The following is a 72,089-nucleotide window of genomic DNA, read 5'->3' as shown; positions in this document are numbered from 1 at the left end:
GCTCCTCTCAAGAGAACTCATCTTTGCTTGTTATATATACATACTTTCTATTTATCTCTTGTCAAGTTTGTGAGCTTAGGTTTCATAATTTTTAAAATGTTGTAGGTTGCTGATGCTTGCATGTTTACAATGAAAATGATATAAAGAATAAAAGAATACAAGAGTTGAGGTGACTATTATCTCGGTAAATATTACAAAAAGAATCAGACAATGTACAGTTTTGTTTTTAACATTTTTTTTTAGCTAAGGAAGATTTCTGTTTTCTTAAATATTTCCCATTGCATCTCCTATCCTCGTGGTAGACCATAACATGAGGATAGGAGATGCAATGGGAAATATTTAAGAAAATATGGTATGCTTAACCATGAGGATAGGAAATCCTCCAAATCCTCAGTAGCATTTGGAAAAGTAGGAAGTCTATTCCTAACAAATTGCAACATGATGACGAGAGATTTAACAGCTTTCTAGAGACTGTGTCTTTTGAAGTGTCTTGCTAGCATTAGTTCATTATTAACATCTTATTTTACCACTTGGCATTCTTGTGTTTTCAGTCAGGAGTTATACTTTCTTTGTTATTAAATTTGGGTTGGGGGTGAAGAAGTGATAGAAGAAAACTACAAGAATATAGTCATGGTCCCATTATCCAGGTTAAAATCAGATATAACAAAACTAACTACAGTTAAGTAAAAGGAAAAAGTAACCATAAAATGCTCACTTTGATTGTTTTACATAGCCAACTGTTGGATTCTTGCCTTCACATCGGTTGTTCTGTATGCAACTTATTTTGTGTGTTTTATTAATTCCTTGAAAGAAGACTTTATTCTAAGGTGTTATTAATTTGATTTAGTGTGATTTGGGGGAAGGGGACTGCTTGTGTTTGTTTTTTTCTCAGTCTAATGTCTTTTGTCTACAGTTTGCTAAAGATGGGAGATTAAACCATTAATCCCTACAATTCTCTCTTGTGATTTAGAAAAGTCTGTTATCCAACCTGCACATCTATACAGTCAAAAATCTTCAAGTATTTGCTAGTTGTTATCTATGAGTTTTCTGTTCTCTAAACCTCTTAATTTACCACATAAAAAACTCCTCTGGAATTTTTTGTTAAAGCAGCAGATCATCTACTTTGATAACTTTTCTGTTGCCTTCTGGACTTGCTTATCAGCAGTTCCAGTATGGAGAATATGGAAATAAATGAAGTCTTTATGAGAATGGATGTTCTAATTTTCAGTGTAGATTTTGTAGAACTGTTGTTACTGGTTTTTCAGTATTTGACAATTGCAGATTTAGATTTGTTTGTTTTTCCTCTGCCAAGAAAAAAAACCCCACAGTTATCACCACATTTCATTTTTTAAAATTTCTCCATTTATCTGTTTTTATGCTTGTGTGACTCATTTTATTAAAGATGAAGGCAAGTTGACATGAAATACTTAACAAAAGGAATGATTTGTATCATATAATAGTGAAATGAAACAATTGCCAGGAAAAAAAAGTGATGTAAGAATGAGTAAAGACACCTTCTGTATATTTCTGTTTTGGGTTTTTTTTTTTTTTCAAGAGTTGACCTAATGACTATATATTTCAAAATACCTCAGAAGCTACAAAGCTATAAATTGTCTTAGGCAGGTCTATGTATAGAAACCTGTATGGATGGTTCAAGACATGTTACACTGCTACACTTTTAAAACCATGTTACTAGCCTAAGTTGGGAAGAAGATAAAATTAAAAGAGAAGATCTACCAAAAACTGTGTAAAGAACTCTTTCTGACTGCAAGAGTAACTTACATGCAAAGAGAGCCCTACAAGAAGGCCCTGCAAATTTTGTCAGAGGATGTTGTTTTTAATTTTTATCTGATGCAACATAGAATTATGTCAAAACAGAAGAGGAAAATAATATAATGACAAAATATGGGGGAAAGGGAAAAACTAATTGTCATTTTTCAAGCATTTTAAGGCATGATGTTTAAAGAGTGAGGAGAATAGTGAGGAGAGATTTGCAATTACTTAAATTTTCATTACCAGTAACATGATTCAACACTACAAGTGAAAAATTTAAGCTCAATATTTGCAATATTTTTCTGTTGGAAAAATCTATTAGAGGTAGGAAAATTTCCTCATTGAAGATGTGGGAATACCTTCACTTGATTCATTTGATGCTACGCTTGATAAAATGCTTGGAAATAAAGTGCAGAGAACAAATCTGTATTAGGAAAAGGATGTAAGCATCTAATAAATCTTCCTATTTTAATTCTGGCCATAGAATAAAATGGTCACTTTATGAAAATACAGGCCAAGACATTCAAACACCATTTTTCTTGATTAAAAGATTTAGTCCATTAATCATGTTAAGAGAAAAAAAGGTCATTATTTTTCTATCTGAATTTTCCTGAAATTGTCACTGTGTTTTTCATTTACTGCTGAACATGTTTTTTAAGATTTAAGGGAGCTTGGTTTTCCTGTGGCAGCTGCAGTCATTTTAATGCACAATGTCAGGAAAGGACAGCACAGTGAAAATATAAAAAGCCAAGCTTGTTGCATATGTATGGCTTGTGAGTAGCCGAAACTAAATTTTGTCGATTTGTGAAGTCTAAAATACAGTTGGGATTACATCAGATTTACCCTTCAACTATTGTAAGGAAAGAGAAATACATTTTAAATGAAACACTCTAAGAAACTTCATCTCTCTACTCCCCCTTTAAAGCTATTTTTTCTCAGTGTCCTACTTTTTAGCTGCAGTTTACAGTAACTGAGCTGTGGTATTTAATTCCTATAAAAAGTCACAAATTGTGTCATTCATTAACTTTGACAAAAATTCTGGCATTGATTTGAATCAATGGATTCAACTGTGTCTGTGTGACCTCAGTAGATTGAATCAGCATTGTTTTATTAGATCCTTAAAATAAAGATTTTGAAGATTTTTTTGACTTTGTGAATATCTGCTAGTTAAGTCTAAGTATAAAAACTTTGTGCAAAGAAGAAAGCTTCTTCACATATTAGAAACTTTAATCAAACACAAATCAATCTCTGTTCCCTTTTATTTTCTGATATTTGAATTTGGCAACAGCTAAGCAGTATAATTTAGAATAAAACTGGATTTTTCAGGAAATGTATTTTATTCAAATGCTATTCTAGGAGCATGCATAAAATTATTTTGTGCACTTTGTGTTAAAGTAGTTGCATTAGCTTTAAATGTGAAAAATGTTACAAATAATTTTATTGCAATAGTTTCCAATACATAAAAATGACCAGGAAAACAAAACAAAACAAAGTAAAAACCTCTATTTGCTGGTTGTTCTAATTCAGTTAGGAAGCAAAGGAGGGGGGAGGGGGGGGAGGATGGAAGGTCAGCAGACAAAAATATCATATGGAAATGATCTGCAACACTGAGAATATCACTCTGTTAAATATCAGTGCCTAGAGCTCACATCCCACGGTACGATTTGGACATACGTGGGCATTTGTTATATATGTTGCTATCAAGCCCAAAGTCAATTTTCAAAGGGAGGTAACAATTTCACTTATGGAAATACTAGAGAGCATCAGCATTCATTTACAACAGGCTTTTGAACTTGCTCCAGCAGCAGTTATAAAGGCTTGCAATTTACAGCCAAAGTTTTTGGCTTAGTCCTTCATCCCTGACTATTTCTTTTCCTCTGTGAATTGGTGAGGGAAAGGGGTAAAGGCAAAAAAAGGGTTATCTTTGCAGACCTTTTGCTCTCCCCTTCTACATAAGCCAATGGTTCAGTGGAGTCCACTGAACTGGGAGCTGATCTTTTTATTCTTTCATCTGCATTGAACTCTAGTCATAAGCGGCAACAATGCCATTTATAATCTCATAGGGCAGTGCTAAACTTTAGTATAATGGAAATAACTTTACCTATCTGAAACTGTAAGCAAAGTAAGACATCCACAGAACTCATTTAATCCAAAAGGAAAATTTACCAATGCCTTATATATAACTGGTCAAATCCAATTTGTTAGATCCTTTAATTACAATAGAAGGTAGGGAGGCCAGGACAAGTAAAAAGGAAATGACACTATTACAAACATATATGCAAGGTGGTGACATGCTTGAAAGAGCTAATCAGCTGGATCGGTGAGTCCCAGCCCAGAACAGAATAGAAACGAGTATGTCTTCACTTTTGCAAGTGCTGTCTTACATCTTCCCTTCCTCAGGCCCTTCCTCCCATACTTACTCTTTCCTTGTACAAAAGTGGACTCTGATGTTACTTGCCATCTGCTCTGAGTCTTTTAGTAGTGGAAGAGATAGCATCACAATAAAATATTTGTTTTGGAGACAGATTTTGGCTTATAATAGAAACTCAGTAAAGGTTCTACTATGTCTGACCTACCTCTGTATCTTACCAAGCTCAATGTCTGACTGTGGCACATGGAGATGCTCCTCAGATAATGCCTTATCAATACCTGCAGTCCATACACCTTGTACTGCCATAACAGCCACAGGTTTTCATTAGAGTAGTTAGAGAGATATCTCTGCCTATTCTATTTAACATCTATTTACAGACTTCTTGTCCATGAGTTTCCTGTCTTTTAAAATGTGCTGATACTATCTGCATACATAACTTCTTATGGCAACAGATTATAGAATTTCACTGCCTGCGTGGCAGGGCTGCTGTACAGGGTGAAAGGATTCAGCATGGATAAGTTTATCCATTGATATTCCAGGTGAATTACAGCAGTGAAAACCTGAAGAAGAAATGTTTTCTGATGTTATAGTCATGTTGCATTCTGCACCACTAGAGCGTGGTAGTTGGAGCAGTGTGCATCTTTCAAACTTCAAATCACTGTGCCTCTATCAGGATTGCAGAATAACTGCTTTTGATGAAATGTTAATCTATGTGATCTGACAGCATTTGATCCTTTAAAAGCAATAATATGATCTGCAACAGTAAACCCTATATGCCAAGGCAAATAGTGGCATGCCTGACTTGGTATGAGAGAATCCATCAGGCTTGTCCAAAAGAAATTATATGAAACCAAAATATAGTCTGCGGGTTTTTTTCATGGGATCTGCAAAATGTTTCTTCTCATCCACCTTCTCCACATCTTGAATGTCCAGGCACAAAACTTAATTAGTAGAGCCCCCTAAAAATGTCTCTAGAAATCTATCTTCAATGAAATCTTGAAGAAATTAATGTTTTGTTTTCTTGAGGAACAGGGAGATTGTATTGACAAATTTAGGTAATTTTTTGGACACTGAATTGTTTTTTAATTTCTAGAGGACTATCCTTTTGCATGCAAGGTTATGATGTGTTGAAGTATCTTAAGATAAGTTTTGAATTTTATGTAGAAATAATGGTGTAAGAATCTTCACAAAAGCCTGGAAATGAGCTATATTCTTCAAGATCTTACATAGCAGTTACTGGTATCACATGTGCTGTTGATTTAAGCACTTTTTACAGTACTTACCTTTTAATGAGTGACATGTAACAACTCCTCCTTATTTGGTAAGATGCTCTAAAACATAGGAGTAAACTTATTTCTTCAACTTTTTTATAAGTTTTCAATGTTTAAAGTAATGGTGAAATTGCACATAGCAATTGCACTCTCTTCTCTTCTCTTCTCTTCTCTTCTCTTCTCTTCTCTTCTCTTCTCTTCTCTTTTCTTTCTCTTCTCTTCTCTTTCTTCCAGACTGGTAAAATTAACCATCATTTCCAAGAGTTGCTGTGTTTACTGTTGAGAAAATTGACTTTCTCATCTTTGCCTTGTTATAATCCAGACAAATGTTTTTCCTACCTTGGGGTCTAAAGACCTGTAACAGCCAAGGCAGTAAAAATGTCAAGGAAAGATTTCTGTTGGAGAGTTTATATAGAACAGCTATAATATTTCACTTTTTTACATTTACATAAATACCTTTATTTTGACCTTAAAGAGAACATTTCAAATGTAGACACAGCATTCATGTTAATGTGTATCCTGATTGCCTTTGGGGAATTTTTTGCAGGTTTTAGTTATCCTTTATATGTAAAATTTATAGTTTTGGCCTTCTGGTCTGTCAAATCAATGACTCAGCACTGACAGAACACAGGACCACCTCTGTAGCATGTGAATATTTCCATCTACATTTTTTTGATAAATAAACTATAGAACTTTACCTCTGAGAATGAACAACTTGATAGAAAGCTTTGGTATAAGGTGCTGTGCTCCCTTGAAGAAGTCTGGATTTGTAACTCCTTTATAGGACCCTCATTAAAATTTGCAGGTTGCATTCTGCATTGATCTGTAGTTCTGGGAAGATCATTTATGGCTGAAATTGCTTCTACAACAGATGTAAACTCTAGAGAAAACTTTCTGAATGTTATGCCTAAACAGTGATCACAGACTTTCTAGAACAGCTTTCTTCCTCTTCATTTTTTTCCTTTCCTTTTGGTGGGAGTGGGTAATATGCACTTAACAAATTCGTAATCAAATTTGTCTCAAGTTCTATGAATGTTGGTTGGGTTTTTTTTGTTTGTTTTATTAACCAAGAGATGAAAGAAAACAATATTTATTTCCATGGAACAGAAATATAAGTATCATTTGTGAATAGCTTTACAAAATGTAATCTGTTGTTTAGCCAACATAACAAAGGTAAATTTCACAGAGATTAGTATATAGCAGTAGGAGAATTTATGTTCGGAGTGTAATTGTTAGCCTTTATTGCTATCCAGCTGACAAATGAAAAACTACTTTCTGTTTTCTAAAGATATAACCATAGACAAAAGTATATTTCAGTAACTAGCGATGAGAACAAGTCTGTTTTCTCCTCTTCTTGCTAAAATTATAGCACCTGTAAGTTGAAACATTCTTTCTTGATAGTTTTATTATGCCAAGAGATGAGAAAGCTGTCATCAGCAATTAATTCTTGCAAATGTCACAAGAATAAAATATATAAACTTGAAGAAAAAAAAATCACAGATTTTTAGCTGTTTGGCTGTAATTGAAATGGTGTGAAGGAGATGCTGAAAGGGTAAGAAGCAGATTCCCAAAGAAAACTGCCTATAAATAGAGGTTGGCCTAATTCTTACTTATTCTACAGTTGGTTTGTACTGCTTCATAAAATCACTAAAAAAATTCACTCCCTATATCATACTTTAGTCTAATCAGGAATTTTCTGCTAAAAACTGAGGGGGTGATCCTGTCTGAATGCACAGAAACCAGCTTGTCCCACTGGATTTCGGTACTGGGAAAACAATTTTTAAACCCCCTTTTTGTTTTCATTTGTTTGCTTCCAAGTGAAGCATTTTATTATGTATTTATGAAAAAGTAGGTTATTTTATGTTTATGTGAAAAAATACAAATAGTACACAGTCAATTTAAAGTATATGATAGTTGTTTCCCAATGAATTTAAGATCAAACAATAGACTGTGTCTCATGTAAGTGAATTTCCTTGTTCAATTTTCCTATGTTGCATCAGAAGGAAAGAAGTTGCCCCAGCTGTGCTGCACTGTCTCCTACACTTACTGGCAAAATAACAGAAAACTAAATACATGTATTAGGATTAGTTTCATTCTCCTTAAAATTCTGTTTTGAAATATGACCCCAGGAATTGCATTTGCCTCAATTGCAACTCACAACTTTAACTCAGCTATATATGTCCAGAATTTAAAATACATCACATTGTTCCCATTCAGTCTTTAATGGAAATGTAATGCACTACAATCTATTTCTATCTTTGAAAGATATCTTGGACAATTATTTTTGTTTTATGTGAATATATTAATCTTTCTATGGCCAGTACCATAAAAAAAAAGGAAAAGACTCATTTATCCAAGTAATTAAAGGCAAACTCATTAAATTTAGTAACATTGATAGGAAATAAAGTATATCTTTGTATTATTTGTATCAGATAACTGTGATGATGACAGGAAGAAAAGATTTGTGGACATTATATGTTTCAATAATGAACTGGCTCATTTTATTATTCTTTATATCTAGCAGGTCTTCTCTTTAAGGTGTGAAATTGACCGTGTTCAAGAGGCAGTTGTCTCACATGTTCAGCACTTAATTACCATAACAGTACTGTTTAAGTAGTTTAATAGCCATACGTGACCTTATAGAGTGAGATGTATTTCACCTGGGAGAGCTATTACTTTCCTAGCTTTAAAGAGTTTCTTTATCATTCCTTGAGACTCTTACCCAATTTTCTGAAGAAAGGAATCTTACTAATTCACTCTGTTCTCCCCATCTCCCTCGTCCCCAATAACTTATAAGCTATGCCAATTTCAACCAAATACAGCAGAAAGTTAGATTCCTCCAGTATTAATTTACTATAGGTTCCTAAGGTGTGGTGTAACGAGCAGGGTGGAGATTTGTAATGCTAGCTCCTCCAGAAATTTCTGCAGTGTCTATTTAGTGGATACAAGCAGAGCAGTACATCTGGCCAAGAGAGCAACCTCGCACAGTCCTGGATGCTTCTTGCCCAGTGTCTACACAGACTCCTGCTACCCACCTCCTTCCTTCTATGATCTCTGAAATTTGACAGGAAGCTACAGTTGTGACAGATGTTGTAAGATTGGGTAGCAGAAAATATTACGGCGCAGTTCTGAGATGGAGGTAACAACAGATGCATGCTTGTTGGGGAATAAACAGATATGAGCTCAGGTTTCATTAAATCCTTCATTCAGATAAATAATGCAAGCCTGGCCACTGGTGAACATTCTTTTGTTGTGGGTCTTTTCTAACAAATTACTTTAAAAATATGTACTCTTTATTTATTGCTCTTTATCCAAACTGATTGTTCAAAATCTAATACTGCAAAAATTAGGACCCTAAATTACCTAAAGAATGGGGATACCATGAAGAGTATGGTACTATGGTACTATGCCATGGATTATCTCTTCTATAATCATGCATTCAGGCACTCTCATGACTTGAGTAATAGCATGAAAAGGGTATTTGAGATTAAAGCCCTCATTTACTGGTTTCAGATGGGGCTTCTTTACTAAATCCTAATATGTATTTGCAACTTTGACAACAACTTTTTTTTTCTTTTGCAAACAACTCTGAGCTATTAACTGAAATATGGAGGATAAAATAAGCAGCCTGCTAAATATATTGTTATAAACAATAAGTACTAGTACCCTTGAGAAGAGTCAAAGCCATTTTGTCTGAAACAAAGAAAATTGAGTTAGTAATTTATTTGTCATTGTTTCACCTTTAAATATAACTGGTTTAGGTTTCACCTGTTACCTTCTATGAGCATATTTTAATACTGTTTCTATGTTTCTTTGTTAAAGCTAAGATCTTTTATACACAGGCATTACAAGGATTTATGTCTTCTGTTTATGATAATTTTTCCAACAGCTTAAACTATCCCCTACATTACCTGTTGTATTTCACTCATCAATTTATGAAGAAAAAACCCTGGGATATGCTTATTTATTTTATAAAAGACAAAAAGTGGAGTGTAGCTTGCAAACATAGGTTTTTACAACCTGATGTGAGCATATATTATTGAGTGCTAGAATTTTTACCAGCCTTTTCCCACTGAGAAATGTGTGAGCAATTCCACTGACTTGACTTTGAGCACTTGCAGAAAATGTTCCCGGGCTAGGCAACATGTATAGATTTGAACAGTGAGCCCTTGTTCAGACAAATATTAATGTACTGGGACTTGTTCTATTGTTAAGGTCCATATTTTGGGCAAAATATTGGCAAAAAGAGTTGTTTTGCTAGCTCATTTGAGACTGAAAATCTCTTCAACATTTTTTATGACACAAGTTAACACATTTGAAACCTTGTCATCTGGCTGCACTACAACCAAGTGAGAACTAGCACAACTGAGGTAATTCATTTGGATAACAGTGCATATTTTTGCTCCTGAAAATGATGCTTAACAGCCCAGTTCTAAAAGAACCCACATAAAGGTTAGGGCACTTAACAGGATTCAGATCTCTGAGTTTCCTTCTCTATTATTCTGCTGGAGAAAGAAAGGCAGAAAAAGCCAGACAGTTTCGTGCAGAGGACTTGAAATGCAAGCAGATAATTGGAGACATATGGGAGGAAAACGCTTCCGATCTTTTCTTGTGCAGTCAGGTAAGTGCATCCCTGAATTCAAGATCTGTAAAAGGGGGAATAATATTACCATGCAAGCTGTAATACAAAGAACTATGAGATTTCAGCTATCAGAAAAGCACAAAGAAATGCTTTGCTCTGCTTTACACTGCTTTTTCTTTTGACTGATTTTGTGTCATCACAGGTGCCCCACTTAGTCTAAGAACACATGGTTTTCTATTGTATAAAATGAAGGCATTAATTTTCTTTACCAACCCTAGACAGCAAAATTTAACAAATTGTGGCTAATCAATAGCAGACCTGTAAGGCAGTCACACTGTGCAGTCATGGACTAATGATTATGATGATATGTATATTATGTACCTTCATCAGATCACTTTTGTCCTTGTTCTAAAGATGAATGTACATGCAACGCTGGAAGAGCCACTTAAATCCTTTCCCTGGGAGTCACTAGAAAAGTCTGTATTTCCTGCTCCCAAAGCATGAGGGACTGCTGAGATTTAAATGTGCATGCCAAGACTGAATCAGTGCCCATTTTTTTGTTTGTTTTGAATTTTTTTTTTTTGCCTAAGAGAGAGGAAATGTGAAATTCAGCTATAGAAGGATTATTTTTTGCTTACTGCTCTCCAACGCAGTTTTGCATTCCCAAAGGAGTCAATCACAATTTAACTTCTTGTTGTTTCTTTCAGCGAGAACATAATGTGTTTGCTAAACTTAGTTCAGATTCTTTATTCTTATTCCCCAAATTTCTGTGGAAATATTTTGAGGTATGCTATTCCTGCTGGGCTCATCTTATGAACTGCATATGTCTTAACAGTCAAAGTTTGAATATTATAGATTTCATATTTCATTTGCCCATTTTCTCCAGTAGGTGATGGAATGAAAGGTTTTCTACTAAAACAGTGGCTAGTGTAGCACAAGGGACACTCTCTGTTACAAGCATTCATATTTTATGCAGTTTATTTAGTTTTAGCATTTTGTGAGGTTTCCCTATGTTTTTTTGTATTTAAGCACTTAGAGTTACTGCTGCTACAAACTGGAAAAGCAGGCTATTACCGTTGCACTTAACAGATGGCTTACAAATGTCTTAGCCATATAAAAAGTGATTAGCCTTAAGGATGCTTTCTGTGAGAATTATTTCAACATATTTTACCACTCTACCACCTTTTACCACTTCTGTTGAACCTAAGAATTATATTAAGAATTTTCTCAAGAGCTTTTCCTCTTACTAACATCTTCTAAAATTGCGGATACTGTGTAATTTATACAATGAATGACTGTTCCTGTCTCATGAGGGTCCCAGTTAGAAAAACTGTATAAAGAGAGAAGATACTAGGAGATAAGTAGTCTGGTTATACTTACTGCAGAAATCCCATTTTTATTTCTTTGTCTGATAATATGCAGAACATTTCAGAGGGAAGAAACTTTTGAGACATCTTTTCTGTACATTATGAGTTTTCTTTCATGGTGAGAATTAAATTTTTTACACTTAAAAATGATTTTTTTATAACTGTGATTAAAGTACTTATTTGTTTATGTCTGTCTTATTCACATCTTTTCTACCTTTTTTGTTACTTTAACTCATGTACAATATTTTAATTCATGTGTTCTATTTTCGCACTTTGGTTGCTTGGTTTTGGTTTGGTTTGGTATGTTTTTTTTAACAAAGTCAGCTTTTATCTACCAACTTGGTTTCATTTAGCAGTTAGGGCTTATATTGATAAGGCTGTGTGTGATACTTTCTGTTACTTATAGTTATGCTAAAACTTCATGAGATTTAAACAACCCGGACAGAGTCACCCTTGCCATATGTTTGAATCACCATTGTTTTTTCAAGTTCACAACAAAAAGTCAATCAGTTACTTCATATTATTAACTTAGGGGAAAAAAAAATCAAGAAATGTTCTTACAGTGTTCTAATATTTCTTGCTGAATAAAAAATAGTAATTCTTAATAAAAATAAAAGTAAAAATCCTTAATAGAAATTAAGGATTAATAGAAATTAATTGCTATTTAACAACTAATTTATGAACAGCCTGTCCAGAACAAGTATATTTCAACCTAAATATTCAAAAGCAGACTGTCATTCCTATTCTGTTGGCCCCTTCCTGTCATTTATAAAGCAGAATGAGAAACAGTGAAGAATGAGTGTTAAAGAATAAGGAGCTCTGTGCAAGCATGTAAGGACACCTCGTGTAATATCTTAGTGACTGAAAACTCAAGATGTCAGAGTCAGGCTTAAATTTGTTACCTGAACCGAGCAGAGGAAGTTCCTGTAATCAAATTATCTCAAGATCAGTAGGATGAGATATTCTAGAGTTTAAGAGTGATTGAGACTTTCCTTTCAGTCTCTGTACTCTTGATAAATTTCCCTAGTTGTTTATTTTAGGCTAGTCTTAAGGGTTTTTTTGTTTTCACCAAAATCATTGATAATTCATCATTAAAGCTTGATAGGCAGCAGAGAGCCGTTTCTTATCCAGCATTATTTTCGAAGTGCTTGATATTGCAATCTCAGCATCCTTTTGGGGGGGCTTTTAATCTAACATCTACAACATATAAATTAATTTATTCTGGTTAACATTTTCCATTTTGTTGTGCTATTGAAGCTAAGGAAAATATGCATATATTTAGGGAAACCAATTTGCTTCCGTAGAAGTAGCAGTCAGTGGAAAAAGTAGCTACATCTATACTAATTTTGTCTTCTAGATAATTGCCCACTTCCGATTCACTCAGTGGGTTTACAATTTTCAAATAATTCATAGTTGCAGAAGAAGAATTTTAATAAATATCATTTTTAAACTCTTCATCTTTTTCCCCTCACCAGGAAAAAGCACTGTTTGTTTTGAATTATTTCTGTGATTTTTACCTACTTGGTTCTCTTAATCTCTCTTATTGTTCTTTGCATTTATAGACAAATGGTTATTTTAAGGTTCATCCTTGGGTGTCAAGACTTTGCAGGAGAAAACAAATTCCAGTCCATCACTTTTGTCTTCTTAATTTTGGTTCTATGATTTCCACTTAATCCCAGAAGCTACACATCTTTGTGTTCCCATATACAGAGGCACTATATATTAACTACAGTTTGAAATAAGGTTTGTTCAAAGTGTATGCATGTGTGGTTTTGTATTTTTTTATTAATCCATATTGTGTGTTATCTTCCCCCCCCTGCTTTTACTCAACAGATATTCATTTCATCATTTCATGAAAAGAGTTATCATGGGATATAATTGTGACCAGATACCATCATATGTGTGCTTATTATTTTGATACTGTTGATATTGTAACTACACGACTGAACACAGCCAAGAGTCAGCAAAAGGATATAGATACTTTTACACTTCTTTGAATGTTCTTCATTTCAAACATTATTGAGACTGAACAGGGAAAGCATCAAAAATTTAGGCTTTGGATTAAATTACTAAAAGCAGTTAAAAAAGGTCCTGAGTGGGGGGAGGGGGGAGGAGGGGTGTGTGTGTGTATGTGTGTGTTCAAATTTTCCAAACCCTTAGCAGCTATGATATTACATTTTGCATTTTCAATAGATCTTCATTTTCACATTTAAAGGGCTTTTAATTCTGGTGCTGAATGAAAAGTCATATGAATATAAGTAGTGATCTAAATATTACAAAACAATCTACACGATTTGATTCTAAACAGTTACTGAAATACATAGAAGAGCAGCTAGAATACAATTCATAGTGATCATTAATAATGCTTTATATTAAGTGGAGTCCCCCTTAGTTATTATTTTAGCAAAAGAAACACCAAATTCATGAAATAGTATTTGTTGATTACGAATATTCGAGCGGTCAATAAGGATCCAAAGTTGTTTATGATTATTTGAGATTAGTATGATGTATATATATACAATGCAGTGTTGGGGTCAGGCATATAAGGCTGACATCTTATTACGTAGCAAGGATTAACTGCTAAAACATTTTTGATTTTGATTCTTATTTGGACAGTGTTTCAATTGCCAATAGCATGACATTGGTGGTATCCCTAAACTTTGTGTCAGAAATATCAGAATAAATGTGATGTCTTTACAATTACTATGTGCAAATACTTATTGATAGGCAAGGTACTGGTTAACAATTTAGCAATGGTGATTGGAGCAAACTGGAATGATCAGTTCTTGTAGAACATCAGCATTTTATGTCATTGCCACAGCAAAGACTGTAGATACATGCCTCCATTTTAATTTCCCTTTCTACCTACTATTCTGCCTAAAAATATTTGCCAGCATGAGAGTCAGTGAGGACTGCATGATTAAGTCCTTTGAACAGTTGAGCTGCACACAAATGCCAGCAGTTTATAAGAAACTTAATTCTTGCTTTTGTGAAGAAAATCAAACAATCTCCACCCCTACCTACATCACTACACAGAATTATTTTAAGCTGACCCATTTTCATGTTTGGCTAACATAACCCTATGGGAAAACAAGGAATTAGAGATTTATGCACAGGTAAAAGAAAAACAGCATTTATTCAGAAATAAAGACCATCTAACTCTGTGGGAGACAATGGTTGTCTGACACTGTGGGACCTTGAGGAATATGTGAAAGTTATAAAAAAAATGTTCTTGCAATCTTTAGTGTGAGCAATATTTATAATGTCATAAAATGAAATTGGTAGAGCTGTTTGAATAACACCCACTCTAAACATTAGTAATATAATAAATGTAATGTTTGTAGTCCAGCTTTGAACAAATTGTTCAAGAGATTAGAAATTAGAGAATTGCAGTGTTTATATTGTTTCTTTTGAATTTGTGTTTTGCTAACTCTTTGAAATATTTTTTTCATTTTTACTTCAAATGATATATTGTTGTATGGCTATACTTCTGATAGATTAGTAATTAGCTTTCTCAACATTCAGAATTCTAGTGTCAAGATACTGATAAATGCTACATGAACAGTTGTTGTTTAATTTAATTGCGAATAGAAAAAAAAAAAAGAAAAAAGAAACTTTGACAATCTCTGTAAGGCATATTGTATGTTTTACAATATGGAGACCTATTACTTTTGTGCCTATACCATGTAGTATCTACTAAAGTTCAGGGTGTGGATATATTTTCATTATGCATTTGTGGTCAGGGCAAGTTGACAGTTTTTCACAAAAATCATCATTGTGCATTGCTGAGTTGTGAAAGCAATCCCTGTGCTAGGCAATGCACCTGCAATGATGTTTGGCACTCAGACAGCCTTCTAATTTTGCAGGAGGTATAAGCCTTCTGTGATGTGATCCCCCCTGTAGTGAGTGACATTATGCTATCCCATTCTCTGGTGATTATCACAGACTGATTATCCCATATGTATTTTATAGTGTATAATAATCAGATCAACATCAGTGCCAGAATCAAACCATATAAAGTTTGCATGATTGGTTGTTAGTAAAAAAAAAAAAAAAAAGTAGAAAAACCCACAAGTATACCTGATTTAGAGATTGTACATATGCCAACAAGTAATTGACCTTTGCCTGTCTTTCTCTGCAAGATGCAGTTTATGAACAAATTTCTTCCTTAGCACTGTTATGATGGAATCCATAGTTTACCTTGAACCATGAAGTCTAGGTTTTTGTGTGTGTGGCAGGAAGAGCATATTTGCTCTGCTATTTAATGTAACAGTTTTAATATTATTACTAGGAGCAAAATGATAACATAATGGCAGACAATGAGTGTATAGTTTTGTTTTATAAAGTTTAGTCAAATTTTAACCACTACACTTTGACTGAATTTACAGGATCTTCAGATCACTTCCACTGCAAATAACACACTGGCTTATGTCATAAATATATTTTCTTTTTCATATCTTATTCTAGAATACAGAATTGTCTAGTGAAGTAACTTGTCTGAGGCTGGCAAAAGCAGGAGACACATGAGTCAAACAAATTTGTTATACCTCTAATTCCCTTCAGGCATTTTTTCTTTCTTTCTTTTTTTTTTTTTTCTTTTCTCCACAAATTAAAACTAAGGTATCCTGAAAGCAGAGTGGTCTATGAGAAGGATAAATCCTAAAAAAAAGATTTGCTGAAAATAAATTTCACACAAACTCTTTCTTCCTTTTATCCAAATTCAAATCAGACCTTCAAAATAATCTAGACTCAGAGAAGCCAAATACCAAATACAGAGATTAAAGATAATCTATACAAATTCTTTTTCTTTTATAACCAATTAATCAAAGTTTCCTCATCTTGACTATATTCTTTAATTGCCTAGTTATCATGAGCAAATCTTTTAGGTTCCTTAATGTAGTCTTCAGCACTTTCTCCATAAGAGCATATGTATTTCAATATGTTCTTGCGTATATTCATTTATGTTAACACTTTCTTCATAAATGCTAGTTCTTTTTTCAGCATTACTTATTTGTGCTATATTTATTTAGGAAGACTTTTAGCTATTGTGTTTATCCAATTTTAACATTATTCAGCACACAATAAAGTAGAAAATGGAGATATGCTGCAGTTATACTTCTGTTACTAACTTACTCCTCGGCAGAGTTGTGTTTCTTCGGATTTTTGTTCAATTACTGAGATACCTTCAGGTGAAGCACTGCATGCAGGTACAAAAACCTTTTGTAAAAATAAACATCAAAAAAATCAGCAACTTCTAGGATTGCAACTTAGTAAATAAGCAAAGCTAAATGCTGGAGGAGAGCTTAACAGTCAATGAAAAAAAAAATCTCTGGTATGATGAAGACTGTAATTCTTCATCATGACTAGGTCCACTCCTCTGATGTTACCTTTCACTTTGTTTTTCCCTGAACTAAATGAGTATGGCAAAATCAGCTGGTGTTGCTGCATAGAAATACACACAGTATTTGACAAAAAGCTAAATGTTTTAATTTGATTCCTTTTCTGCACATCAAAGACTATTTATCCTACAGAACATCTGCAGAGGAAGGCTAAATATAAATGACTAGAAATGATTTTTATAAGTGTTTATTTTGTGAAATCATCAGTGACTTTTGGAGACTTATGCATTTTGCTAGGTCAAGGCTTGTTTTCCAACATAATCTATATAGAATAGACCAAGCTGTTAGAACTTTTCTAGGAGATTAATTCCAACTCTGTTATTCACCTGTAAGCCACTGTCCTAATACAACCATTCTTATTTTTCTCCTACAAAAATATGTTCCAAATGGTGTCACTTCATTTTTTTCTTTACTGTTAGATGAGTCAAATAATGTCTTCTGAAGTCCAGATATGTAGAATATGCTGAGAAACTATGTTTTAACATTTTTCTAAAATAAAAAAGAAATATTAAAATGGCTGGGGCACAAGGGTGAACACATTTGTCTCTGAAAGACTGGAAAAAAAAGCAGGTATCATGGAGCACATTCTTGATACGGAGTTAAGAATTGCTTTGATATTGAGACAGTTATGCTCAATGTTTTCACTATATTAGCTACTATTTTCAAACATTTAGCATGATATATGCAATATGAAAACATACTGCAGTATAAAGATTTCTCAGCACACATGGTTTTCTCAGATCAAATAATCTAGACAGGATTTACATATAAAAGAGATTTGATTTTGTATGCATAGACTGTGTAACTTTCTCATCTAATCCTTTAAAAGTAGACTTGTTTTCTGTGCTTAAATACTTTTTACATGATATCAGGCCAACTGCTCTGTTTTAGCCTGTATGTTTACTATAAAAAGTTTTTCATACACCTTTGGGGAAACAATGAAAGAACATTTGCACTTTGTAAACCTCATTAATTGAGATCAAAGATCTTTTTTTTTCATTTATTTATACTGACTGTAATTTTAATGTTCTATAAATATCTTTTTTTTTTAAAGTCCTAGTAGAATACAAAAAAAAATTATATTAAATATCTTAGTTTCTTCTCATAGAACTTTAATTAATTTTATATACTTTCAAAGAGCTTTGTTAAAGAAGAAAATTTGAAAGTAACCTCTTTTTGTCAGAGTATTTCTGCACACACACACACAAGTACAGAAAATTTTTGTGCTTTCAGTTACCTGTGGGAATATCACATGGATTAAGTAATGAAGGTTTAGGATTTTTATGTTTAAGTAATAAAAATTACTAAGGATCTAAGTTTGTTTCTGATCAACCATTCCTGTTTCTCAATCATGATTTTGAGGACCAAGGAAAAGACTTTTGTTTTTTTATTTTACTCAGCGCTAGACAGGGATTGAAACTTTCAGTATGTTTGTGTCCAAACAATACTTTACCTTTGTCTCTACTAATGTAAATTAACTTCCATGTTTCGTATGTATTTTGAATAGCTTATTGATGCATTGTGTTGCATATATCTTGGATAGTGCTTTTAAAAAAACCACCTTTTTTTAGACTTATAAATACAGTCTTTTAAAAAAATGTTACAATTTGACTGTCATTCTGATAAAATGGGGGAGGAGGGCCAAGTAAATTAAAAGAAGGAGGGAGAATGAATTTAGAATTCACTATGTAGCTCTATTATTCCACTGATTTTAGGCTGTGGTGGAACAAAACAAGACCAATTCATAACATTTTGCCTTTGTAAGTTATATATGACTTAAGATTTTTAGTCACATACTAATGAAGCTTCCTAGGGTAAACACATAAGTAGTCTTCTCTATGTAGAAGCAGTATTTTAGCACACTTTCTGGTGAGGAAAGCCCATTTTAAACCACAGAGATAAAGATCTGAGCCTGTGATGGCAGCATTCTTTTAAAAAAAAAAAAAAATCTCAACCAGTTCATCAGTTTCACATTATTTTAATCATGGACTAAGATAAATGAGATCCTTAGTCTCCCAATGTGTTCACTGTCCTTTAGACAATTTTTTTACTTGTTTTTTTTTAAAAAGGAATCTCAGGATATCTTGTATATTTAAAACAGATAAATTAAGCTGTAAAAATATATTTTAAATTAATATGTATTTCAATATATGTTCTCAATATATATTTTCAGTATTTTCAGTTAGTTTTAAGTTTTTAGTCTTTGAATCATTATCAGCAGTTTTTTTAATATTTATGTACCGTGAACTAGTTTGAATTCACACAAATGTAAAGGTTCTGTATTTCATGGCAGTTATGTCTTCCCTCTAGCACATTAGGATTTTTCTATTTATAAACAAAATAGGAAGCTTTCTTTATTAAAATACTTTGTTTCTCGTTCATTTATGCAGATGATTTATTTAGTATTACTCTTTGTTGATATGTACCATGCTCAGGAACTGCATGGCAATTTTATAAAAATATACATTTAGTTTCTAGCTCCTTTTATCTAACTTTGGATGGCAAAGATTGACATGGGCCTCTTCAGAGTGCACTCATCACCTTTCTGGTAAAGCATACAGTACTATACATTACCTCCAGTGGTCCTTTCATCACTCTGGAAGTCCACAGGTATAACATTTATAATAGTTTGGTTTTTTTTAATTATAGTTTTTTTTAATATAGTTTACAGACCTTCTTCCAGTATATGTGTGTCTGTATCTATACTACAGCAGATTAGTTTAGGTTTAGTGAAGAGTACTACAAAACGAGAGGTGACTTCATGCTTATTCATCAAAACATGATCCAGTAAACAAGAAAAAAAGATGCTAAATACTTGGCAAATTTTCTTCTTTGTTCTGTGGTTTACCGTACCAGAGAGGAATAGCATATCTGCCATGTATGCAGAAAATCAGTGAAGCTCTTCTCTGCATGTTTATGGTCTCTTTTTCTCTGCCTACAGATGAAGAATGGTTTAGTAACTTTATAGAACATAAGGTTGAAAGGAATAGAAAGGAAAAAAAAAAAACAACACCAACCCCAAAGAGACAAACAAAAAACCCAAATCCTGAAACATAATTATATTTCTTATAAACCTATGTTTGATTTATGCCTTAAAACTGCATTGACTTCTGGTTCTTAAGAAGATACAGTAGAATGGAATGAGGTTCGGAAAAGGGCAAGAAAGATGCTCAAATTTGTGGAACAACTTCTGTATGAGGAAATTTTGAAAAAGAATAGATTTACTAAAAATATGATAGAACTCTGCAAAATTATTATTGACCCTGGGAGGGTAGACAGGGATTGTGTGTGAAACATTACATTGACTTTGAGTGCAAGATCTAAGGGCATCATGTGAAACTAGCAGGTGGATCTTTTTGAAAACCAAATCTAAATACTTCACACAATAGGGAGGCCACCTGTAGAACTCCTTCCTTATCACAGGATGCAGTGGATACAGAACATTTACATGGCTTTGAAGGAAAACTGGATGGTCTCTTGGAAGACAGATCTACCAGGAGTGTATAAATAGACACAGAAACACCTGTAGGTGGAAAATCCTGAGCTGAAAACTGGTGGGGCTTCAGAGTTTACTCAGAGGAAGTGTAATAACAGCTTGCTCTGTTCTTGCTCTTTTTCTGGACATCAAATTTATGGATGCTGTTTTTTTGATGCTGCATATCTCTTCTAATTTACAAGAGTTTGCTTATTTATTTTTTGCTTATTTATTTGCAGACGGAAGGCTTTTTTAAAAATAATATTTTTAATAGGAAGAGGAGGAAAACTTCAACTGTAAGCTATTCCTGCCCTGTGTTTGCATATAGCTGTTTTGACGTGATGCTGAGAAAAGCTGAATCTCCATGCAGTCACCTAACAGAAAGAAAACATTTAGGAAAAATATTTCTGAGGTACACAAGAAGTGAAATGACTGCCTAAACAGAAGATTGTCATGTCCTGGTTTCAGCTGGGATAGAGTTAACTGTCTTTCTAGTAGCTGGTATAGTGCTATGTTTTGAGTTCAGTATGTGAAGAATGTTGGTAACACTGATGTTTTCAGTTGTTGCTCAGTAGTGTTTAGACGAAAGTCAAGGATTTTTCAGCTTCTCATGCCCAGCCAGGGCACAAGAAGTTGGCACAGGACACAGCCAGGGCACCTGACCCAAACTGGCCAACAGGGTATTCCATACCATGGGACGTCCCATCTAATATAGGAACTGGGAAGTGGCGGGGGGGAATCGCCGCTCGGGGACTAGCTGGGTGTCGGCTGGCGGGTGGTGAGCAATTGCCCTGCGCATCATTTGTACATTCCAATCCTTTTATTACTACTGTTGTCATTTTATTAGCGATATCATTATCATTATTAGTTTCTTCTTTTCTGTTCTATTAAACCATTCTTATCTCAACCCAGGAGTTTTACTTCTTTTTTCCTGATTTTCTCCCCCATCCCACTGGATGGGGGGGAGTGAGTGAGCAGCTGCGTGGTGCTTAGTTGCTGGCTGGGATTAAACCACGACATGTCATCAGGAATTTTGGCCAATAATGTCCAAAAATTCCCTTGTGCAAGCAAAATTGAATGAAAGATTTTCTCTGTGAAAAGTTCCTTTTAGATGATGCTTCTTATGCAAAATGTTTTCCTTTATTATAAGCTAGGCAGGCTTTTCCATGTATTTATTTTAGGACTCTGATTTACCATGTAGTCAGTGGAGAGTCAGTAGAGTGCAAGGAGATGCAAAGCACGTAACATGGTCTTGCTCAGATACCCCTGGAGTAGAGTAGGAAGAAAATGTTTCCCAGACTCAAAGGTCTGTGTATGTAAGACTGTATACTGCTCAGGGTTTTCTCCCGGATGTTGAGTTTCAAATTCAAAATTTTTTGAAAGTAACAAATTCTTCAACTGTGTGAAAACTAAAGAAGGTGATTCCTTGGTACTCTGACCTCCTTATTTTACCATTCTTAAAATTATTCTGTCTCTGCCAACATTCCTGACATTGGCAGCAGACCAGCTTTATCTAGAACAGAGCATCACAAGACAGCAATAAATGGTAAAGATCAATACAGTGAGAACTTTCCAAAACATGACACTCTTCAATTACAATACTTTATCTGTTGAACCTTCTATATTAATGACCTGCCATCTTTCCAAAATAGAGAGCAGAAGTAGCATGTATTATGGTGCTTGCATTTACCATTAAAATGCAACTTTATAATAAAATATGTAACATAAAAAAAAGTGGAGAGAAAACTATATAGAAAAAAGTAGCATTTTTTTTAATAAAGTATCTGTCTGCTCTCTCTTGCTTTATATTTTGACTGTAAGTTCTCGTAGTGATCAGATGGCATGATAAAACAGGACAGGTCCTTTTAAAAGTTAAAAGGATATCAGAGTTGCTAACATTTAGGTAGGTGATGCTTCCAGAAAGTCATTGCAGAGTGACTTTGAATTTCTGTGGAAGAATTACTCTCTCAGTCTTGAGGGTTATCTGGAGTAACAACAACTCCATTAACGTCCATAGTCTTTTCACAAGTAGGAAAGAGTGAACTCCATGCACTTCCTGTTTAGTGCTTTAGCATATTCCTACACAGAGTGTGGCAAATTGATTTACTTATGAAGTAGGAGTCATAATTAATATAGAGAAGAATAATGTCTCTGATTACAGTCTCTATCATGCCTATCCGGCAAAGAAAGAAAGAGGAATTTATGTGCTAAAGGTAGTAACTCATTTAAACTCATCTTTATTTGCAATGACAGCTTACTGCCATGCACCAAGAAATGTGAATATTTATACAGTAATTCTATTTTATCCCAAGACTTTACCAAAAGATATGAGCTCTGCTATGCTAGCCCTTGATGTATGGCCCATGAATACAGCACAGGCATTTACCATTGGGGCCCAGCTCAAGACACTTCAGGATACCTGTCATAGCTGTTTGTGGAATTCTGTTTACAAAGCATTGGTTCTCCTTTCCTCTGATGACTTTCTGGGGGAGACATTAAACCAGGGCAGAAGCAAGTTGAAATTATGAGTTCAGAGACAAGGCATTAATTTGTGGAGAATTGCAGTGCTACTTCTTCTCTCAGGTATTAATAGAAAACCTATGTTTCATTACAAACATATACAATAACTTTGATTCTTTGAAGGGACCAGATGCTTTGATAGTTTCTGTCAGTGCAAAGCAATTTGTGTTGCTCTATACCATTTGGCTCAATCACAGCCTGTGTTTTGGTTGTGTTTTCTTGTCAACATATTTGCAGATTTTGCTTTTCGGAAAGAAAGAGTTGTGAAGGATTGGTTCTCAGAGTACTCAAGGAAAGAGGGGAAAGTGAATACATAATGGCCTCTGGAAGACAAAAAGGGAAAGTTTACTAAAGCAAAAGCCAACTACATGATCATCCTTACCTGATACTCACTGTTGTTACTAAGAAAACAGAGATGAAATTATTTCAGTTTCCTCATTGACATACATGTCTGTCTGCTTTTGGTAAGGAAAGAGATCAAAAAAGTAACTGAGAATGTAAGTAATGAGAGGGTGTTGGCTGAACTTCTGAAACTGAAGTACATGACATAGAGGAAGGGAAAGGATGTACCTATGCAGAAACAAAACAGAAAAGCAAAGCAAAGGGCACTAAGGAGAGCTCTAGCATATTTCTTTCTCTCCTGCATTTACAAGGCAAGTAAGGTGGAGAAAAGTGATTAAAGAAGTTCTCCACCCTCTCCCCTCAAAAACCATCACCAAATGAACAAACAAAAAACCATCACCAAATGAACAAACAAAAAACCCAACAAAAAACTCTAGAGAAATTATCTAGAGTTAAGGGACCTGTCTAAACGTTGGAGTCCTTGTTATTTTCTGTAATGGCATTCAGACCACTGCTTGAAAAATGCATGATAACCTTTTATAACCTGTATCCTTGCTAGTGTGAATGCTGCTGCTGCTCTGAGTTTACACCCAGTCTGGAAAATCAATTAAAAACATGTGGACTGTAAATTCCAATTCGTAATGAGGAGCTCCTAATATTATTGGAAGGGATTTCCTTCTCCTCCTCTTCATGTCTGAATATTTTATTATCTGCGGCATGGGGTATCTTCTCACTCTGATCTGTGCACACAGTTCCAATTAACGTAGATAGCAATTCCCAGGGTGGAGTAGAAGAAAATACACCACATCAGTTTAACTTCTACAACCTCAGATCCATCTACTGAGTTGATGGACTCTAGCCATTGCCACAGTGTTTAAGACTTATAGATTTCAAGTGCTGAAATAAGCTGACATCTTTGATTGGGGCGAGGGCAGGGGCGGTAAGTGCAGTGCTATTATTTTCACTGAGGGTTTTTTTTTTTTTTTTTAACTACCTTTCTAATTCCTTAAAGCTATTTAAAAGTTTTTCTCAAACTTGGCTGGCATTCTAGACAGCAGTAAATTCTCACTATGCCCTATCCCTGTTTTTTTGCTATGGTCTGGAAAGCCCAAATTCACAGGCTAGCAAGCAATGGATAACAAAATATTAAGGTGTGACAGCTTTGTGCCTAATATGAATTTTTCTTTGCTTGTGACTTTGGATAGAGAGAATTAAGAGACAAAAGCCTTCTGAAACTATAAACACATAAGCATTTCACGAAAAATAAATTTTGATTGAAAACCAGCCAATTAATTTGTTGCTAAGTAATTTAGAAATTACAGCCTGGCAAGATAGAAACCTGAAACACTTTCTTAAAATTCTTAATCTTATGCCTCTTTAATTTCTAACCTTTTCCCTAAGAGAATCAAAAATCCAGTAAAATCTATTGATGCTCATCCTGAATTTTGCTTATCTTCAAACAGAAGCAGTGCTGAGTAAACAGACAGAAAAATTCAATGCAGATCCACAGGTTGCTAGACTAAAAATAAGGAAGTTAAAATAATGAAAGAAAGAAGGGAGAGGATTAATGACTGGGAATTGTTTGCCCAGTTTCTGTGCTACTAATCCTATCATCCCTTCTCCAAAATGGATTGTGTGTACGATAAGTATTTGCAATGCTGACATACAACATGGCCTAAACATATAAATAAGAGAGAATTTTATGCTAATTTTATACTTATAGACTTATTAAAGTCAGTTTGTGCTCCTGCATCAACAGACACCAAGAGAAAGAAAATTGCAGCTATTTGGTAAAACGTTGCAGTGAAAACAGAAAATTATTTATTCTCTCTCTCATTCTTTCCATTGAGTGGCTATGTTTCTATTTTGTTTAAGGAAAAAATATAAATATGGTTAATTGGCAATATTAATGAGTAATTGAAAAAAAATATCGCTCAGGAGAGTTAAAGGCATTTAAATGTTTTGCAGATTTTGATTCCTTCATGTTTGTATACTTTTCTTTCCTCCCCAGAAAGATGAGCTCTGTGTATTTACCTGGAAGAATATGTAATATTCCAATCTTTCTTTGCAAAATTAGACAAATAGCAATTATTGTAAATTTTATAGTTCTACTGAGGTAGGAAGTTACCTCATTATTAAAACTTTTGGATCTCTCATCAATATTGCCAGTAGGCATATGACCAGTGGGACCTTAAGTATCTGAGCCTCCACACTGATTATTTTGTTGCTTAAAAGTAACAATGTTAGTCCCCAAATAAACAAACTCACCTAATCGAATGAGCTAAATAACAATGACTTTGGATAAAATGGCGCAGTGCAGAAAGTTCTGCTCTTTATTCACTAAAGATTATTATATTGACTAGCTTTACATTTAACATGTATCTTTCTGAGATACATCAAGGCCTGTAGTTGAAAGACGTTATTAAAAAAACAAAGTATATTAGGTTACTGTTTAGTTTTAACAGGGTAAATTATTTAGCTCTTAATCTTTCACCAAACACTGAAATGTTTAAATCATCCATTTGTAAGCCTATTTTATTTCATTGCTATGGTTTTTTATAGGCTTTTCCATGTTATTAGTTTTGGACAATATCATCAAAGAGTAATGAACTTCTGACTGAAGGAAAAACTTGGGACTATTCCTACAACACTCACCATATGCTCCCCTGAAGTAGAAATTCTTAATTTACTTCCCTTTACTTTATAAGGATATTTTTTTTTCCTTAAAAATGTAGATATCCAAATAAACATGAGCTGAAATTCGGCTGGTTTTTTTCTTTTTTTTTCCTAGCTTGTAACTTGGGAGACATCAGTGAAATGATGCAGGACAGCTTCCTTAGCATTCTTCAATTGCTAAAGATGATCTGATATTTTCTGCATTTATGCTTCATTTCCTGTAGAAAGAAATAATACTATTTCTGAAACTTATCTGAAGGCTTTCCTTGCAGTATATTATATGTCTTATTTGTTCTTGGGCTTGTTGGAGATTCTCTGTGAATGATTTTTCTATATTGTATGTCTTTTTTACATCACACCATGTTTATGAGAACATAAGAACACCAGCCTGAAACTAAATCTTTATGTGAACCTATATGGATCTGATCCATTGTCTGCTGACTTTTAACTGTATTAAACGTAATCCAGAAATAATGCTTTGGAAAGACAAGAAAGACTACCTTTAACCAGGTAGTAAGTAATATAATATTAATGTGTTTGTAATATAGTCAGTATTACAGCATATTAGGGGTTCTTTATGTGAGCTTCTGTGACTTCTGTGGTAAAAGAGCAAGACTTATTGTTAAAATGTATGATCATTGCATTCCTAAAATGTGTAAGTATGTGGTGAATTACAGGGATGTAGGAATATTGAGTGTTACAGCATCAATAACCTGTCTTTGGCACTGTCTTTGTTGTCTCTGTGTCCTAAAGTACAACAATGTTTGTAATAGGCAATAATTATATCTGTTTATAAATCCAACTAAAAATGTGTGATTATTATTTTTATAGCAACAAATGTCTGCACATCTAAGTTTTTGGGGGGCATGGTGTCCTGGTTTCAGCTGGGATAGAGTTGATTGTCTTCCTAGTAGCTGGTACAGTGCTGTTTTGAGTTCAATATGCGCAGAATGTTGATAACACTGATGTTTTCAGTTGTTGCTAAATAGTGTCTAGTCTAAAGTCAAGGATTTTTCAGCTTCTCATGCCCAGCCAGAGAGAAAGCTGGAGGGGCACAAGAAGCTGGCACAGGACACAGCCAGGGCAGCTGACCCAAACTGGCCAACGGGGTATTCCATACCATGGGACATCCCACCTAGGTTAGGAACTGGGGGAAGTGGGGGCAGGGGAATCGCCGCTCAGGGACTAGCTGGGTGTCGGTCGGCGGGTGGTGAGCAATTGCCCTGCGCATCATTTGTACATTCCAATCCTTTTATTATTGCTGTTGTCATTTGATTAGTGTTATCATTATGATTATTAGTTTCTTCTTTTCTGTTCTATTAAACTGTTCTTATCTCAACTCACAAGTTTTACTTCTTTTCCCGATTGTCTTCCCCATCTTTCTGGGTGGGGGGGAGTGAGCGGCTGTGTGGTGCTTAGTTGGTGGCTGTGGTTAAACCACAACACATGGTTATGCATTTTTGAGCATTAGTTCTAAATAGTTGTACATGACCCAAGTACAAAACACCTGAATTAGTTGCAATGAACAAATGTTTTAGAACAGTTTGATTCATACAGAGAGATTTTCTTGGAAAAGAGAAATTCACACCCATTTCTTTAAAGTGATACATGCTTATCAGTGATCAGGACAGGGCTAATCTGACTGCAGGGGTTGTAAAGTATGTGGTGAGTATACATGGTGGATGAATACACACAATAATGTATCATTTTTAGTGATCTCAAAAGAAACATTATAAGATTGCGTTTTTTTTAAATTTGAAAAAGGCACTCGAGCCTTTGTATAGTATGACTTTCAAATTGTTCATGGGAATTGTCTGATCACTCAAACTGTGTTAAGAAATCTGCTGAGGCTGTTAAAACATATTTCCTTTTTACTTTAGTAATTGCTGAGAGATAAGCAATTAGTATTCATTCCACTCTCCACTAGACCTGATCTTGATCTAAAAAGTAAATTGAAAGTAAGTTGATCTACTGTTTACCCAAATAAAAGTTAAACAACTTTTAGTAAATTTATAATGGTGTATAAAAGATCTGTTGTTCAGAAGTGCTTTAGATGTTACATAAGAAATGATATTAATTCAAAGTTAGAACCCTTAATGGTCTATTTATGGTAGACTTTGACTCTTCTTTTGTATAGTGGTTCAGTATAAGTGCCTATTTAAAAGGATAGAATCCTGGAAGGAACACTTTAAGAAGTGGTGACTGAACATTCCTCTTCCAAAATGTATTCTCACCTACAATGCCTAGAAGACACTGAACTTGTCCCTACTTGACAAAAATCTTTATATATCAATGTACTGTCCAAATATCTGATAAAATCTTTTGTATTATGAACATTTTGGGAAAATCTTTTACAGAATATTGTGTTTTGCTTGTTCTTTGAACAATTTGTGGGCCAGATAGGTATTGTTAACACAATCTCCTTCAAAGGATTTTCAAAATAGCCAAGACTCTAGTAAAAAGCCAGGTAAAGTTTAGACACTCGTGTTGTGGGGTTTATTGTGAGGGGGTTTTCTATTTTTTACATCTGGGTCATACTTGAAATATGTTGGTCAATTCAGCTTAGAGTGTGCAATAGTTTTCATAAACATGAAATGTCTCATTTGCTTTTCTGCCTGCTCCCTAGTTTAAGTAAGTGAAGTTATGAGATACTGGGCCATGCGTAATACCAGCAAAACCAATGAATATTTCTTCTTCTTGATATAAGGATGTAAAGTATGTTAGGAGCCACAGCTCTTCCCCCAAAACTATCTACAAAGTTCCATTTCCATAACAATTTTGATAGTCTGTAATAATGTGCTACTGAGATAGCAAGCTGTTCTTGCATTGTTGTATGTTCCTATAAATAGAAGTAACATATCCATCTCTCTTTTCTGGTTTATGGAGAAATACATGTAAGCATTTATTGTCAGAAACACCAAATAAGCCAAGGAGGAAAAATAAAATCTGTTTTTTGAAAATTCAGATATATTTGAAGATGACTTTCAGCACAAAGCTGTGTTCTTTAACACTTACTTTATAAAAAAAAAATACAGTCATTTTGAATACATGGATGTTTTCCTGTTTTTGTCACCTATTAACAAAATTCTGTTCTTGTGGGCTGAAACAAAAAGAGACGATAAGGGACTTTTAGAAAAAAAAAAGTTTCCCCTACCAAATAGTTTAACTCTTCTAATTATAGTTGTTTAAAGTGTAATTTTTCTGGGAAAAAACCAATACTTAGAATTTCTGTGGGTCTTGAACTGAACGAAAGAGCCACAAAGTATATTTTGTTCTAGTCTAAAACACCTTTCATAGTGGTCCTGAGTTTGATGAACAAAACTCATTGTTCCAAAAGAAAGTGCTTTTTTTTTTCTTTTATAACGTCTGGCAGAATTTCAGAAAGATTCTTGTTTCAGAAAAATAAAAATAAAACATGACATTTTGAAGATTTTTTAGAATCTCTTTAAAAGATTCTATGATTTTGACCTAAAAAATAATGCAGTTTTAAATGCTTTTATTTGTTCAAATCTGCTTTGTTTAGTTGAAATTGTAGTCTAAATATTCCTTTCACTTCCATCAGGGATGTTTGACATCATCTGCAAACATAGACCTGATCTGTAGCATTTTTCTAATTCTGACTTGCCACCTCTTTACAATAACTGGTCAGACATTTCCCAAAGTGAACTATCATGAGAACTGAAATCAGGGAATTTTTTTTTTTTTTTTTAATCTTCAGGATTGAACTCTAAAAGATAATTCCAACTTTGAAATTAACTTTTTTTTTTCCTAATAATTTTATCCAAACAAGTATATTTATTGGTCAGCATGGTGCAATTTAAATCCTGTTTATTTTTTTCATGTACCCTGATATTATTTAACTGATTGTGTTAAAGTAGCTTTTGTAACTTGAATGCTGGAATAAACTGTTTCATACCCTTTTATAACAATTTCTGTGTACATGGATGGAAATATAGTAGAAAAGAAAACCACATATAATACAACTACCAACACCTAACATTAAGTTTACTAAATGAATAAATTTTGTCTTTATATCCTTTCCTGCCCTTACTCCTCCTATGTCTTACTCATGTTTTCCCCGAGAAAGCCTATTCTTATTTTACATGTTCAAACTAGCTTTTGTCCAGAAACAGTAAGCCCTTGTTTGAAGAACTGACAGTTACCTTGGCACTGCAGGAGTGTCTTATCATGCTATCAGATGTTGAGATTTCTTTTAAAGATACATTTTGTTAGAAATAGCATCTTTTGAAGACTGATATGGAGGCAGTGTATGGAAAACTGATTTGGAAGGTGGCAGCAGAAGGATTTTAAAGTTGATAGGTGATAAAGACTTTCATTTTGCATGTTGGGAAACCCTGTTTCTATCTCTCCCTGAGTCTGATCAGGAAGCATTTTATTCACTGGCCTATTTCTTATTTTGTCACTGGATTACCTCTCTCCTCCATCTTTTTTATGTTCAAAAGCCTGTTTTGCTGAAAAAGTTACAACCATTTCTACTTGAAACTAATTTCCCTCATTCTCATGAAACTGTCTTTATATACCTCTTTCTTCCCAATCCCCATAAATGACTTATGATTTCAACAGTTAGCACTGAACCCTGCACAAATATTTCAAAGTAAAAGAAAATAATCATAGAAAATCACACAGTACTAAACACACTTTATTAACCACTAATATTTGATAGAAGTAACAACAAATACCAGGTATCTCTTCCAAATTGCAATCTCAGGTACAGCTTTATTAACTTTTTCCTATTCTCTGTCCCTAAATGTCAACTGCCAGAAGCTAAGATTGTATTGCCAGAAGGTAAAATAGTATGTCAGGGAAAAATAACCCTCCATGTCTTGTTTCTTTTATACAACCCTTTAGCAGAAGTGGGATGCTGTGGATCTGACTTAGCTTATATGTTTTTATGTTCTACATTCACAGTGACTGGGAAAACTGAAGTATATTCTGATATTGAAACATGTTATTTGTATCCCTTGTGTTAGCCACTTAGCAATATACTGAGTTCCAACGTAGGAAAATTGGTCAAGGTCCACACAGCACATACAACAAATGTTGACAACCAATTTATTGTAACTATTAAAATAATAAATAGTGTTTCACAGAATCACAGAGCCACAGAATCACAGAGCCACAGAGTCACAGAAACAGAATGGTTGAGGTTGGAAGGGACCTTTGGAGGACATCTTGTCCCACCTCCCTGCTAAAGCAGGGTCACCTACAGAAAGTTGCCAAGGACCATGTCCAAACAGCTTATGAGTATCTTCAAGCAGGGAGATTTCATAACCCTTCTAGACAATCTGTGCAAGTGCTTAGTCACCCTCACAGTGAAAAAGTGTTTCCTGATGTTCAGATGGAAATTCCTGTGTTTCAGTTTTTGCCCATTGCCTTTTGTCCTGTCACTGGGTACCGCTGTAAAGATCCTGGCTCTATTTTCTTTACACCCTCCCTTCAGATATTTGCACACATTGAAGAGATCACCCTGAGTGTTCTCTTCTCCAGTCTGAACAGTCCCTGTTCTCTCAGCCTTTCCTCATGGGACAGTTTCTTCAGCCCCTAAATCGTCTTTGTGGCCCTTTGTTGGACTCACTCCAGTAGCTCCATCTCCTTCTTGTACTGGCAAGCCCCGAAGTGGACACAATACTACAAATGTGGCCTCATCTGTACTAAGCAGAGGGAAAGAATGACCTACCTTGACCTGCTGGCAATGCTCCACCTAATGCTGTCTAGGAATTTATTAGCCTTCTTTGTGGCATGGACACATTGCTGGTTCCATGTGCAACTTGGACCTCCCCCAGCCTTCTCCGCAAAGCTGTTTCCAAGACGAATAATGCCCAGCATGAATCTCATATGCCTGACATTATTCCTCCTCAGATCCAGGACTTTACACTTCCTTTTGTTGAACTGTATGAGGTTGCTGTCAGCACATTTCTCCTATCTGCCAAGATCCCTCTGGATGGCTGCACAGCCCTCTGGCATATCAGCCATTCCTCCCAATCTTGTATTAAGAACAAATGTTTTAAGGCTATTCTCTGCCTCCATCCAGATATTTTGTAAAGATATTGAACATGACTGGACCCAGTATTGACCCCTGGGGTACACTGCTAGTTACTGCCCTATACTTTGTTGTCTGAGCCTGGTCATTCAGCTAGTTTTCAATCCATTTCACTGTCTGCTTATTCATCCCATACTGCATCATCTCCTCTGTGAGGATATTGTGGGGCAAGGCATCAGAAGCCTTGCTGAAGTCAAGGTAGACAATATCTACTTCTCTCCCTTCATCCACCGAGCTCATAATTTCATTGTAGAAGGTTATCAGGTATGTCAAGCATGAATCCCCCTTGGTGAATCCATGCTTACTACTCCTGGTCACCTTTTTGTTGCTCTCATGCCTGGAAATTGTTCCCAGGATTAGTTGTTCCATCACCTTCCCAGGGATGGAGGTGAGGCCTGATGGGCCTGTAGTTCACTAGATCCTTTTTCCTGACCCTTTTGAAGTCAGGGGTATTTGCTTCCTTCAGTACTCAGGCACCTCTCCCAATTGCCATGATTGCTCAAAATTTAGACTAGCCTTGCAGTGATGTCAGCCAGCTCATGGGTGCGTCTCTTGGGTGCGTCTCTCAATTGCATCTCTCAGGGCCCACAGATTTACAAGTGTCCAGTTTGCTTAAGTATTCCCTAAACTGACCCTTTTCCACCAAGTGTAAGTCAGATTTGCTCCAGCCTTTTTGCCTGGTCTTCAGGGACTGGTAAAGTCTGGTGTTTGGTATCTCAGCCTGTTTTTTTTAATCTGGTGTTTTGTTGAAATTTTGCTGCTTCATCAATAGCACTAAAATGAATTTAAATTTCTCATCTACAGTGAGTACAATCTGTTGTAATTCAAAAGGTGAATATTATAAAAATGAAATTTAAAATGTCTTTGGATTGACATAATACTTAAAGAATAAAAAAGTGTGAAGAACATAATTAAAAAAAAAAAGAGAGCAGAAGAATATTCTATTCTACCCTTGTTTTCAAGCTTTGTTGCCAGTTTCAGAGGATTTTATTGACATAGATCTTAGTAAAATTAAACCCCTTATTTCCATTACATGTACTGCTAGGGTAAGCAATTTACACCTTTATAGCCTGAAAGTCATGAGACATTTCTCACAGTTTCAATCTCACCTGTGAATGACAATTCTGATTTTGTGAATAATAGTTTAAACTGATGACCCCTGTAATTTGGTAGTCTTTCATTCCAAGATAAATAACCTCCAGTTAAAGCAAAATGCATATGACCTTTGTGTTTTAAAATAACATGCAATATTTAATATTTCATGGTATTTAAAATTTAAGTTTATTAAAATGTTAAAATAATAATAAAAAATCCACAGAAGGTGTATGGAAATAGCATAGTAGATGTGCTACAAAATTTATTAGTTAAGCAATTCAATCAGATAGGTATGCCAGGCTTCACTGGCATTTGTCAACTTCACTGAATTTTTCAAATACTTAAACTAAAGTACAAACTACTATTAATTCACAGCTTTCATTAAGCAAAATAAAATTTAAGTTAAATAAGAAAATTGATAGAATGAATTCAATTGCAGAATGTAAAAATGCATGAAGAATAAGTATACTAGATCACATTAAGTCCGATTTTTATCACAAAGGGTTAAAGCTATGCTATCCTATTCTGAGGGTAAAAAATGGACATCAATATGAAACTTTGTGGTTTTAATACAAATCTTTATCATTTTTTTTTCAATTAAACTTTGTTAGTTAAATATCACATTGCATATTAGTGCATTTAAATAGTGCTATTTCAATGGAAGAATTTTAAATTGTTTTCCAAAATAATAATTTGTAGATATCTGTTTTATTTTTTTCATTTCTACATATACACTAATGATTCAAAACAGCTTCTCTCTTTTGTTTTTTAATCAAATATCTATAAAATGCAGTGTTTGCATACCATCTCACTTTAATAAGATTTTTGAATATACATATATATCTTTGAGGTAAAATTTCCCCAAATAATTGAGTTAGCAGTAGGAAACAAGCAGCACAATGTTTTGAAGTTTATCTGCATTTCTAGATATTTCTGAAAATGTACCTTATGTACTGTATTGAAAAATGTCTTAAGTTCCTTAAGCACTGAAGACTTTGAAAAATCAATTCAGTTTCTAGTTCATAATTTATTAATTCAAGTTATTGGCTCCTGTCTTCTGAGGATCTCAAAATTAGTGTTCTAGACACACAGGAGCTTTTTAAGCAGTTGTGCCTAAATGGAAGTAGAGCTCTGCTAAACTTAATACTCCAGTTACAGAATTCTTAACTATTCTTCATCTCAAAATTACTGCCCGTCTGAGATGGAATATAGGAGAAATAAATGATACTATGTTTAAGTAATTTATATACTTCTTAATGTATATATAACCTTTTCTGAGTAGGATTTTATCTCCTTTTTCCTTATTCTTATAATTGGCAAACAGTAAAATGAATTCAATTTCAGAATGTAAAAATGCATGAAGAATAAGTATACTAGATCACATTAAGTCCAGTTTTTATCATACAGGGTTTAAACTATGCTATCCTATTCTGAGGGAAAAAAAATTGACATCAATATGAAACTTTGTGTTTTAATGCAAATCCTTATCAATTGTCAAAGGTATCAGATTAGTTTTACAAAATTGAAATCTGGTTTAGAAGTAATGAGCGTTTGACACTTGATGTCACTGTTCTAAGAATCTGAAGAACAGCAAAGGCCCAAATGAAGTGCATGAAAGATCTATGTTTAACCAAATGATGACATTTCTTATGTTCTTCTGTCCAGGAAAAGCTGATTATAACTGTTGCGGTGCAGACTAGCAGCCAAGAACAAATCCTTAGTTTCTTTTCCTTCCATAAAACTGAATTATGAAAAATACTTCAGAATTCAATAGTTTTATCTTTAAAAATTAATAAAATATTCATTAAGTTCAACTGAGTTCTTAGAGTTCTTTTCTAATTTGTGATGGTTGATTACTTGAAACATTGAATTAACTCATATTTGGTGCAGCAAAATGCAACCTGCATTGTTGCAGCGTCATATACAGATGGATCCATCAAGAGAAGCCTTCCAGCGTCTGTCCCATGCTGCACCAATGCATGGTTCCTAGCATCTAAAGGGACGTAAGACTTACTCACTATTTATATTCCTCTTCTTATTTTGTCTTGTTAAAGCACCTATTTTATTAGTCATTTGTTGTTGGGCCTTTCTTGCTGAGATCTGGAAAGAACCCTGCACCACTTCTCTCTCTCTCTAATGCTCAGCTAACTGTGTCCCCCAAGGTGCAGAACAGATATCAAATGTGATGACATTGTATAATGTACTAGAAAGTAATACAATTATAAGCTGAATTAAACAAAACTAATATAAAAGGGTTTTTTTTAACAAATTACTTCAAAGTGATGAATGAATTCTTATCAGAGCATAAACATGCTGTTTCTATTGTGTAATTCTGGTTACTTGTTATTTTGTTTAAAGGCAATGTAAAATGTGTCATCAAATTATTTATATGCTTTTGAAAGTTATACAAGCTTTATAGTTTCCATGTCTTTGAATTTACATTTTGCTTTTCTCGTGAATTCACACAAGATTTGTTTAATTGATCCTAGAACTATAAAAGATATGTAAGATGCAGTATTACTGCCCAGTTTGATGTCTGTAAAAAGGATATTATTGAAATCCTCTAACCTACGTGCCTATTAAAAATTAGACTTCCCCTAAATAGAATAAATTAACATCTCAAATTTAGTGGTATATGTTGCATTAAATTTTACTGTCAGTAGGGGGAAATAATAATAGTAATGTCCAAAGTAAGAGTGGACTCTTAACATAAGATCACTGGTGAAATTCCAGAGAGCCCCATGGATCAACTTTTCTCTTTGATCTTTGAATAATATGCAAAAAAAGTCTGAATATTTCTAATATTTCTTCCTTACCAATTTCAGGACGTTTTTTGGCTGCCTTATGTAAAATATGCTCTTTGCATTAGTAGGTGTATCATTCCATGAAAAGCATGGACAATTGTAATGAACATGAACTACTTTGAATTTGGGATATCCTGTTTAATATCTTTATTGATGATTTGGATGAGGGGATTGAGTGCACCCTCAGCAAGTTTGCAGATGACACCAAGTTGGGAGGCAGGGTCAATCTGCTGGAGGGTAGGAGGGGTCTACAGAGCGATCTGGACAGACTGGATCAATGGGCTGAGGCCAGTCATATGAAGTTCAACAACGCCAAGTGCTGGGTCCTGCACTTCGGTCACAGCAACCCCACGCAGTGCTACAGACTTGGGGAAGAGTGGCTGGAAACCTGCCCAGCAGAGAAAGACCTGGGCGTGCTGGTTGACAGCCGGCTGAATATGAGCCAGTAGTGTGCCCAGGTGGCCAAGAAGGCCAACGACATCCTGGCCTGTATCAGAAATAGTGTGGCCAGCAGGAGCAGGGAGGTGATTGTTCCCCTGTGCTCGGCACTGGTGAGGCTGCACCTCGAGTAATGTGTTCAGTTTTGGGCCCCTCACTACAGGAAAGACATTGAGGTGCTGGAGAGTGTTCAGAGAAGGGCAACCAAGTTGGTGAGGGGCCTGGAGCACAAGTCTTATGAGGAGCAGCTGAGGGAGTTGGGGCTGTTTAGTCTAGAAAAGAGGAGGCTGAGGGGAGACCTTATCGCTCTCTACAACTGCCTGAAAGGGCGTTGTAGTGAGGTGGGTGCTGGTCTCTTCTGTCAGGTGGCTGGAGATAAGACAAGAGGAAATGGCCTCAATTTGAGGCAAGGGAGATTTAGGTTAGATGTCAGGAAAAATTTTTGTACTGAGAGGGTTCTCAAACATTGGAATGGGCTGCCCAGGGAAGTGGTTGAGTCACCGTCCCTGGAGATATTCAAAAAGTGAGTGGACAGGGTACTTCAGGACACGGTTTAGTGGGCATTGTTGATGGTTGGACTCGATGATCTTAAAGGTCTTTTCCAACCTAAATGATTCTATGATTCTATGATCTTCTACTTTATCCATTCCAGTCAATACTAGACTACCAATCAGTTCTTTCTTACAGAATGTGGGACACAGAATAACACTTGCAATTTGTATGACTGAAAGTTAAAATTTCATATAGTACATCAGAGTAAGGCCTGAATGCAGAACGGTTTTATTGATTTGTGAGCAGAGTCCCAAACCTCAGCAGAACAAAAAAACCCTAGTGCAACCAACATGTAAAACCAGTAATTAAAACTGAATAGGGAGAAGTGATCTTTAATAGGTTTTCTCAGAAGTTTCCTTTGTTTTAGTTCTAGCCATAATAGTGACTTCTTCTGTGAATTCAGTCTCTTTGCTTCATTTTTGTCAGTGCTGAAATGACTCTGATGACAACGGAATATCTGCCTGTATTAGTTATTGAAACATTCATTATTCATGCTGAAATAAACAGATTAAAAGATGTGACATTTTGTAAAACTTGTGCTAAATATGTTTTATTTTACTGCTTGCTTATAATTTAATTTTATTGTTTTTTCTCTTCATTGCCAGTTCAGCCATCCTTCTTTCCAATCTCACATGTCCTTGGATGGAACATATATTTGCTTCTGTGGTTGTCCTAGAAATGTGACAAGCCAAATTAGCATGCTTTGACTCATGAACAAAATATATAAAACACTTTCTGATGGCCGTATTTTCTTTGTGCTGCTCATCTTGAAGTGACCTAGTTCCTGATGCACTAGTTGAAGTGCTTGAAGGTCTGATAACTGTTTTTGTACTGATATCAGAGAAGTTCAAGGTATTAGACCAAGGAGAATGGCTTAATATTTTTTCAGTCATTTTTCCACTCCTTGGTCAATTTATGAGCAGTAAGGCAAAATCATAAACCTGTTGATGTGATAAGCAACCTGTAAGTGCAAATACAGTCTGAAGCTTGAGTGTATACATCAGGTAGAAGGCAGTGAAGAAAGAAAAAAAAAAGACAGCTAAAACTGAACTCATTTTAGTACTCTTAAGTTGATTAGAAAATAAAATATGAGAGCCTGCAGTAAGATGGAATATTTTCCTCAGAATTCTAAATTATTCTAATTCTTCTTCTGTTTAGACTAAATCAGTTTCAACAAGCTAACATTTTTAAAACAACACTTTTTTTAAAGACAAGGTAATTTTTTCCAGATTATATTATAGTCATGGGATAAGTCTGCAGTTGCCAAAGTATTTGACCAAGCTCATTTGTGTATCAACTAGCTAAAACTGGTGGTGGCTTGCCAGATCTGTGGTATTGGATCAGACCAAAAGAATAATAGATGAAAACATGCAAAGAACTCTTGTATTGAAATGTTTTTTATTTTATTTATTTTATTTAATTTTTGTACATTTTAAGGATGTACATACAAGAACTATTCTTTTTGTATGTTCCAGTTTGGCCTAGGGTAACTGCTCTCTTAAGCACATAGGGCAGGGCTACTACAGGAAATGAATGCTAATGCTGCCCCTTGTAAAGGAAATTCAAAGAATAATTGTCCTCCCTGAGATATATTCTATCTTTGTGCTTCTTTGGGAATGGAATTCCTACATACATCCCTAGAAATTTTGCACACTGCATATAATGAATAAATATGATTTTTTTTCAACTTTTACTGTGAGTAAAGCTATCTTTACATAATTCTATATTGCCCTTCTGTGCTTTCCAGAGCAGGTGCTGTCAATCATTTTCCAGTAGAGGGATGAGAAGCAGGATGGGAACGTGAAATTTATTTTAACTAGTGACCTGAACCAGGACTTGAATGAGCCCAGATGCCCAAAGCTGAAAAAGAAATGAGTCTAACTCATTGTACAAACCTTCTCAAGTGCAACACTGAGTACAAGAATTATTCTGTTTTGTGTATTTGACCAGCTAATATTAAAGCATCAGCTTAAATTATGGAAAGCCAAGGGATTAAAAGTGAAGGCTTTGAAATGCTATTCTTAGGTTATACCAAAGCTTCTGAAAGAATGTGTTTTGTATCCCAAAAGTCTGTATAAGTAGAGATCTATGGTGGCGTGTGACTTAAAAATAGGAGGCATCACAACAATCTCTTTGTTTAGTTTAATAATATATGATATATATTTATTTTCTTGTGTCTTCTAGAGTTCTTCAAGCACAAGAGTTACAGTTAGCCAGTGCTTAGAACTAAAAAGAACAAAAGACAGGGTGAAGGCTTGAAAGTGTGTGTTAGAGCATGCTGATCTTCAGTTAGGTTTCATGAGTGAGAATTTTAGACCAGGTTTCTTTTAGTGCAACTATTGATTTAACATATCTCATATTTTGTCACAAACACATTTTGATCATATCATTTCGCGAATGACACTTAGCCAATGTATTCCAACATTTCAAATATAATTAGTTGTTATTACATGTAAACCTGACCTAGAGATATGTGCTGTATATATAAAGGAAGTTCTGTGTAGCTAGAGAGAATATTTAATCAGGTTCTTTTTAAAAATAGCATTTATATATGCATTCTTAAAAGTTACCTCTCAGCTGTTTTTTCTTCTTCTTTAATTAAACAAAAGCTATTATATACAACGTAGCATAACTGCTTGCTTACTCCACACAGTTTCTGAAATAAGACTCATTATTAATGTAAAAATGACTACAAACAATCATACGGAAATAGCAGACCTCAAATATTATGTCATTACCTTTTTTCCCCTCAAGGATTAGAGGTCATGTCATGTTTTCTGTTACTGTGTAAAATAAGAATTTACAAAGAAAACATTGATTACCAGAATATGCTACAAAAAATATAACAATCCATTTTATTGTCCTTAGCAAATAAGGTAACTACATGCAACACATAATTACTTTCAAACATTTATGCCTATAGTTAGCAGTACTCTTACAGATTCTTGCAGATCTTCCTTAAATGGAATTATTTGTGATGGTTACATTGAGCATATACAAAAATGTATACTTTGGAGAAGAGTCACAGAGACCAATTTTGGGTGTTTGAGTTTGGTCTTTCTAAACCCTTTCTGCTGTACATCTGTACTTATGGATAACTTTCTGAATAACCTCAGAGGGAGCACAAAGTGAGATGTGCACTCCTCATACGTGGGTAACGGCCTCTGCCTGGCTCCAGTATAAATCAGAATGGCACAAAGCTTTGCTGAGTTGATCAAGGTAATGGACTGGAAGAGAAATCACTCTTCCTAAATACCATCCCTTCCTAAGCTAAACCATACACTGCTGTTGCAAAATCCCTTAGTTTTCACAGTTATGTGTAAATTAGGCTACTCCCATTCAGAACAGGACCATAACCTTCCCTGCAAGATGAATTGCATTGGATCTGTGGCACTATATATGCACAGTTAATTCAGAATAAAATTCTTAAGAGATGATTGTTTTATGTATGTAGTGATAGGGATTGAAACTGGCCTGAAACTGGTCAGTCTGAACCACCCCCCTCATAGCAACTTCTCATTCCCAGGCATACATATATAGTTACATATACATACATATACACATATGTACACGTTTATACATATATACACATATATGTATGTAAGTGTGCATATATGTATATATATTCAGTTCCAATGAGAGATAAAATAAATCAGTAAATTAATTGTTTCTAGTTTATCTGTTGAGATGGACTTCGAAATATATTGACAAACTTTAGTAACAATGAATATGGTAATATTCTGTCCATATCTTTGCACATATAGAAACTTTTGAATAACAGAGCACAGGGATTCTGACATTGCGCTGTGCGCTTTTCACTTTCCATTCCCTCTGCACCCAAATTAAGTTTTGTTGTTTTTTTACAATTGACAATTTGACAACTTGGGGGTTAATATTTCAACAAAAATACAGTGGCAAACTCAATCTTCTCTTCCATGCTTTTTCCTCTCAGAGAAAGACTGAAATTAGAGCAATGGCCTGAGTAATTTGGCAACATAGCTCCTTCAGGAGTCATAATGTCAGTGGCCAACCTAATAATGTGGAGTACAAGAATTATGAAATTAATTACTCTTTGTTCCATCTGATCCTGATAAACAATCTGAATTACTTTTTGTTTCTGTTGTTGAGAAGACCAGTAATCAAAAAGAGGCAGCTTATGTTTCTCCAAAGAGAGAAAGGGAAGGTGTAGCTTAATTTTGCTGAAAATCAGTAAGTAGTAACTTAATAGTGAGGTCAGTCAAATGTGAAAAAGCATTATGAAACCCCACTTAAGTATCCTACAGTTCTACTGTTATGATATTAAATATATTGTCTGCTTTTTAAGTCACACATTTTAATGAAAGCTTACCCATTAGATTGTCAGTCTCACATTTTTGGTAGCTTGCTTTATCATCCTTACAAAATGTGAATGATTGGATGACTCAGATTATTAAGGTAGCAGTTGTGAATGATGAAGCTATTTATCTCCACTGCTCTCTTAGGATCACAATAAAGTTATTACTGAAATTGCAAATGAAACATAAGCCTCCCGAAGTCTTTTCTAATAACTCTCCACAAGACTATTTTCAAACCTCTTGATAAAATGTTTAGCTGACAAAGAAATATTTGCTGAAGAGACATTGACATCCAAGACAAGCATTTAGAACTTCATTTGCTGTAACACCTTTTGAATTTAGTAGAAAGGCAGAAGATAAAAGATTCTTCTAATATCTCATTTTGTAGTTGCGTACACTAGATGGCACTGATAAAGTATTGCTCAATTCACTAATCATCTTGAAGTGTTTTTCTATTATTACTGAATGCTTTATTTCAGGATTTTAAAAAGAAACTAAATAAGATAACAACGTTGTTTTGCAACAAATAAAAGTAAAAAGAAAAAGTAAAGGAGGAAAAGGAAATAATTTGGGATTGTCCCAGCATGTTTTATAAGGCTAGTAGTCCATGAAGATTGATTCCAGATTCCACTGGCACTTCCACAGCCACACTACACACACCATGAGAGATGTAGCATGGAATCCCTGTGCTCTGTTATGCAAAAGTTTCTATATGTGCAAAGATATGGACAGAATATTACCATATTCTTTGTTACTAACATATGTCAATACATTTCAAAGTCCATCTCAACAGATGAACTAGAAACAATTAATTTACTGATTTATTTTATCTCTCATTGGAACTGAATATATATACATATATGCACACTTACATACACATATGTGTACATATGTGTATATGCATGTACATATGTGTATATGTATGTATATACCTGTATATGTTAGTGTCTGTATGTATATGTATCTATATATGTATGCCTGGGAATGAGAAGTTGCTGTGAGGGGCGTGGTTCAGACTGACCAGTTTCAGGCCAGTTTCAATCCCTATCACTACATACATAAAACAATCATCTCTTAAGAATTTTATTCTGAATTAACTGTGCATATATAGTGCCACAGATCCAATGCAATTCATCTTGCAGGTAAGGCTATGGTCCCTGAAGTTTCTTAGCCATGGAGTCAGAGTGATGAGGTCTGAGAGCCCTTCAACAAGGGGAGCAGGAACAGAAGTTTTTTTCCCTGTTTTTCCTATCTCTTTGTGGATGTTTTATGCTCCTCTACCTCTTTCCCAAAGAAAACAATGTGATCTTCCTCTACTTCAGTTGGTTTGAACCTACAAATAAGGAGAACATCTTACTGGATATTCTGAGAAGCCATACTCTTAAACTTATGACATGATATTTTTCTAGTTTATGTGAATAAATATTTTATGCAAAATGGAGCTTATTGAACTGAAAAGACTAAAAATACTCCATCACAAAATATGTCAAAGCTCTCTGGGAAGGGGATGGGAAAATGGATTTTGTCGCTTCAGTTTGACATCAACTAGGACATTTTGACCACAGCCTCACTCCATACATCTGTTGAAGATGCACTGAAAATTTATTTTCTTTAATGATTTGTATAGTTAAGTAACATGGTAGTAAGTTATTTACCTGAGGTGATTAACTTCAAAATCCTTAGTCTCAGTCCTCATACAAGCAAGCACTAGGTCCCTTGTTGTGATCAGTTCATAGCAGTAAGCCTAGAAGATACTTAGAGAGCAAATACTTTCCTAGAAACTGAACATTGTAGGTATGGTTACAATAGTCAATGAAGATAACAGAATCTAAGTCTGCCACTTACAAAACTGGTATATATCAAGTAGCAAGCTAAAAAGGGGACTGCCCCTTAGACTACTTTTTACCAAATCTACTTTTAATAAACTTGTTCAGCCCATTTGATCTGAATTCACAAATACAGTTTCAGATAAGCTGAAAATGCATGTTTGGAGGTGTGTTAATTGACCTTTTACTGAGAAAGAAAATGTTAGCCTTTTCTACTTAATATACACTATACTTACTTCTAAAGAATTGCATAAATAATAATTGCTTATCAAAAGCCTGTGTACATTTAGGAGTCTCTGCTAATCAAAATGATTACTTAATTGGAATTTTTATTTTCTTTAGAGAGTGGCAGTTAAAGCAAATTCCATTGTGCATGGAAAATGGAATTCAAGCTCATTTGGTTACATGTCCAAACCCAATAAAATTACACAAAGCTAGCTTAATGAGCTTTTTAAAATTTCTGAAAAATAATAGCTAAGCAACTGAGCTAAGTAGTAAATCAGGTAGTACTACATAAGATATTTTGTGATATTATTTATGTACTTCCATTAAAAGTTTTCTTACTTACTTAACAGGGCATTTTGTGGTACTACTGGTTGCAGAAGGAATTTTTAGAACTAATTCAATCTAGTTTTGCTCTGCTATGCAACCTTAATTTAACTGCAGTTAATGGAAATGTTTATATAGAGCCAACTTCCTGATGAAGAACATTTATGTCTGAAAAGTTCTGAAAGGAAAAGTGTCAATGAATCCTATATAGCATCCTGTCTTCACAAAAATAATCAGATGATAATAGGAGTAATCTTTAAAAATATTTTGTAAGTACCTGACTGACGATACATATCATCTTTTCCTGTAATAGTCGAGTATTGTCTTACCTTTTCTTGATTTCTGTAACAATTATAGTGAACAGAATGACGAGACTAGACTTGCCAAAAGGTTTTGCATGTGCCAGGCTTCAAAATCTTGAAGTGTAACAGTGACTGTAACTGCTTGCTTTACGGTTACTATTGTTCTACTTCAAGTTTTAGAAATAATTACCCTTTTTTTTTTCTTTTCTCTCTTTAATGACTGCATCTGGATCTTACTACCTTCATTATTTCCTAAAATCACAGTATGTTTGACCAAAGTGTACATTCACTTCCTAATGGAGGCGAGAAGGAAACAAACCCACTAAAGCTGATGGACATGTTTTCTTTTTTGATATTTTTGGGTTTTACTGTATCTAAATTTTAAAATGCTCACTTCTACTATGGCTAGTTTGTGGAGATAGGGAGTACATGTTCTTCAAACTTAAAACAGTGTTGTCTGTCATGGTGGCATACTGTTTGCAATGCAAGTTCATAAATATCTTGGCCATTCAGTGTCTGCAAAATGAGGACTGATATAAGGTAACTGGAAAAGCTATAAAACTTATTAAATTTCTTCCTTTCTCACCTGGAGGTGTGATTGCAATGTAAAACAAGTAATAGTTTTTGAAGCTTCAGCAATGATGAATTTTTACTTCTCACTGTCATTATCTTTTGACACATTTTCTGACATGGGAATGTTTGCTCGATAATATGAAAATGGACTGATGGAGGAAAGCTGTGTACAGTCCACAGCTGCCGCATGTGCCATTGTGCCTTGTTGCCACCTGCCTACACTTAATTAATAAGCATCTGTTTCATTCTTGTATTTACACAAGATACAAAATAAAATGCCTAAGTTTGATTTTTTCCATCTGTGACGTGTTACCTCTTCCCTCACTTAAAAAATTATTACTGTCAGTATGAAAAATACTAATACATTGAAATGTAGACCTCTGCTTGTTCAAGAAATAAAAGACATGATTTCATGGATTAAATATCTAGACAGATCAGCCATGCTAACAGAATGCTTTATTGTTGTGGAAGTATTTTATGGCATTCTAACAGATTAAAAAATAAAAAATATGTGCATGTTACCTGAATAACTATTCTGACATAATTTCTAACATTTTACAAACTTATTTATTTCTCTTCAGAAGCAAGGAACATGATGCATGCATATTTGGGTTTGTGGCTATTGAGAAGCATGAAATCTGACACCATGAATTTATATTTAAGCTAATGGTTAGTAGCTACTGAGGCTCTATTTATGCATATAACTGCTCTGTAGGTGTGTGGGTACAAGCAAAAAATATTAATAATATACTATTTAGCAAGGAAAATGATCAGTAACCGGTACCCACCCTGGTGATTATACAGATATTTGTGATAGCCTCCATTTCTTTCTTATCAGTCTGTTAAAGCTTTATTGCATGGATGCCTGTTCCATACCATATAGATTTCACCTACATGTGTGTGGTACTTTCTAGCACAAGTTCAATCTTGATAGCTCTCTGTCATTAGTTTAAATTTATCAGTGTTACCAAGAATCATGATGTTCAGTAATAAATATATTAGACTGTATTTCGCATGGTTTCCCCCCTGGAAAAAATTACAGAAGTTGTGATTTTAAGATTTCTCTAGTAATTGAGTGGGTTATTACCTTAGCATTAATCCATACTTAACTAATTAAAGATGGAAGTATAACGTATTAACACTTCCAAAACTATTTTTAATATTGTTGAAAGCTTGGCCTTTAGAAATCTGTTTGGGTTTTTTGATGGGGGTTTAGGGGTTGTTTTTTTGGTCTTGAAGAAATAGTATCATGCCAAGATTCAGTTTGGTTTTTTTTCTGAGATTTATGGAATCAAGTTTGAGGCAGCAATGGGTAGAATACTTGTTTTCGAAATGCCACAGAAAGCATCTATTTCCTGATCTTTCCTGTTTCATAAACAAATTAGCAGAACTATTCTATTCTATTATTATACCAGAAGCATAGTTTTTACTTCTGGTGTCATTGCTAGGAATTTCACATTGATTCACTAGGTATCAAAAGCAATGCTTATATGACTACATTGTTAGGGAAAAAGAGAATAATGATTTGCATGATGTGCATTGCAAGATAAGTATTTGGGGAACAATGAGTTTGAACATAAAAAGCTCATTCTTTCCTTACTTTAAAAATAATTCAGGTTTACATCTAGGTTTTAAGTTTGGATATTGTGGTGTAGGGAGGGGAAAAGAAAATGGGTGTGTTTTCTCCTTCAATAAAACATCCTGTCTCTGTTTAAGAACTTTTGTCATGTAAATGAGTTGTTGAGAAGTAGACGGCTACTAGGAAGGACAGCAGAATGTAACAATCTTCACATTTATGTTTCATAGTTAAATTCTTTTCCAGGTCTGTTACTAGTTTTGAAATAGCTGATGTGCACAAGCTTCTTGTGAATGAAATGAGTTGAGGTTAAGGATTTTGGGCTTTAGAAGGCTGCATTTCTGTAAAAAAAAAATAAAAAAAATATATATATGCAAAAAAATAGTGAAAAAAAATCTGACACTTCTGCAAGGACCACCTAGTGCTCTCCCAATTCCATGACAGCAAGGACTAAATCATTCAGTTGCATTAATTGTTCTTGCTGCTGTGATAAGGGAACATTTTAGAAAAAAATATTTAGGTACAAACAGGCTTTTTGTTCTGACTCACATGAGAAGATAGTAAAAAGTGTGTATGGATGTTAATGATTCCCTCAAGTTTGCAACTGAGAGAGAAAAAGAAAATTAGGTGTTTTATATCCATCCCCTCTGATACCTGAACATGTTTTACAAAATGTCCAGCAAACTTCAACAAAAATGCTAAGCTTCCAAGATGTAGCATTCAATCCTGCTATCTAGATACCCTTAGGAAACAATGTAGAAATCACATGGACAGTTCAAAATTATCTATAGTGGGACAACTGTAAGTACCAAATTTTATAGTGCTATGATGTGCCAAAAGCATACAGACTGATGTTACCTGAATAGTAACCATTCAAAATCAAGATGGGTATAAAAGTGCTAGGTAAAAAAATTAGGAGGAACAAAAAGTACACTTTTTTTATTTTCATTTTCAGCATGGTCTGCCATTGAGATAAATTGCTAAGGAAGGGAAAGAGAGTGTGAATTATGAAACAGATAAGAGGCTAGCAAATCAAAGAATTGCAAATCAAAGAGCTGCCAAATAGCAAGCAGGTTCCCCTGAGAGCTAGAATTACAGTCAAGTTCAGTTTATATAATCTTTGGGTACAGAAAGCTGTTGTGCTTGGGAAAAAGGTGAAGATTTTGCTGACAGATATTTTTCAGAAATGGTGGAAATTAATTTTACTTTTATGCTGATCACAATTTCCTTAGATGTGAAGGGAATAAAATTGACAGGGCTTTTTGCCCTTCTTAAGGCCTTTGAACAAGTATGAACCACTCCATAGTAAGTTGAATATGTATAATATAAAAAATCCTGAAGTACCTGAGTGAACTGTCAGTCAAATTAATAACTTGCTATCTAAAAAGTTCCAGTTGCAGGCATCTCTTTCTTAAAATGGAAAAAACAGTTAGTATGTCTTAATAAATAACCCAGATATAAAATTAACTTATCCACAAGTTATGTTTACATTACTACATAAGCATTTTTTTTTTTTAAAATGCTATGGATTTTATTTGATTTTTTATTTGGATGCTAAGATGGTGTATTTAGGAAGCAAACTGTACCAGGGATTTGAGATTATATTTGTTTGAAACAATTTTTTCCAGTATTGTTATACAGTAGTGGTTTGTGGTATAGGCAGTTATGGCAAGTGTTTAGCTTTTAATTGTTGAAAACCAGTCAGTTACTAAAATTTCAGAAGGTACTACAGTCCACTAAAATATACCAAAAAACCTATTGGTCAAGACTACACTGACAACTAAAGTAAAAAAGGTTCCTGTATGAATGCTCTGTCAGTTTTGTGGACCACACGACCTGGAATTTTTAATGTATTCATGTAGCTATGTTACGTATTGAATAATATTATGTCAATGGATTTCCTTCATCTAACATAGCTTAGGTCTCTCAGGATTGGTTGGCTTCTTTCTTTGTAGTCTCCTGCCTCTGGTTTCTAGTCACACTTCATTTATGTACCTTAGAAAAGACAACTGCATTCCACATTATGTTACATGCTGCTACCAACTTGTCTTCTTTGGTACATCTGCATCTCCCCCCTCTTAGAATGCTTTGATATTTCTTTTTACAAATTAAAATAATTCCTTGAAGTTAAGAAAATCACCCACTAAACAGATTAACCAACTTTATATTTTATTTCATCACTTTGCTAGCAAAACAGGAAAAAATACTCCAGAGGCTGTGGAATCTGGCCACTTCTTTCAAAATATTTTTCATGTCCATTTCTTTTATAGATACTCCAGGCAAAACTGGGGGGGGGGCAAAAAATATATACGGAATAAATGCATGTGTATCACCTTGTTACAATGCTTCAGCAGGGGATTAGAATAGCACTGGTTCTGGTTTAAATTGAGAAGGTAAAGATTCAGTTTGATAAAGGCAGTCTGATGGTTTACTGAAAAAAGATCTGGAATTTACAAACTTTGATGTATCAGGTTCCTAGTATTTTGATGAGGTTTGAATATTTCTTTCAGATTTAAAATGAATAGAAACGTGGAAACAGGTTTTGATCCTTGTGTGGGAAGTGAAAATCAGTAATATTAACTTACTTGAGAAAAATAATGCATGGCTTTCTCTCATTTCTCTCTGTCCATATTGCACTCTAAAAGACCTTTTTCTTTTCTGAAGATTTTAGCAAGTATTTATGTTAAAAGTGTATGTCATTTAAGCTCCACCTTCCTTAAGCATTTCAAAAGTGACTTTATTATTATAATTGACATGATTATTTTCACAAATAACTCTTTTTCAATAATGGATTAGTGTTCATTTTCCCTGTCTTTAAGATGATGAATAAGACATTTTTATGGTAGAATCCTGTCCAGCTGCAGAGCTACTTCTTGATAGATTTACTGAGACACTAGTGTTATCCCTTGACACCAAGATCTCTCATCTTTCCAATTATCCTCTTTTTAAAAATTATATTCATTTAACACCTTAGTATTGAGAAGTTCTGTGACAGGTAAGTGTAAGGAGTAGAAGGAGGGCAAAGCACATGAATGTGGCTATCTAAGAATATTTGTATACATATGTACATAAACTTATATATATAAATATATGCATTATATAGATAACATTTAAAATATCTAGCATATGATAGGTATAGGTAGATATAAAAGTAAGATTGTAAGTGTGTGTGTATACATACATGTACACAATATATGTCAAGTACATATATAGAATTGGTTGGGTGTTTTTCATGGCCATAGAAATGTAATTTAATGTTCTTCTCAATACTAGCTTAGCCTTGGTTATTCACCTCAGAAATTCAGCAGGTTCACAAGCCCAGCCCTTCTTCCTTTGCAAATACAACTCAATAGTTTAATCTATGAGATGCTTTACGTTTGTTTGGTAGAGAATTGTCTGCAGCTAGTTCAGTGGCTCACTCTGGTGTGAAGAATCTTTGCAGTCCTTGTGTGGTGGGCAAGCAGAAGGGAAGCTCTTCAGTGGGCTTGCTGGATCTTTCATATCTCAGAGAAAACCCTATGAAATGTTCTGCTAAAGATCTGAGAACTTAATGTGATATCAGCATCAACTGTCTCAGCATCTTTTTAGGAAAAAGAAGCCTCTTGACCTGTTAGATTGATGTTATTCTGATGAACAGAGTTGTTAGTTGCTGTTTAGTTCCTAAGTTATTACTCAAGACAAGAATCCTAGAAGCTTACTATGAAGCAGTTTACATTATTTGGATCAGTCAGTATGCACTGTTAGAATGAAAGGCCATTAGTGGAAAATGTATAACAATATATATGAAAATATATACAGATTTTTATATACTGTCCTTGGCCACAGTCCTGGCAGTGCAGGACATGGTCCTGGGGGTTCCCAGGCTGGCCAATGGGACTGCCCACCCTCCTGGGATAACCTGTGACACCAAGGCCACAGGCTGCCCTGGCTCTGGGTGGATGACTGGGGATCCTGTGTTTTGTCCTGTCCTCTTCCTCCTGCTAACATTGCTCATCCACTCTTGTGTGTTTGTGGAGATTAGCCTCTATCCAGGTAGCCTGACAAAAGGGACGTTATCACTTTTGAGAACAGTTCTCTTGTTAAAAGCAAACAAACAAAAAAAAACCCAAAAGATAAACAAAAAAGTCCAAAAAGATAATTTATTTGTAGCTGAGGTTTTGTTTGTTCTGTAGTCTGTACACCTTAATTTCCTCTCTGTGTCCCACGTGAAATAATTTCTTATCTGTCTCTCTAAACTCCCCAGTGGTATCCTGCCACTCTCACCTCAGGACAATGCTTGTAACTCTAATCCTTCAGGTATCAGTTGTTCTCTGAATTCTTTCCAACCCACCTCCTCAAGGAATCATTGTTCCTTTCATCCTCTATTACCTTAACTCCCTCTTGAACTCCTCCTGCTTTTCAGTCTGCTGCTGTGTTGTTGCTGCAACTCTCTCTCAGGTACCATCAGTCTGAAATACCTACTAAATATCTTTTTTAACTGTCCTCTATAGTCTTATTGATTCTCACAGTTAAATCTCTTACCTTTCTAGGATAAAACTGCCTTTTCTTAGCTCTTGCTGAATTGTGATTCCTGTAAAGGTCTTATTTGCTCTCTGGATCGTCTCCCACTTACCCCCACCCCACCCTTTATAATTGATACCGTTATAACTTTCATGACTTGAATTTCCATTTAATTGAAATAATGTATGATTAAAATGTTAGATCAGATGATGCCATCCAACTTAATCAATGATGAATTTAAAATCCAATTAATAGATCAGTTCAAAATGTGTTTTGTTTGAATGCCAGCTAACAAATCAAGAGTTTTAACTAATGTGATATGCTGATTAGATAATATTTGGACTACCAAAATGTTCCCAAGTTTTGTATTCAGCTAAAGACCATCTGTGAACCTATACCAATTACAACAATATCTAGTGATAGAAGTAAAAGCTCAACAAATGTATATTACTAAATAAAATCCTGATTAAAAAGTTGCAGTTTTAAATCCTTTTTAGTAGTAAAATGTTAAACACTGACAGTTGCACACTTCAGATATCCATCATCTTTCTCTTTTTTTTTGGTAAAACAATCAAAAATCCTCCTGTCAAAATAATTTGCATATATGAGCATTTCTATTGACTTCCGTAGAAATGCCTGCAAGACTACCAATCTGCAAGACTTTTAATTATTAAAGGCAAGTAAAAGGAAGAAGGAAAAATGACACCACAATACTTGCTTTTTCTTTTGGCAGAATTCACTTCTAGTAGTTTTTTGTCTAACCGGTGAAAAACCTCAACCTCTGAGCATAATGGAAAATAAATTAAATTATTATTGCATTAAGGGGTACATACAAAACTTATAAGAGGTAGGAAAAAAAATTAGTTCTGGTTTGGTCTGTGCATGTGCTTGTAACAGTAATACATCTTTCACAGCCTTCCTTAAATTTTGCTAACTAATTCAACTCCACCTGTACTAAATGTGGAAGCTCCTTTTAACCATCATTAAACCAAACCAAACCAAACCAAAACAACAAAAAAAAGAAAAAAAAAGAAAAATTAATTATCTACTACAGGCTAAATTTCCCTTTAAGCTTATGCTGATTTTTGAAGCTTACAAAAGATAATAATTAATTATGGATCACTGCTGATTTTGAAGTCTGATTTCATTTGACCACCTGCACTTTGGAAGAGGAGTTTCACACTGAACAGAAATGTATGCCTTTGTAAGCATCAAACAAAGTCTAGAAATCACTAGAATAACTGAAACTAAAGTATAATTTCCCTCCCCTCTTGTTGCGGTGCAAATCACAGACCAGCAATCTGGTATGGGTTAAACTAGACACAGAGCTTTTCCTCTTCACTAAAATAAGAGAGCTGACTTCATTTTTCTTACTGAAATTGAAATTCCTTCTGACAAAAATTTCTAGCCTTCTGACTCCTTTTAAATCACTGGACCCTTTGGGTTTAAAGTTAATGGAGTGAAAAGAAAAAATCTCTGAAGCCTGTCCTATGAACAGGAATTGTTGGACCTAAATGATGCATAGGTAAAGCATAATATATCAGAAGGACTGCAGAAGTGATACTCTCATATTCAAAAGAGATAAAAACAGCAATGGGTTACACATTTCATGGCAATTTAACCTAATTTAAACCTTGTACCAACTCACTCCATTGTATAATGTGCATTTGTCACCTTCTTTAGGAAAGGAATTTTTATAAGCCTTTTTGATAGTTTATGGAAAATACAGTCTATGTAGAATATCTTTACATAGTTTTGAACTCTAGCTAAAAAAGAGATGTAGAAGTAGTAAATTGATTACAAACTATTTAAAAGATTTGTTTAAACTAGTTCAGCAATATCACAGATCTTATATTTCCTCATATTTTAGAGCAGCGGGGTTTTTTCTACTATAAGAGAGCTGGGAATTTCACACTTGTGGCCAATTGTTCTCTGAAGTGTGGGCCTTTAAACATGCCACTGTTCCAGATCTTAAGTTATTTAAAAAAATATATATAATTACCTATGTTATAAAAATGTGTTTAATAAATGCCAGCATCAAGAAACCTGACATATCTATATACTGCTATGCTGTGGAATAAAGTATTTTCTTTTCCACAATGAAACAATACTTCTAAAAATACTTTGCAATGAATAGCAATTATTACACTGCATACTCCAAGCCTGAGAGATACCTGACATACACACTGCAAAGTTTCTTTCTCATAACCAAAATGCCACTAATTTCTAGGGTAAACCCTGTAGTGTCACAGTTTTGACCTATGAAATAGTAAACTAGTGAGGAATCATTTATACCAGCCAATAGCTGCTATTTGTCTCCAACAGATAATCATTATATATACTGCAGTTACTGAGTAAAAGCTGAAGTAAATGCTGTAGAGTTCTTTTATAAATGAAAAAAAATCCACATTCTTTCAACAAAATCCATATTAAATATAATGAAAATAAAGCTTGATAAATTATTTGTGAAATTAATCAAGTAGTCAGAAAAAAGAAATGCCAGTTGAACTGTAAAATCATATATTAACTGAACCAGGAATGGCCTATGGTACAGCACATAAACTAGTTTAGGGTTTGTGACAAATTTAGGCTATCACATGCACTGGAGAGCCTTCCCCAGTGGACTGGTTTTATGTGTGAGCGGTACTTAATATGCATCTGGTTTAATCTTTACAAAGATGAAACATTATTGTTGGGTTTTTTTGGTTTAAAAACTCAGAAATCACAGCACATTTGTCTTGTTAGAAAAAATGGTTTCAGTGCTCTAAATAACATAATAATTCAACTACAAACCAGCTATGAAATCCTAGACAAAAGTATTATGAAATCTTTGTGTTCTATTTTTTTGATAGAATGGGCCTTTTTTTGCCCCCGCCCTTTTTTTTTTTTTTTCTTCTTAATTAGTTGTAAAGCACTGTAAAAATAGTGCTATGTCTCTTGATCATCTGTAATAGTATGTGTCCATGGTCTGGAAGTTCATGGCAAGTCTCTTAACAGTGATTTAGGCATATGACATCAGATCCCTATACAAGTATATAATTTTCTCATAAAAATATTTTCTTTGCATTTCAGAGATGATTAGAAGAAATGTTACTGTAATATAGAGGATTTGTCATTGTCAAACATCGTTAAACTCTGTACACATTCAAACTGATTGCTGCTGGTTTACTCAATGGGATGCAGCTTGTTAACCTCTGACGTAGATACATGAGAATCTGACTTTCTGTGTTACATACACAGAAGTTCAGTCCCAGCGACCACGACAGAAGCCAAAATCCAAAATCTAAATCCTCAAAACTCCTACTGAGCTGCAGATGAGACCTGCATATTTTTAATGGCCACAGCACCTGAGTTTTGCAAATAGAGTCCATTAATTTCCTAGATGTTTCATGCTAAGCATGTGCACATGTATTTCTGCACAACACCTGCATCTGCACTGAGCACATGGACATTTACTTTGTATCCAAAATCTCATCAAAGCTGTCAAAGTAAATATTTCCTCATCTGTTCCACTCCTACAGCTTAATCTGCCAGCTGCCTTCCAGGAACATAATCTGAGCCAGGCCCCGTGGAGAATTCACTTGTGAATAGTGCTGTTACAATACCTCTACCTGATAGTCTCATGATTGATGTATTGACTTGGAAGAAATAAAAGTCAGGCTGCGATAGCCATTTTTGCCTCAGGGAACTTTAAACCCACGCTTCATGTCCCACATTGTACCAGAAAGTGTCCTAGTTGCAATAGCATCGATCAATTTTCATGGATATTCACAAAACTACAGAAACCCATGGTATCTTTTTGCAGCTGACCAAACCTCATATAAAGACTTAGCAGGAGAACAATTGTGAGGTAGCCTGAAAAAGTCTTCAGAATGTGTGTCACCATGGCAAGATCTAGCTAACAGTTCTTGGAACCTGTTGCATGAGACAGAAAAAACCAGCATCCTCAGCATGTCTTCTAAACATATACACAGTAAGAAGAGTATCACTATTGAACAGGTGGATAAACTTGATAAGGTTACCTATTATGCAATTGTATTAGCATTTCCTATTTCTCTCATCCTGTCTTGTTTTCTTGCTTTATGAGGGATGCCAATATGTGTGAGTTTTAATTTACATGGCTGATGGGTAAGGGGCAATTATTTAATTGCATTAATTAAAGTCATGTTAAAATCTCATCCCTTATTAAACCTGTCACCTTCCGCAGAAAACAAATTTTCCCAATAAATCAATTCTGCACATCTTGTGGCAATGCTTATTGTCTCAAAGAGAGATGATCTTATATTTAAAGAAATCACATTTATGTAGAATAATTAATGATCTAGAGTTCAGTAGTTCCTATTAGTGCTTTTATGGCACTTAGTGATTTTGAACTAAGATGTTATTTAGGAACTGGAAATCTGCTTTTCTGGAGAAACAATATTAAAAAAGAATAAAGAAATATGGTGTGTTAGCATTAACTTGGTTTACCAGTGTAAGCTGTTAGATGATAGATGTTCTGTGTAAGAATGACCTTGATTTTCATCTATCACACAGTTTACTTCCTGTTAAATGAAATTACAAGTGTTACAGTACTGTGATCAGATATTTTCTGTGCTTCCTTAGATATTCTTTTGACATTTTATAAAAACTTTATCAAGACTCAAATAGAATAAAGCAATTTGAGCTCAGGAAAAATCTTAAATATGTGCTGCAAACTTTATTGCAGCATTCTTTCTCTAGTTTACTATACCGTATTCTATAAGAATACTAGTTGGTCACTGCTAAGTTCGAATAGAAGTGTCAAAATCAGTTTGTATATGCAAATGAAGAGAAAAATAATAAAAATACAATTTAATTTTTTTTATCAAGTAAAATACACAGAAAGGATCATTAAAGTGGTCTAATTGCATGGTGCACGATTAAGCATAAAGTAATGAAGTAACTAATCATGTAGCTGATGACATTGTACGTAGTAGCTGTTACAAAAGTAGAGGAAAAGGTAAATGGAATTTTGAGATAACCTCATTACTCTTCATAAAAAACTCTGCTCTTTCAAGAAATAATGTATCTAGATTCCCTAACTGCTGAGAGATTTCAGAAGATGAGTTTTCTAGGTGTATAACTCTTGTAGCATACCATTGTTATGTAACTTACTTCTCTTCAGAAATGTTATTATTTTTATCTATTTCAACTTCCCAGTTTTCTTACTCAACTTTTTTCTGTGTCTATCTTTTTAATACTTTTCCTGTGTAAAGTAACCTTACTATTTTTCAAGGATCCAATAGAATTTTCCTGAGCTGACCTGACTCAAGCATAAAAGAGAATAGTAATTCATTAATCTGAAACTAAAAGTTAACAATCCTCTGAGTGGATTACAGACTGGTAACAGACACCTGATATTCAGAACAATTAGTGCTAGAGAGGACATAACTCCACATTTGCTCTGTTGTCTTAGTTTATATGTCCTTAATCATACTGAATGATTAGAATCTTCTTTCAACTCTACCTACTCAAGATACCAAGCAGAAATCATAGTTGATGTGGCCAGCTATAATTCAGTCCAGTCCACAGCTGTAGGTAATGATTTCTACTCTCTTGCCAAAACCAGGTAACATGCATGACTACATTTCAGCGGATAGTTATGGTTTAACTGTTACCTTTAAGGCAAAGAAGACCAAACCCTGATTTGTTGATATCATTCAAAGCTACCCATTATTATCTCCCAAACCCACCAAAGACTCCTGGTTTCCATGTTGGTATGGAAATATTTGATTCTGATTTAGTTTTTCTCATGAGAAAATAACTACACTTCATTTTTGACAACATAATGCCATAAAGCAAAGGTTGGTATATTTCTATTCTGAAATCTCTTGTGTATAATACCACTGCTTATAAGTTTCTGTTATGTTGAAAATACTTGTAAATAACTTTGTTATCATGTAAGTATTCATTCCCCTTTTTCTCAGAGAAGGTAAAATCAAAGATGTCATTATAGAACGTAGTTTAGATTGACATTTCAAAGTAATTTTTTAAAGATTTTTTTATAGATATAAAAATATGTTTTACAGTCCCATTGTATAGATATAAATATATATGTGAACACTTAGGCATATATTTGCATGAGTGCATACACATATACATATAGGCCTGGTTTAATTTTGGTTTTAGAATTCCAGGTTTGGATCTGTAATTTAAATTGTCTGACTGACAATAATGCATTCTCTTCTGTCTAAGAAGGTCACAGACTCTACATAATGGGTGGCCATTGCAAATTGTATCTCATATTTAGACATTAATTATTATTTTTTAATCTGACTCTATTAAGTATCTAAGAATTCTTTGTTGAACACTGCTGGATAACTTGAGCAGCAGGTGTTATATCTGAAAAGCTGGGGGAAAAGCTTGTATAACATTTCTAAAATGGTGCATACATAAAGGTAGTGGGTTTTAGTTTGAGTCACTGAGTTGATTAGTTAGGTTAATAATCATTAATCTAGCTTAGATGGTGGAGATATGAATGTCCAGGAAACAATAATTTACAACAGTCATCAAAGAAACAATGCCCAACAAGGTTAAACAATAATGTAGATGTTTTACTATACATGGAGTAAAATTCCAACTCATCTACAACTTTATGTCTCCAATTAATATTCTACTATAAAATTTCAGAAATATGGACTCACTGGTGGTATTTCTTTGACTACTCTGCTGAATTTACATTCTATCTTTTGTATCTCAGTAACAATACATAAAGTATTAAATGTGACTTCCTCACTCTGTTTGTGAAATACCCAAAAGTAAAACTTGAAATGACAGATGCTTCAAGAGCATTGGTTGACTGTTGTAGCAGACTTGTAAAGATGAGAAGATAGCTAGAGATATTTGAGGTGGTGAGACATAGATAGTATGGGTTGCTTGATGTGACAAACTGAAAAAATTACAAAACAAATAAGTTTGGGGTTTTTTTTCTGTATGAGCTGAGGTGTGGAACAGTAAAACAATGGCTTTTACATGCCTTAAATTGTAATTAAGAACATTCCAGAAGTATCTTCAGTCATTTAGAAATCCATCTTGTGCAGAAAAGGGAATACCAAATACAAGTAGAAAATAAAAAGAGGAACCTTTCAGGAAAGAGAAATAAAACTGGAAATCTCAGAGTATGTCCCCTAGCTTCACATTAAATATACAGAAGATGACTCTCAAATTAGTTGGCTTCAATCTCCCTGACTGTCCACAGATTAAGGTCTTCTCACTGCAGGGTTTTTAAGATTTATGGCATGTATAAAAAAACATTACTTATGCTAAACGTCTCCAAACACTTCTGAAGCTTTAAACCCTTGAAGCTTTTCATCTTTTTTAGCTTTTGTTTGTTTGATGTAATTTCATATTGGTCTGAGTTATATTCAAACATACTGTAATTAATCTGTTCCTTTAGATCTGTTCATCAAGTTTTGATGTTTAATTTAAAAGGTTGTGCATCTGAATTACTTTTACTATAAAACTTGGTAAATACTGAGAAAAGCTCAAATCTCATTCATATAGTCTAAACTGAATAGGTATACTCCTACAAACATACATGTATGCAACCATCTGCATAGAAAATATATATGCATAGAATGTATATGTGTGTGTGTATATATTTTTTATATGTATAAAGTGTAATTTCATACAAATTTTCAGGTTCAAGTTTTAGCTGTTCTAGCCCTGGAAGCTATCACAAAGAACAGTTGAAGCTGCTAATCTATATTTCCAGTTCCTCTCCACATTCCAACTATGTTCCTGCTGTTGGCAATAGAAACAACAAAAGATTTCAGTCAGATAAACTTGCTGCACAGAAACTAAGGCAGAAATGGGAACAAATAACTAGGGCAGAAGGCAACATAGGCCAAGACAAGTTCTTTCAGCAGCAATGTACTCACAGATGGGTTTAAGCAAACTGTGGAACCACTGTCTGGGAAAAGAACAATAGCAACAATTCCTTACTAGGAGACACATCATTAAAATATTACTGTTCCTTATTTTCTTCAAAGAATAGTCTTTTTTAAATGTTATTTTCCACCACACAAGAAAATATCCTATATAACTGCAGTTAGCGACAACTTTAATTTCCAAGAAATAGTTGGGAAAATAACAAGCAGTATGTAGTTTAGTTTTATGGGTAGTTTTGACAGATATTATAGTCAGCATAAAAAGGCATTATAAAGTTCTATTAAAAATAATGTGCTTTTTATGCTTTACATTACTGTACAGGAGATGTTTTCCTTCTTTTTCATTTGTACATTTATTTCCATTTCACCTCTGAATGAAGCTGCTTACAGTAGCTTATCTGTCCATGGTTCTTTAAGTCTGCTAGGCTTCACTGTCTTCTGCTATTCCAGGAATCAACAGGTGTTTTACTCAGCTGTCCTCAACTGAAAACAGAAAATGTGCATCAAATTAACACTAACCAGGTTAATTAATTTAGACTGGTAAAGCATTTCTTTCAGTGGCAGCATCAGATGAAGCAGCTTAGCCTTTCCTTCCTTCTTTTTGTCATATTGTTCTTAATCAAGATCAATGTCTTGATTGGTTCACCACACAGCCCAACAAACAGCATACCCTAAAGATTATTACTACAGCAAAGAAGCTGCCAGCAGGCAGAGAAAACTAGGAAGGTCTAGTGCTGGAACTGATAACAGTAGTCAGAGTGCAAAAGACAATAAATGTGTGTATTTAATGGTAAATATACAGTAAACAATAAACCCATGTGAAGTGTGAAAGCCCATTATATGTTAAAGTTAGTATTACTCCTTGTTTTGATATGCGCTTTATTTTACAAAAGTCATAGTCAAGTATTTGATGAAAAACATGCAATAAATATACTTCTATACTACTTCTGTGTGTGCATAGCTTACAGATCTAAAGTATACTTATGAATATTCAATGAAAGGTGAATGAATGTGGAAGCACACATAAGGCTTCAATGTTTTTGGAAACATACCAGTTGGGGGAAAAAAGATTAGGTCTTTTATTTTCTTTTTATCAACTCTCTCTCCTTACTAGAATGCATTGTAGTTAACAGAGGAACATCCTGGGAGGCAGCAGTGAATGATCATTGCAGTCTTATATTTAAAATATATCACAGCGGGAGCTGTGCTCAATAATAAATTAAGTAATCTTCCTGTGTGAGCAGTGTTATAAAATAGCCCAGTCATTTCATTAAGTGTATGCTTTGCCTGTGTGATGAACATCAGATCAGCTGTATGGATATATTCTGTTGAATATATTATGGATGTAGATTGGTGAAGCTTAAGGGAGTTTACCCTTTGAAGTTAAGTTGAAACATGCCTACTTTATTGAAAGTAGACATTTTTATTCTTAGTATAAAAGCATTCATAGGAGTGATATTCAGCAGTATTTTTTATTATTCTTTAGCTCCTGCTTTTCCAGCATGAAGGTTTTACATGCTGCTGTTTATAGTTACACAAAACACAAAATTTAGATGAAAATTCAAGTTTTCATATACCAAAGATGCTAAAAAGAAGCTTAGTAATCAAATGCACTGTAGGTAAGAAGCAAATACAATTACATACGAGTAGGCCATAATAGACTCGGACTACCAAGAAAATGTGGTGTAAATGGAACATGATAGTAGCAATAACAGACATAATAATATATGTAGAATACTCCATTCTGCCATCTTTTCCAAACAACTACCCTACAACTGACAGTAGGTAGCAAGATAAAACTTTCCCTAACTAATAAATTCCCTGAAATAAATTCCCTGAAATAAAACCTTATTTTGATTTTAAGATTTTTGGAACCAGCAAATGATATCATATATTCTCTGGGGGTGGGGTGGAAGGAAATTTATCCATCTGGATATAATAACAATCCAAATCAAATTTTCTTTAACAACACATTGATTTGTAGATTTCTTTTTTTCTCTATTACTGTATAGACAGAAAGCATATAGTGTACATGTTACAGCCAGGATTAGGAAGCAATCCACCTGCTTAAAAATATGTATTCCTTTAAAGGTTGTGCGTGGAAGTTTTCCTAACTGGCAGTGTCTGCAGTGAACATCCACTGTTTGCTTGATTCTTTCAGCATTCTATTTTAATCTACACCCACTTTTTACTCTAAGAGGAACAAACATATGCAGGGCACTTTTCTGCTCTGAGACAATGAGTTGAAATGACAGAGCTGAGCACCTTGACTTGTTCAGATTAGGCAGCTGGGGATCAGAAATTTCTATTCCATTGCCTGTCTTTAGGGACCAGTCATACTTGCTCCTCCCTGACAGTAACATATTTCCATTAGATAATGGAAGACATAATAGAAGTATAAGCATTTTTTTCCACTTTTTTCAGAAAAATATTCTCATTAATTTCTATTAAGAAGTTCATAAACTGAGACACTGATGTGCTTTACACAAATAAACTTTTGCTTAAAGTATTAACTTGATTTTATAAAGAGATCAATAAATAAATCTGTTCTTACTGGAGAGAAAAATAATATGGTTGCACTTGGTGTTCTTTATAAATACCCATCCACAAAAGCAGAAAACACATCGATAAATAAGTAAAAATTGGAGCAAGACAAATTTATTATTGTAAACATTTAAGCTTTCCCTACTATGCATTTTTAATGAATTCTATATTTTTAATGTATCTGTTACTAAAGTGGCTGAACTCCACATTTCTATTTCAGGCTATTTCTGCTTTATGACATCTCATTTTGAGGGCATGATGTAATGCAAGTTGGAATATTAAGTTTTGAAATAATTGGTATACATATTTTCAGAATGATGGATTTGAGGGAAAGCATATCTGTTCACCTGCTGAAGTGTGGTGTATTTATAAAATCCAAAACCATAAAAGTAATGATTTTTAGTCATATCCGTTGAAGCTGAAGAGAGGATAGAGATGCCTATTAAAACTAGATATATGCTGTGCAGGCTAGTGGTTCTCTCAAGCCATGTCCTCACCTATAAATAGATGTATTTAAAGGAAAAATAAACCAGGCTGTAAGTCAAATATGAATTGACAGTGTTTTTCCACAAAATAATAAAGAATAGGGCAAAAGGGGGACTCATTAAAAAATCCTTTGAATTCATGCTTAGTGCATGTGGGCTACTTGTATAGAAAACAAAAAGGATTTCTAATATGTATAAAAAAATGTAGTTAGAAGATAACTCAGTATTTCATTCATTAACTCTGCTAACTCCACTACTCCAGTACTTATCAAAACAGATATACTGAGGAGACATAGCTGAAAATAACCTCCATAAGGAAATTACCTGCAAAATTTAGAATACCTATCACTATCAGACCAAAGCAAAAGCATTTTCAAAATCAAGTGGTCACATGGGAGTAACCATTTGATCACATAGATTGAATGCCACCAGAAGATTGTTAACATTGTCCTTGAAAAGTCTCCTTGCAGTAAAGCTCCCTCAACTCCTTTCTACTTGAAAATAAATCATACGTTACAGTGAATCACCAAATCTCTTTGTAAAAGTTCCTAAATGTGTTACCTTCTTGCCTTTTGTTTTTCCTTCTTAACAGAAGAGGAGAGCAAGAAATACCTGATGGATGATACAGTGATTCTTCAATTTGGTCTTCACTAGGAAGAAGGCTGATGCTGATACAGTGTGTGCTGTCTAATAAACGCACTTTTCAATATTAAATGCACATATGACCATAACTTCAGTAATTCAGGAGAAAGCTAAGAAGTATTTTACTCTTGACTTAATTGACATCAATGTTAGATATAGAAGTAGCAGGTTTAACTTCAAAATTATGTAAAACTCCAATGAAAAACCACACAGGTGCTAGTTATTCCTTTGCAGATAGCTGCAAAAAATTGTTATTCCCCAGATTAAAAAAAAAAAAAAATTTTCTGAATTTCTGAGCTTAAGAGTTAAATGTCATAAAGAATTGGATCGTTTTAAGATCATGAGTGAGATAATTTACAGAGCTTAATAAATATTTAGGTTTCTATTTAAATTTGTCATAAAAAACCCCAAGTAAATAAGCAGAATAAATGGTGTAGAATAAATTAGATGCTAAAAATTCTTCCAAGGTCAGTCATTAAAATGACACTGATGTATCTATTTACATATACATATGCAGACATTATTAATGCCATGCATGCTTTTGATATTTGATTTTTATAAACTGATGTGATTCTGTTCCAAAGGTCCTGCTATTTATTCAACTGGAAGCACTTACTACTAACTTGAATAAGTGTTACTGTGTCATTTGGAGTTAAATTTTTAATTAGCAAAATATAACTATCTAACTTTATGCATCTCCCTATGTAATTTCTGATAAACATTATTAACTGTGATACTTCAGAAAATTTTTGCTTATGGTAAAGCTTGAACAACCACTGAGATATAGGAAATCAAAATTCAGGTTGGTCCCACCTGGAGCAAAAGCAAAAACCTATCTTAGAAGTGATCAGGGTATTGCTGACTAAACTATCTCACATCCACAATGGGTAGTTGGCTCTATTTCTTTGACTACAATAGTAAAATGAAACTGTGAGAGATTTTTTCCAGTTCATTATCTGTGAAACTTCTAACAAAAAATTCATTTTCAGTGACACTGTTGGATGAAATAAAATGTTTTATCTAAATTCTTGACCAGCGACACTTCACATCACATGGATTCTGATCCTAGCTCTGCCATTTACCTGATAGGTAAATGGTAAGTTGCTGCATTTTTCTCTGCTGCTTTTTCCCTTCCTGACTTTCATTTTCCCAGTATAAGAGTTGATATCTCTGAGCATTTACTTAGTGATTATTGATTTGAGATCTTCACTAGGATTCAGTATTACTAGCTGCAGTAATATGAACACCATCAGAAATATCTCTTTATCTCACTAATATCACAGGTGTTTTTGTTCAAAGAGTTTACAAGCAGGAGACTTTTATAAAAGGTGAAAAAATAAAGGAAGTCTTCTTCATTTCATGCCTTCTTTCATATAGTCTTGTTAGTGGTATATCCTATTACAACATGTTCCTTTCTTGTGTCGTTGCCCTGTTTGAGACAGAGGCTACAGCTGCCACAACTGTTGGTTCATCTTTTGCTATACAGTGCAGTGTATTGTGTTTCTGATAAAAGAGTATGACTACACAGCAAAGAAAAATGCTACTTAACTGTAACTCTGAGCCAGATATAGCCTTCCAGATAAAAAAAGATATTACATGACACCTTGGTCATGTAACTGTGATCATACAGGAGAGTCTCCTGCAATTCATCCATGTTCAGCAGCAGTTCATGTGCTAACAGCTTAGATGGAAGCTTCCAGTTATCACCCGTTGCCTATAGTGAAACATAGAAAACTTAATTATTTACAACAGATGGGATGAAATGACTCTCATTGCACAGGTTCCATGTGAGAAAGAAATCTCATAATTACCATACTTTACCTAAAAATACATTAATCGTAATTTAACAATCTACAATGTATGAGCTGTTGTGAGTGAGCAGAAATGAAGGCAAGCCAGGAGCAACTCATAACAGAAGGGCAATGTCTGTAAGGTCAAAGGCAGAGTCCCACAACATCCAAACAAGAAGAGCAAAGTGGTCTGATGACAGTAGTGAAGAGACTGAGGATGCCAATCAATTGTGTAGTGACGGAGTAGGTCCAAAGTCAAGCCTCAAAGGCAAGTCAGCAGGTCTGCATCCAGATTCACAGAGCACGTGATCAGGCACACACACAGCTGCAGCGTAGCTCAGGCAAGGCCCAAGGGTAAGGGTCTGAGCTCGAAAGCAGGTCCCAAGTGGTGAGGGAACACCTCTGACCTCTTTCACACATAGCAATTTCCCAGCAGCCAGAATCCAGTTTAGAGCATTGCACTGTTTCAGATGTGGCTTTGAGCATAAGCAGCTTAACTCCTGAAAAGGGTCCTGACAGCTGGCTGTCCCAATCCTAGAGTCCTTAAGATTAACCAGAACCTTTTGCTGGGGTTTTAAACACAACTGTCTTGTTAGAATTAAACAGAACTCAGGCAAAACAGTATTTAATTTAGCTAGCTATCTCGCTAAACTTTATTTTAAAATGTGTATTTTATAGCCAAGGCCTCACACGCTAACTGGCTTCTTCAGTAACTTCAATAGTCTCATTTTTCCAATGGAAAGTTTTTGGACATGGTCTGTAAATGGAAGGAAAATAGAAAAGACATAAGATGATGAAGATACTGAAACACAGTCAAGGAAGTGTGACAATGCAATCTAAAATTTGCTTGTAATGAATGTTTGATTAATACTGACACTAGTGAAAAGAAAACCCTATTTATAACCTCCAAATAAGATTTTACAGCTATTTTTTATTTCTGTTCTTTTTAATCACGGATCAAAATATTGAATCTAAAATGCACCTAGGGTGCTTCTTTCTAATCGTTAAATCATTTCAGTAAAATCTGTTGGTAGAAGCAGAGGTTTCAGAATCTTGAGCTCCTTGGAAATGTGCTTGTTATTTTTATCCACAGCTGACGTGCTAGGGAAGAAGAGCAATTTTGTTTACTCCCAGGTGGTTTAAATTTGATTTGAACTCACAGCTGAGTTTAAGCTGATGAATGGCTCTTTATTGAACACGAATAAATTGAGAAATTCAGATTAGTCAGCCACTTTTTTGTCATAATTTAAATTCCAGAGAAGATGCATTTAGCAAAAATAGAGCAGAAAGGTATGCACAACTGATGAATTGTACTGATGACTAGCTGAATTAATAAAATCACTAATGAATTTAATGCTATTCTAGGTCTTTTCTGTATTGGTGTTCTTATAAAAAAGAATGTGTACAAAACAAAGGGAGAACAACTGCCATCAAAGATAAAAACAAGTGAATGCATGAAACAACCAATATGCAGACTAATACAGAGAGGTAGTTTCCTGCTCATAAGCATACACAACAGCTCTTCCACACAGACTAAATATCCTGTAACAATCATTTTGGTCATTTATAAAACCAGAAAAATCTCAACTGGCTAATATGGTCTTTTGAGAACTAGACAATATTGAGCACCTTTTCAGCATTCAGTTCAACTTCAGAGTCTGAAACCCTTTCTCACAAAAGAGAAGGTAATCCTAGCAATCCCTTCTGGAGTCAGGTAGCATTATCTAAGCATAAGAATATCAGAATCTGGCTGTCTGTTCACTAGTAAGACAAAGTCATAATTACAGTTAAACACAGTTTCAGTTATGTCTTTTTTTCCAGACAAGATGCTGAGATTTCTTCTATTTCTGCAGAAAAGTTTTTGCGTTGATTTTCTATATATTATGTATATATATGTTCGTGCTTATTTGGAAAATGCTTTGAGACCAAAAGATAACAAAGGCTACATATTATTATTTTACTCTGCTGAGGCACCTGGATAGGAGTGGCATTTCTGTCTCATAAGAATGACAAATTGTGTGAGTCTTCTGTCTAGACAAAGAAGGAAAGGACTAACCAAGAGAGGAAATATTGGAAAGACTCCCTTTGTATTTAGCGGAAAGTGGTTAGACCCCATCAGTGCTGTTAATTTGTCTTTTAGAGAATTTGTGATAGACCATTAGAATGAGCACTCTGAAAACAGAATATGCTCATACTGTATTGGTTCATTTAAAGATGGAGAGCTGGAGTGTGTCTTGTGTTTGTTTGTTTGTTTGTCTGTTTAATATATGAAAATTACTCAGTAACACTGAAAAAAATTACATCTGGCTAAATTTTAGCTTAATAATTTACAAATTTCAGGTAACAGCAACTTATCAGTAGAGGCTGTTTTCCTAAGCAGAGTTCCCTAAATAATTTCTTGTATTAAATTCTTATGAACATTGACTAACTTGGTACTTAATAATTGCCTATTTTGTATATCAGTGCTGTCTATCATAAATATGTTATATGCTTTTGTCATGTCTTTATTTTACGTATTAAAATATTTCCCAGAATTTGGACAAATCTTAAAACAAGATGAAAAACATCTGCAAAACAATCACAGGAGCTTTGTAAACCCAAGAGATAACTGCAGCCCTCTAACAAATAATACCATCTGTTGTCTGTTTAGTTAATGTATTTATAAATTCTAGTGGTTTCTTATTATTTGGTAGTCTGTAGTAAAATATTACAAAATTTAATTGAAAAACACTTGGGTTTATACGTTCATTTAGGACACTAATCTTTCAACATCTGAGTGCACAGCTAAGCAGTATGATAGGCACATTTTCATTTACAAGGATTACATGCAAATCAATTTATTTGCGTCCCTAGTACACTAGTCTGATTCTAAAGTTATTCCCACATCAGATTGAGAGAGTGGGAGTTTGATACCTTAAAACTGGTTCTAAAGTTGAAGGTGAGTCATTTAGCTCTCTTTCTAAGTACACTTGCTTTACCTTCTTTGTTACCTTATAAACAGGGTAGGACATCTATTTGGAAGGTGGTGGTCCCAAAATGAACAGAATGTATATATGGGGCGTTATTTGCTGGATGATAGTATGATAATGTGCTTTGGAAAGTACTCTTGTCAATGAAAATACAAAATTGACAAGAGGTAGGATTATTCTAGAGTGTTTCACAGCTGTTTTGAAGCAAGTCTGGATTAGTTTAGTGTTATCAACAAATATAAACAAGTTGGTGCAAGGACAATGTTTACAAGCTGTCTGACTAAAGATTCAGTTCAGAAAAGTGTGGTTGAAATTTAAATAAATGCACAACCCAGCTTTTCTTCATATCTCTGTTTTGTTGTCCTAGACACAGGAAAAAATGACATTTCAATCTACCTATAGAAAATTTTCAATAGTATTGAATAGGAAGAAGAGTCATAATTAAATGATGAGGGAAATTTTGCACTGAGAAATATAATACTGTCATATCTGAACTTCTGCCTCTTTCCTAGCAGAGGTAAATTATGTGCAAAATGTATTATACACCTGTGTATATACATAATACTAAAAATGTTTGAAACAGAAAATCATAAGAGCAAGCATGCATTTATGTCCAATGCACTGTAATAAGAGATAGCACCCATGATATCAAAGACATCTAACAGCTACCATGAAAGCAGTCATTGATGAGAGTAAGTTGCATTAAAATAGGAGGCGATCACCCATCCTTTATAAATAGACTATAATTCCTTCTGTGATTAACACACACCAAGCACACATCATGTACAAACTTAATTTCTTAAAGACACGTATTGGGAAAGAGTCATGTGATATTAGGAAGCTGTTTTATGTGAGTTGGTAATTCTGAAATATTTATTTTATTTCACATGTTTTTCATATGTTTGTATTGGTAGGCTATGTGAGATAACGAAGTATATATTTGTGTAATATAAGGAATTAAAGGTACACCTGTGATTTAAACACAAATTTTAAAATTAGTTAATTACAAATAAATTACATTAATTAAATGTATACTTGCACAGTATGATATATTAAATAGTTCAGTTATATCTACGTTTTGAAATGTTATTATTCTTGGTCTATGAAAGAAAGGATTTTCTGTACTGATTTATTTTTCTTTATATTTCAGCACATGGAAGTAGCCTCACACCCAATTTACTTAGTATCTCTGCTTTACTACCATTAGAGATTTTTTTCTGTTTGTGAATATGAACCTCATTCATAGATTGTTTCAGTTTGAGACAGCATTTCAATATGTTAAAATGTTATAAATCTCTGGTGTGGGAAGAGAGTTTTATAATTCAGATATAAAAATATAATTCTGTATAATTCAGAAATAAAAAAGAATAATTTTCTGATCACACTACTTAAACAAATATACTTGTGAAGGAGAGTGCCTTGTGATCCTAGAGCTTAGAAGAACATGCACTTCCATAGATTCCACAGAACTGGAGAAAAAAAGGCACGTTCGGTTAACAGGCATAATTGACAAGAAATTATTTTGAATGTAATAACTAAACAGTACATGAGTCATAGCAATACTTCCACAATGCGTGCAAACCTCTTCCGTGGGCTCCTCTCTCCACAGATATGCAGGTCCTGCCAGGATCCTGCTCCAGCATGGGCTTCCCACGGGGTCACAGCCTCCTTCGGGCATCCACCTGCTCCAGTGTGGGGTCCTCCCCGGGCTGCAGGTGGATATCTGCTCCACCATGGACCTCCATGGGCTGCAGGGGGACACCCTGCCTCCCCATGGTCTTCCCCACGGGCTGCAGGGAAATCCCTGCTCCGGCGCCTGAAGTACCCCCTCCCCTCCTTCTGCACTGACCTGGGTGCCTGCAGGGCTGTTTCTCTTGCATGTTCTCACTCCTTTCTCCGGCTGCAACTGCTGTTGTGCAGCAGTTTTTTCACCTTCTTAAATACGTTATCCCAAAGGCACTACCACCATTGCTGATGGGCTCGGCCTTGGCCAGTGGTGGGTCTGTCTTCGAGGTGGCTGGCATTGGCTCTATGGGACATGGGGAAGCTTCTAGCACCTTCTCACAGAAGCCACCCCTGTAGCGTCCCCACTACCGAAACCTTGCCATGCAAACCCAGTACAAACACTTTTAATACTTTCTAATATAAATTAGTTATATTATTCTAGAATTGGAACATGTTCCTAGTAAGACTCTCAGAAATAATCAGTTAGGTTGCTATGTTTGAACAACACATGTAAGGATCTTAAGATTTCCTTGACTGAGATGGACAACAGTTTTTTCTGTTTCTGTGGCTGCTTGTGCTTAAGGCAAATTTTTCGTTAGTCCATCAGGAATTATCATCAATAGCTGTTGTCACCAATGACAAAAACATCGCCTTCTCTCTCCATCTCTAGATCTAGATCTCTAAAGCTTTATCAAATAGCTTTAACAAATTCTTCACCAGTGCTTAAATCTGCAAGGTTCTCTGGATTGATACGTCAGCTGTTTGGGTAAAGTTGAGTGTAGAAATAATGAAACTCACAAACGGTTAGGAAAAAGGGTAACTTCTCAGTTTAAACAAGATTTTTAAAAATGAACAGAGATGGACAGAACTAAACTATTATTTTCATATTTGCAGTGTCAGTTTCCTTAGGAAAAATAAGATATTTTACATTTATTTCCAAGGCTTTTGAGGTTCTTCCCTGAGATGGGAGAAGCCCATCTCTTTCCCTGTACTTAGATTCTTTCTCCTGTATCTCACCCCAGAGTTAAGAAAGTCATCTGCTGAAAAAGCATGACTTATGCTAGTTACTGTCTTCCTAGCACAGAACTTTTCCTCCAGAATTTAGAGTCTGCTTCCTTTATTCTCCGGATCTTTTTGGTAGGTAATATTCTTCCCTACTTCCTAGGAAATCCAAGTCTGCCATGTTGATTGCCAGGCTAAACTGATGAATAGATAAGATACAATTAGATAGGATCAAATTAGTTCCTTGATTTGCATGTAATGAGTGAGAACAGAACTGTTAAAGAAGTGGCTTTGATCTGTTGACATAGACCACAAACAGTGTTAAGCCTGACTGATATTAATAAAGTTTCCTTGATGGCAAATGTGATATGGACTAAGATAATTTAATTTATTTGGATTTAAAAATCTGGCCTTGGTCAGTTCACATAAAAACTGCTGTCCGAAGCTGCCCTTTCACTGAATTGTACTCTGTATTAATTTCCTGTGCTTTGCTTTATGATTTACCTGTTGGATTTTGAAATGATGCATAACTTGAAAACACCTCCACAGCACACAGGAAATAGAAGTGCTTTTATTGGTATTGTGATCCAATAAGCAGTAGTACACAACCTTGCTTTCTATAAGAGAAGTGAATTTATCACATTGTACATTTTCTTTTTACATTGCATACATTCTGTTTCATAAAGAAGACATCAACAGTCTCCCTTTCTTGCTGAAATTAACTGTATGGGAGTTAACACATTTGTACAAGAAAGCTACTTTATCTCCATTTTGTATCAAAGGTACAAAACAGGTAAAGTAAGAAAGTTATTATTTCTCCCTCCTTAAAAAAAATAGAAAAGCCAGGAAAAGCAAACAGCAAAATTTTCAAAGCTGCCTATGAAGGCTGGATACCTAGCTCCTGCTAAAATCTCACAGACAACTTTGAAAATTTCAGGCTAGGTATGTATTTTTCAGCTTACAGATGGTTTTAGTTATTTATACAAGGCCTGTCAGATTATTTATTTCTTAATGATCTGGTTTTAGTGGCTCATGCCAAATAACAGCTTTTCAGTTGTGTCGGTGTTTCTGTGGCATGTGCCAAAATTATTGCATAGCTATTTATTGGTGATGTGACCGACTCCTTTTTCTTGCTATTTTACAGTACAATCAATGGGCGACTGTTGCCCTACATCATGAAAAGAATTGTTCTCAAAGTTGACTATCTCTTTTTCAGATTAAATGTGTTGGTTTTCACATTATTGCATGGAATATTACTATTGTTAAAAGACAGACCATAAAGGATCTTCAGCAGAAGCAGATGATGAAGCACTTTTATTCTAAGCCTTTTTTGCTTTTTTATTTGCTGGCTGCCCAAGTTATGCCAATAAGGAGTTTAGCCAGCAAACTGAATTGATAACATGGGTTGAGAGGAATCTAAGAAACAAAAAAATAGACAGGTATGGTGCCTCATTCTTTATGTTGTTTCACTCTCCAGCTACTTTTCTACCTAATTCATTCATTACATAAAGAAGAGACTTTTTAAATGGCTCTTTTTATGTTGTGATGTTCCAGGATCACTGTAATGTGTTCATGAGCATATCTATGTTTATTTGATTGATATTTTTTAACCTTTTATGGGTTATAAAACCAGACCTGTATTTTTTTTCTACTGAAAAGAAAGACATGTCTGAGTAAAGCATCTCATGAACTCATTTCCCAGTTTTGTGCAAACACAAGTCTAAAAATCAAGTGAAATATTTTGTTTTGACACAAAATTGAATGATTTCTGTACTTCAGTCATAATTACTTTCCATTTTAAATTTTGGTTTTTTTCCTTTAGTAGTGAAAACACTAAAAATCTTTTCAGTTTAATAAAATGCTTTACTGAGCTGAACTAATACTTTAACTCTTTGATTTGATGGAAAATCTTACTGTAAACCGCAAAAATTCTTATCTTCTGGACATGCTACTATGATTCTTTAGCTAGAAAAAGGATGCTTTAATTTACTTTTCTAATCCTTTTAGGTCTTCAATTTCTAAATATTTGAAAAATACATCTGTGTTAAATCATCTTAAGGCAGAATATATTCAGTGGGTATGTCCAAAAAGTTATTCAGTCTTTCCATTGTTAATAGTAATAGTACTTAACTACTAGTTAGTAACACTAGTAAGTAACTAGTAGTTAGTAACTACTAGTAATAGTAGTAGTTTTTTGATCAGCTCAATTATAGATAAAAGGAATTAAGAATATGTCTATGTTAGCATTGTTGTTGTGATAACAGGTCCACTTTCTGAAGCAAATCTCCCAATCAGTTTAGGTCACTTTGAATTAGGCTGCACTAGAAACCACAAAATGGATTCCTTCCACCTGATACAATGCTGGAAGACAGGCACCAGAACTGTGTTCAATCCAAAGTGAAAAGAGACAAATGAAATTCTTGAAATGCATCTAGTGTAAATTCCAGACCTTCAGCGCCAAGTGTTTCTCTTTACAGATCAGAGCTTTTTGGCCTAGTCGGTAATGTAGATGTGATCTCAGTGGTCCAGTGTTAGCATCTAATGTAGGCATTTAACCCTGCCAGTAGAGAGTTAGCTAAGGTGACATTGTCACTGAAGGACTTTTTTTTTTTTAAACTCTTTAAGTTTCCTGGCTG

This window comes from Haliaeetus leucocephalus, unplaced genomic scaffold (assembly GCF_000737465.1).
Source record: "Haliaeetus leucocephalus isolate CR32 unplaced genomic scaffold, Haliaeetus_leucocephalus-4.0 Scaffold139, whole genome shotgun sequence".
Taxonomy (NCBI): domain Eukaryota; kingdom Metazoa; phylum Chordata; class Aves; order Accipitriformes; family Accipitridae; genus Haliaeetus; species Haliaeetus leucocephalus.
The sequence above is the reverse complement of the archived record's forward strand: the minus strand, read 5'-3'. Positions refer to the sequence as shown.